The sequence below is a fragment of the Pagrus pagrus genome, assembly GCF_965226575.1.
Source record: "Pagrus pagrus genome assembly, chromosome: 18".
NCBI lineage: Eukaryota > Metazoa > Chordata > Actinopteri > Spariformes > Sparidae > Pagrus > Pagrus pagrus.
The window spans coordinates 11,807,883-11,870,239 of NC_140202.1; the positions used below are offsets into that span (position 1 = coordinate 11,807,883).

At 42.0% G+C, this 62,357-nt stretch overlaps 6 protein-coding genes and 1 long non-coding RNA gene across 8 annotated transcripts in view; 4 read left to right on the forward strand and 3 right to left on the reverse strand.

The window, feature by feature from the left end:
• plcb2 (phospholipase C, beta 2) overlaps positions 1-1,715 on the forward strand; it is a gene marked incomplete at its 5' end in the record, with an annotated part of 19,846 nt that extends 18,131 nt beyond the window's left edge. Inside the window, one exon of the mRNA XM_084380533.1 lies at positions 900-1,715. Within this exon, the coding sequence (XP_084236659.1) occupies positions 900-1,070 (171 nt within the window). The 3' untranslated portion in view covers positions 1,071-1,715. The remainder of the gene's footprint in view (positions 1-899) is intronic.
• Positions 1,716-13,598: 11,883 nt separating this feature from the next.
• On the forward strand, positions 13,599-16,267 carry LOC311274205. The gene is made up of 4 exons (XR_014624733.1): positions 13,599-13,668; positions 14,445-14,573; positions 15,940-16,025; positions 16,113-16,267. It is a non-coding gene; the product is annotated as an uncharacterized lncRNA (long non-coding RNA).
• Positions 16,268-17,507: 1,240 nt separating this feature from the next.
• On the forward strand, positions 17,508-19,682 carry ankrd63 (ankyrin repeat domain 63). The gene has a single exon (XM_084381119.1). The coding sequence runs from the start codon at positions 17,632-17,634 to the stop codon at positions 19,246-19,248; it is 1,617 nt and encodes a 538-aa protein (XP_084237245.1). The 5' UTR covers positions 17,508-17,631; the 3' UTR covers positions 19,249-19,682.
• Positions 19,683-19,730: 48 nt separating this feature from the next.
• pak6 (p21 (RAC1) activated kinase 6) lies at positions 19,731-39,073 on the reverse strand. The gene is made up of 9 exons (XM_084381118.1): positions 38,616-39,073; positions 29,402-29,649; positions 27,020-27,682; positions 25,958-26,491; positions 24,026-24,159; positions 22,845-22,971; positions 22,637-22,762; positions 22,364-22,498; positions 19,731-21,261 (listed from the first exon to the last, which is right to left on the reverse strand). The coding sequence occupies exons 2-9, from the start codon at positions 29,603-29,605 to the stop codon at positions 21,094-21,096; spliced, it is 2,091 nt and encodes a 696-aa protein (XP_084237244.1). The 5' UTR covers positions 29,606-29,649; positions 38,616-39,073; the 3' UTR covers positions 19,731-21,093.
• A 4,405-nt stretch (positions 39,074-43,478) lies between these two features.
• Positions 43,479-47,672, reverse strand: bub1bb (BUB1 mitotic checkpoint serine/threonine kinase Bb). Its single transcript, XM_084380613.1, has 9 exons — positions 47,575-47,672; positions 46,775-46,942; positions 46,583-46,642; positions 46,343-46,487; positions 46,057-46,253; positions 45,811-45,974; positions 45,509-45,699; positions 45,196-45,296; positions 43,479-44,395 (listed from the first exon to the last, which is right to left on the reverse strand). The coding sequence occupies exons 2-9, from the start codon at positions 46,915-46,917 to the stop codon at positions 44,107-44,109; spliced, it is 1,290 nt and encodes a 429-aa protein (XP_084236739.1). The 5' UTR covers positions 46,918-46,942; positions 47,575-47,672; the 3' UTR covers positions 43,479-44,106.
• A 98-nt stretch (positions 47,673-47,770) lies between these two features.
• Positions 47,771-52,174, forward strand: zfyve19 (zinc finger, FYVE domain containing 19). Of its 2 annotated transcripts, XM_084380498.1 has the most exons (12): positions 47,771-47,971; positions 48,068-48,189; positions 48,272-48,325; positions 48,410-48,576; positions 48,696-48,838; positions 48,951-49,059; positions 49,163-49,381; positions 49,523-49,599; positions 49,831-49,932; positions 50,026-50,189; positions 50,546-50,665; positions 51,208-52,174. In XM_084380498.1, exons 1-11 carry the CDS (start codon positions 47,918-47,920, stop codon positions 50,622-50,624), a joined length of 1,290 nt encoding a protein of 429 aa, XP_084236624.1. In that variant the 5' UTR covers positions 47,771-47,917; the 3' UTR covers positions 50,625-50,665; positions 51,208-52,174. The 2 variants fall into 2 exon arrangements, with proteins under 2 accessions (XP_084236624.1, XP_084236623.1); XM_084380497.1 differs by having other exon boundaries at positions 50,546-52,174.
• A 303-nt stretch (positions 52,175-52,477) lies between these two features.
• Positions 52,478-59,948, reverse strand: ppp1r14d (protein phosphatase 1 regulatory inhibitor subunit 14D). Its single transcript, XM_084381597.1, has 4 exons — positions 59,487-59,948; positions 53,429-53,509; positions 53,100-53,132; positions 52,478-52,960 (listed from the first exon to the last, which is right to left on the reverse strand). Exons 1-4 carry the CDS (start codon positions 59,664-59,666, stop codon positions 52,892-52,894), a joined length of 363 nt encoding a protein of 120 aa, XP_084237723.1. The 5' UTR covers positions 59,667-59,948; the 3' UTR covers positions 52,478-52,891.
• Positions 59,949-62,357: the final 2,409 nt, after the last annotated feature.

The window sequence follows — 62,357 nt, forward strand, 5'->3', positions numbered from 1 at the left end:
TTTCTACAATATGGGAACTTTAACCAAAAACAAGTCCTACAATATAATGGCTTACCTACTAGTGATAAGCATTTCGTCACAATCTATCCCAATTATATGGATTCACCTCCCAACTGGTAGGTGTGTCCCCATAATGTACTTTAAATTCAATTACAAACACACGTGCATATACACACTCACATCTACAGTCCAAACTAGGTCAACAACATCTCTGTTTTTGAAATACATTCTCAACTGTGGCCATCTGTCCATTCAGTGATTAGACGTAATGTTGACGGGTGACACATCCAGTTCGGGCGCTTGAGAAAGTACAGATCAAGCTCCCACCGCTGTAGATGATGTCACAGCACTTCTATGACAATGCTTTGCTTTGATTTGGCGAAATCTTGGCAGTTGACATTGAAAAAAGAGGTGTTAGGTAGTTCAGACATTGACGTTTGAACACCAGATGGATGATGTGTTTTTGTGTCTCACCAGTGGTATTTTACAAATACAGTTTTTCATCTCAAGCGAAACAGTGGGAGGAATTCAAGTGAGTGCTGAGGGACAAATGAGGATAACTTAACTTGCAAGCTTATCTTTGCTGCATGTATTTAACGTCATTGATTGAGTATTGAGCCGTTTTTGAGCCTTAATATGGGAACATTGCCACATTATTAAACATCCTTAAAATAGCTCATCATCACTCTTATTTAAAATCAATCTATGCCATCTGGGCTCCAGCCAATTCTCTGGCTTGGGCTTTGCAAAGATCTTTAGTTTTACTGGTGCCAATACACAAATCCATTCTCTAAAGATTATGATAAACACCTGGCAGAGAGAAGAAAGTGTAAAAATGTCAACGTGTCGTTTCGACAAGCCTATCACCTCTGACTGACCTTTAGCCTCTGTGTCTGCAGCTCAATCAGGAGGCCCTGAAGGAGCATGAGCAGAAACTGAGGTCCCTGCCAGCAGAGGTGAGGGAAGCAGTCAATGTCTGTGTGGGGGCCCACTTTCCCGAACTGGTCGATCAAGCTGGAGACAAGAAGGTGGAGGGAGTGGGCTTCTATGGAGATGTCTTCCTGGGATAGATGTGCCAACTCTTATATCTTATATCAGCCTGTTACATAACCTACAATCTGAGCACATCTATGAAATAGTGGAACATTATTCAGTTAGGGAAGCTTTGTGTGATATTTCAATTTAGAGGTACTATTCATAGAGGGTGCTTTTGAGAGTTTAAAGCCTTAATGATGTTTTCAAGGATGTCCTGTAGAGCAAACGTTAGACGATTTGGACATTTTCTGTTTAACTCTTTGTGTCTCTTCCTTTTGACCAATCAAAAAATAGACCTAATAGAGCGACAAGTATCTTCTACTTGAAAGCGCATCACTAAAAGCCTTAGTCTGATACTCGCAGTCCCCTTTCTGTCCTCTTGATGAGTTCCAAAATGGGAATAAGTGTAGCAAGAAAAATATAGCAGCAAAAATGGGTTAGCAGAGACTGCAGGCTGAATGGAGACAATGACTACATCTGTCACACGCGATGTGTGATGCTCAATGATGCCACAGAAAAACATTCACACCGAGATTTAGGGATGTTGTTGCAAGGAAAGAAATGCAGAAAAAAGGTTATATTTACTCTATAACTGGGACAAATGTAGTATAGATCCATGGTGAAATACACCACTATTCCTTTTGCAGTCTTGTGAAGAATAGTCCTTAATAAAATGTCTTTTGCACTGTACACTTTTGTGTTGTTTTTTCCCCCCATGGAAACTTTACTGAATATGTCTACATCCCAGTCTTTAATCTGAGTTTGATCACAGAGATATGAATAAATAGAGAAATGTGGTTATTTATTGCACAATTCTGTCAATCTGCAATATACGTATGCCATTTACTGTTTGCTGCTTGAATACATTTCAGAATACAGACCTTGTGGTTCATTATCACATCACATTATTTTTTGTTTTACTGGCTGTTATTGAGTAGCTCAGGTTGAAGATGGGTTAGGGTTACATGCGCCTCTTCTATCAGAGCCCTCCAGCTGGCATATCCAGGTGTCTGCAACCATGTATTAATATGTAAATGCGAAAAACATAACTGGAAAACACCTCAAAAAATGATCACAAACAGGATATAATCTGCATGTAATACTCACTGAGGGTAAATGCTGTCTTTTTTCATGAGTGGAAGTGAATTTCCTGCTGGTCTAGAAAACTAACATGCAACTTTCTCTTTACAGACATGCTGATCTAACCTGAGTTAGAAAAACTTAAGTGGAACAGTCAAAGTATGATAAAATAAGAGAAGCTTTTATGGTCGGCTAGGGTGAAATAGTTGGCATATTTAGGAAAGCAAAACTTGATGCAGCACTAGACTGGAGAGTTAGTGCCAGCCACTGTTTATCCTGATGCATCCAACTCCAAATATTCATGTAACAGTGGTGGATAGAAACACTCATCACCAGTCGATGTTGTCGTGGCTGGTAATCAGTGTTTCCATCCACTCATTACCAGCCTTTCACCTTGTGAGTCTGTGTGGGTACTACCATTAAAGCGGTTTTGAGTACTTTAGCAGTCTGTCTGTCTGTGGACAGATTTTGTCGACACATCAGAGTCAAAAATCCCTGCAACATATACTGTAGTCATTATGTACCAAAAGACTACAGGTGTGTAGTTGAGATCGGAGTGAAGTCTGAGTTTGAAGATGGGTATGTTCAGAGTGAGGGTGATGGAAGTGTGTGTGTGAATGTACCCAGTGAGCATTTTTCACACACTTTTTGAATACGTTAACTGGAAAACGTCTCAGTGATCATTACTCATGTGTTTAACACCTGTGTGTAGAATAATATCAGATTATTTTATTCACATTTAGCATTATTTTGGTTGCTATATCTGATCTTTCCAACAAACACATCCCAACAGGTCTCTATCCTGACTGGTCCGAATCAACTCCAAACTTAAAAATAAAAAAATGTTCTTGATATGATCAGCTGAGAGAATTGTAGGAAATATTTTCTTTTCACATCAGTGGACACAAAAAAAACATGTAATTTATAAGGATTGCACTGTGAAAGGCAAACATTTACCATATACTCACCAAGTTTATTATGTTAAAAAACCTGAGCACAGTGGGCAGAGTCACACTTTGTGCAAGACGTCAGCAATTAAGGAAACACCGGATCCTCGTACCATTTTGCATCTTAACAATACAATTCAACAACACAGTGTCCCCCTGTTGCTCACGCGACATTGTTGGTGTGTTTGACTTAGGTGACTTGCATTCTCACTGGGCGGTGCATTATGCTTTATTTTGTATTTATGCTTGGAGCTAAATGCTTCAGTCAGCATGCTAATGTTCAACAGTTATAATGTTGACCATCTTCACCATGTTTGCTTGATAGCATTTGCTAATAAGGACAAAACACAAGCTGAGGTTGGGAATGCCATGAGTTCAGCAGGTATTTAGTCATCAACCAAATGTTGGACATCCAATAGTTGTTGAGATATTTCAGCAAAGCCGTAGACCGACTGACAGACCAACATTACCATGTGTACAGTCAGGCTGTTACCATGGCTAATAGCCAGAGGAAATGCTTCAATTCTTCAGTTATTGTTGTAATTCTCCATGTATCTGTGAAGTAAACTCCATGTTCATGATTTGATTTTGCTTTAATTTGTTCATTTTGTGTTAAGTAGTGTGTAAGGGTAGGGTGGGGATTTGGGGTTTAGGGTGAGAGGGTTATGGGTGGAAGGTAGGGAAGGCGGGAGAGGGTGAGGCAGGTTTGGGTAGGAAGGAGAGAGACAGAGAACACCTTCCCTTGTTATCATTCATGAGCCCCTTTACATAAAAAAAGCTGAACTTGGTAGGTTTGGGTCATAACATTAAATCAGGCCTTACACATGCTGGGTTAAATGTTACAATGCAGATTTGACTTTTTCCATTTTAAACTGAGGATTACCGACACTGACAGCAGAGTGAATCTTCTTTGGCATGCAGCAAATTAAATTGCTATGGTTTTTTGAACCATTAGATATAATATGAAGAAATAACAACAAATATAAGGCTAGACTAGAAAGGCACGGTGCTTTCTAGTCTAGAAAATCTGTTCAGGTCAAATCTTACCCCGTTTCGTTGACTGGATCTTCCATCTGTGTTGGCACAGTCAAGATAACACAGCTTCAAACAGTACTGTAGTTTGTAGTAGAGTTGTAGTACTTTCTTACTAAAACAGGATGTGTAGAGGTATCTCTTCTCTAATTCCCCAATAATTAAGGGTGGTAAAATAATATATAATATTATAATATAATAATAACAATTCTGAGCACAAAAAGCCTAACCCTAACCACTGACAGTGTTTAGCCTTATTGTTACAGGGAGTCAACAGACTCTTCAAAGTAACAGAAGACAGTGGTGATGACAAAATGTGTTATGGTCTGAACACTCAACTCGTGTATTACAACGTATTTACCCAGAGCACACATTCTTAAACACAAAAAACAAGTCTGTGATGAAATATCTAAAGTGTTCATCAGTTTCTCAGAGAGTTGTTTGTATAAATCAGAGGTAGCTGTATATCAAACATCTGATTCTGTTTCTGTAGCTTCTTCTTGCTTTGTTTTAAGTTACTACAGACACCAAATATCACAAATGTTAACCCTTATGGTTGGAGATGAGGTTAGAGGATCAATACAGTTGTTAGGATTCATCCTCTGGAAACCATGATTGTCTGTACAATGTTTTTCAGAATCTATCTTCACTGAATAAGCGAAAAGTTTGACCTGTTGGTGGCTCTACAGAAACAGTCCATCGATTATTTGTTGAGATATCTCAGTGCGGACCAAACTGATGGAACAACCAGTTGGCAGACCAACATCGCCATCCCTAGAGCCACACTGCTGATCTATCTGAAAACATGTGGAGAGTCCCACACAGTGTATTTAATCACATCAGGATTTGTCAGTTTATTTTCACTGTCTGTCTGAATGAATGAATGCTTTCTTAATAGAGTGAACTTCATATCCTCCATGACATGCATACAAATATTAGCAATTATATCCATCCAAGGACTGGATTTAAGACTTCATTTACACTACAATACTCCAGTGATGTTATCATGTTATTGAAGAAATAATTGTTCTTCTGTTTTCCACAACAGGCATGACAATCAATGCTCATCAGTATCAACAAACACGATCTCTTTCTCCTTGTGGAGGAGGAGAGCTGAACAAGATAATAATGATTAATAAGGCTACTTATTTATACAGCAAATTATATTATTTACTCAAAAAAGCAGGATAATTTGATCATTGTTCTATTAATAAGTTAGTCATGGCACAGATGAGATAATCTAGGTGTGAGGATGGAGCTGAAGACTGGAGTTGTGAGGGAATTGTGTGAGGGGGTAAAGACTGAATTCAGTAACCTTTGTCAAACAACCATGACTAATTTTAAAATATATAAAAGACACACAACAATTTCCATCAAATGTTTTTTTAAACTATGAAAACAATGGTCTCAGGAGAGTTTTAACTCTCAAACATTGCGTCCTGTAGTCTGCTAATATGCCGGTCATGTTCATTAGAAATGTACTTTAATGAGTTGATTCAAGTCTGTACAGTGCGTTCATACAAATCATCATTTTAAGTCAAAAGACTTTAATTCAACGTTCACATTAAGACCATATTTCACTGGGATTTGCAATAGAGGCTTTTAACTGAGAAATTTGGGTGAGATTTATTCTAGTCAGACTCTGACATGATCTTATTTCCACATTATAGGTGATAAAAATTGTTTTTGAAGCAAAAAGAAATGGACAGGATTAATACGACCAATTTTCTGACTGAAAGACAACCACTCACGTTGCCTGGCCACCACCACCACCACTAGGACACCAGTGGGTGAAACCTTGTATTTATTACTTCACCATGTGGAGTTTGAGACACAAGTCGTGGTTTGGAGTAGTCAAAGCTCAAATGCTCTAAGTGTTTGCGCATGCGCTTTACAGCAATAAGCGCAATGTCCTATTTTACATTAATGTATAAATCTGTTCCCATCACAATGTCCTGGAAGCTTTTTATTGGCAGCTCATCGTCTATATAGTTCCATATTTATGACATTTTATATGAAAAATGAAATACGTTTAAATTAAGTCTTTGTGTCAACTACATTTCACCTGCTTGTGCAATATGAATGTGTCTTGTACGGTTTTTACGCTATCTCGTTGAAATAAGCTGTCCACAGACAGACAGATATATAAACATGAACTCCCCACAAAAAACTCAAAACTGCTTCTGTGTTTGTTTCCACTACGGGCATCTCCAGGACCACATTTGGGTTGGAACGTCAACATGTTGACGGGTGTTGCGGGTGGTGTGATCCCTTCACAAGATCGTCTCTAGTTAATTTGTTTTTCATTTGCCGATTTTCTGGAAATTCTGTCACAATTTGCACCATTTTTTGGATGAAGACTAGACTACTGCCTTCCAAACTTGTGTGTGTGTGTGGTTGTGAGCCCTCAATACCGACCAATATCTGCTTGCAACCGCATGTCAAGTTGAAGACTGATTTTCCTGTTTCATTTAAAACATTTCTGAAGAAGTAAATTTAATGCAGTATTTCACATGAAAAATGAGTTAAGTCTGTAAAAAGGGATGATATTGAGTAGCAAAATTTAAATGATAAGATTTAGTCTTACTTTCTACCCAATGCTCATGCTCTGCTCATCCAATGAGCCCGTAAATTATAGCAGGAAGACGTACATGTATATTTAAAAAGTACATATTAAAGCTAAAACTGAATACAAGAGAAGAGTCCAGGGGCTCAGACAGCAGTAGAAGAAGAGCGGTTGCATCGCTCTCTCTCTGGGCATTGCCTCAAACCTCTACATTTGCCAGTGCAATTTGGCAAATTATGATATGACTGATTCATAATGCCACATAATTGCAGTGTCTTTTCGCTCCATCTAATATAAGAACTGCAAGTGCTCTTTTCAAAACAGAGACATAATGAAGGCACGTGGACTGAAGAGAATGCAGGTAATTTGGATTTTAAAAAAAAGGTCTTTCAGCTCCATATATAGTACATCAAATGACCAAAATGAATGAGATGCACTTGTTTCTTCGAGTGTTTACACACACGTGCATGCATTCGTTAATGAACACAGCTTCTCTCTGACTCACCGTCAGAGCAATCTGTCTGTTTTTCTTGTTTCCTTTTCGGTTTGACACCCTGATTCTCAATCAAGCCACATGACTGACATTTAAAATTGGAGGATCTGGACGAGCCACGTCTGGGAGACACAGCTTGTGCCTGAGAGTCCTGCCACCTCATGCACGGCACAGATGAACTGTGAGCTCTAAAGTGTGAAATCAGTCAGCCCTGAATCACAGGGGCTGGTAATCTTACATAAGACGGAGAAAATTCAACAGCTCCATCTCATACCAGCTGGAGAGGGATGGCCTGAGTGGGATCTTTAACCACCGGGCAAGATAGAGGCGATTGAAAGCAGGACGGAAGTGTTTCCGCTCACACACACACCCATGCACACAAAATTACATAGCAGATTCTGGAGCAGATGTTCTGCAGAATTCCCAGAGCGTTCGTGTTCAGAAACATAAAATGAGATGAAATTTAAAGCTAAGAGAAGGTGAAAGTGGGGATACAAAAGGTAATAAAGCTAAACCTTTATATACAAGTATTTCAATAGCAGTAAAGATGCAATATGGAATAAAAAATATGGAATAAAGTGAAGAATATGGTGCATGTTTTGAGTATTCGTAAAGCTCAAACAGGTGCTGTATATACATTTGTTTCAAAGGGGTTTAAATCTATATCCTCTCAATGTGAAAACCTTTATTTACAGAAAAGATTGTTTATGAAAGACATTTACCTATCCCAGTCTAGCCCAAAGTAAATTCAAAGCTCTTGTTGATTGAACAGGAGTAGAGGCATGGTTTGGGGCTCTTTCAAAAGATTTTTTAATTTAAATTTTAATGAGCCTGCAGATGAACTGTGACTGTCCCTAGTAGCTGGAAAACACAATGGTCAAAATAGATAACAATATCACTAAAAATGAACACCTAACACTTGTTTTTCCTGAGGAAGTATTCAGGCACCTGGCAAAAAAATCTTTTATGAACTCAAAATACCACTGCTTGAGAGTAACAGGGGCAGAAACTCATTATAGCTCTTTATCTAGTTATTTACAATACTTACTTTACTTGTCTACAAGATCACTCTTAAGCTGTTGTAGGCCCATGGGGTGGGCATAAAAGCTTGTGTATGCTCAAATGAGCATCAGTCATCACAATTTTTCTTTGCCATTTTGTCATGTTATACTGTGTTTTGGACAACAAATGTCACTGAAATGGATCCAGCTGACATTTGAGAATAAATGAAAACAGTTTTATTGGAGTTTGATGCAATACTGAAACATGACACTTCATACATGCAAGTTTTTTAGCTTGTTTGTTTGTTTGTTGATTGTACCTTGCTGATGTAGTTTTATCTTGAAATGGTTCACGTGAATAGAATCACAAGAAGCTAAGCTTTCGAACAATGTATGGTATGACTATACACCTACGAAAACAAGCCGGACAGGCCGCTTCGTTCTCACTTCAACTGTTAACACCAGCCATCAATGCAGAGCATTGGCAGTGGCTGAATAGTAACTTGTTAGTTTTTCTCTTTTGTTGTCTGTGTTCAATCAGTCTATTTCTATCCTAAAAAATACTACAGAGAAATGAAGCCCTGCAATTTAAAGAAGCATTTCCGAACAACGTTGTAGCGTAACATTCAAAAATGCACGATTAAAACAACATTAGCAGAGAATAGACATGTTGTAGTGCAGAATGAGGTCAGTGTGAAATTCATGTGAGGAGCGAGCTACTTTTCTTTTGCACTAGTTGTTTCCTGTGCGAGGAAGCGAGCCTGACCTACAGGAGGTGGGGAGTCGTGATCTATAGTCCATCTTGGCTTGAAGTGGATGCCATCCTGGATGAATATTAAGCACCCACACCACCCACATACACACCACCTGCTGCTCTGTCACAGGCTGCATGTGTGTTTGTTGGATCGTTCTGTGGGCTGCATACTGCACTTAGACTGCTTTTCAAGCATTGCCAGGATAAGAATTTGCAAGAAAATACTGATATATTATGCGTACTTCACCAAGCTGCAGGACTTTTTTTTTTGTTCAAGGATACATTACACAATCCCATCAAAGTCATGATTATGGTATGGGATTAGCATCCCAATGAGTGTACTAGGAGGCTCATATCCCTGCACTCAGTCATCCACTCCTGTGTGTCACATGAATGAGCTCTGAGGACCTGTGAGAGGCGCCTCCACCTTCTCACTGATGCAAATTTTAACTTCCTGCGTGTGTTGAGGATATAGTGCTTACATTCAGAAAAACACACAGACCCACAAAATTACACACAGACACCTACAAACTGTGAGCCAGCACCAGACGGCACTCGCATGGCTACTTGAATTCTGATATCTCATGTCCCTCCGGCAGTTTTGGAGCTCAAATTCATTCCATCAGGCCAAGTTTAGGATTTATTCTGGCTCTTTTCACCATTTGGATACATTTCTGCCTGGTGATATCTCCATTACAGCCCTAAACTCTCTGGGGGGAGAGCATCTGCCTCACTGTGAATAGGAGGACTGAGACACAACACTCATTTGACAGCTGACTGCACTGTTATGTAATTGTAAGGATGCCTGATTTGAGCTAAAATTGGGAGAACATAATGGTCTACAGAGTGCACGTGTTCCCGCAGTTCAAGGCACGAGGTGACATAAAACACTGTTGAATAAATAAATCAATTTAATAGGTTGAAGTGAAAGCAACTAGTTTTGCTATTTAGCCTACAAAGATAACATATTCCTTCTGCCTGCACCTCTAAGCTCGCTAATTGAAATGTCTCATTTGTTCAGTGCTTGCAAAAACCAAAAGTGTTAAAGTGTAGGGGGTTAGCCCATGTGCTAGGCAAACGGTTTCCCCTCGTTTCTAGTGTTCTTACTAAGATAAGAACGCCTAGCTCTTACTAGTATTGTACACACATAAAAATGGAAGAAAGTAAAGTCTATCTTTCAAAATATACTTAAATATTTGAACCAAAGGCAAACCTTTATTCTATTTGGCAGTGCAAATAACTTTGGATCTAATGTGAGATAGAAGAGAAGAAAACAAACCTCCAAGCACTCAAATGACATTGAAAATATATTCCTCAGAAAAGAGCCAAGCCACAAAAATCTATCAATCTTTCTATATACATATATCCAGAGTCTCAAAATTCAGTCTCTCTGTATATTTAAAAATATACTTGTATTAAGTATGTCGATTGTAGATATTCTTTAATTTTCTTGACATTTATTGCATATCTGTCATATCTGAGAAAACTTCTCCTTTCTCCACAGGCTTCTTGCGTCAAACTGTCTTATATGTTTTATACAGTCAAACATCGAAATGAATTAACAAAACACATTTTTGAGGGACTTAAATTAAAATACTGTCAAAGCTTAAATAAGTTCTGGTGGTATTAAACAATATTTCCATTCTTGAGTCCATGTACCCTTTTTCAACCTGTTTGAAGATGTCCTCGAATCTGCACTGAACACACTTGCTTTGTTACAGGTAGAGCAGCAGTGTCCTTTCAAGCATACCAGGGGGGAAAAAAGCTGATTTCCCCACATCTTAATTTTTTTTAAAACCCTGCGTCATGGGGCACAACTGACAGGAATAGCTGGGGAGGAAAGGTCACGAGCCGCAGTAACACCCTCTATGTCATGACAACATGCATTTTATGCTATGCACTTAAGGCAGGTGAGTCACAAAGTGCCTCTTTTCAAAGTAATAACAGCCTTACCGGGGACTAATCTGATTGAAAGCTTGCTTTTACTCAAAGCAACATTATAGTATATTGCGTATAGCTAAAAAACAAAAAAAGCAACAGCAATGAAGGTGAACGCTGAACAACGTGAGTGGCAGAGCACGTGGGGGAGAGAATGGATAACTGTGGGCTTCAGGGCCATTAGTTCATTTTTAAAAGAAGTAAAGTTCCTTCAGAGAACATAGAGGGCTGCCAATTACCGACCTACTGTGCCTTGAGATTAAGTGTGACTGATATGGTCTGCTACAGATTCAATGTAGATATGTTAAGTATTAAATATTTCAATAAAAAGTTTATTAAAAAAAAACCCAAAAAGGATAGGTTTCCTTTTTAACTCTCCTTTTTAACTCTCGACACATCTTGTGAAATGAATCCTGGCATCTGTTATTGTCTTAAACCCCCCGGGCACTTTTTCCTGATCTCTCCTCTGACCCAGCCACACCTGCCGTTTGCTGCCGCTCCCTTTGCAGATGTGACCGTGTGGCAGACGTTTACTCCAGGTGCGGCTTAGTGTTACCCATCTCCGCACAATGTGGCCATCAAACAAATACATTTGTTATCCATTTGTACAATTTATTGAGCTGTCAGAGGTGAGCGGGCCTGCAAGGCCACAAATAGGGCCTGTCAGGTGGGAGATGGAGAGGGAGCTCTCTGGCCCTCCATCTCTTCCGCATCATCGCAGAAAAAGGAATTTCCATCAGACCTGATAGATTAAGGAGGTGGTACAGGTGGCTCATGGGAAACAGCACCGAGGCTCAGCCTGGCGAAAGGTTTTGTTGACAAGGAATCAAGTCCTCTTGTTCAACAGGAAACCAGTATTAAGTTTGATTATCCTGGAACATCTGTGTTGTTTTTAGAGATAACCATCAAGAAATGAGGCTTTGCTAACAAACCCACTTTCCTGGATATTTTTTTTTTCTGCAACGACACTTATTAAATCTGACTTTTAAGTTAAAATGAGGGAAGTGTTGATTGTGAAGGAAGATGCAAATACAGCTTGTCATTTAACTCTGCAAGAAAGTGTATATCCCAAGCTTTCAAACCACCCCTACATGTTGATGTTTCACAGGTATGTTAGCAATGGTCACCATCTTCTATCTTAGTTTGTTGTGTTAGCTTGCTAATATTTAGCACTAAATGCAAAGTTATCAGAATGTATCCTTGAGGAAACGTGAATGTCTGTGTATTTAATGACAGTCCATCCAATAGAGATATTTCCATCAAGACTAAAGTGGTGGGCCGACCTAAAAGCACGCCACTAGTGCGGCTAAAACGGGGCCTTTAAGCTGAATAAAGCGGTGAAATATCTTATGCAGTGTACAGATACTTGGGATGAGTGAAGTACACCATGATCTGTATCTGTACCTGTTCAAACAACTCAATTATCTGTATCAGTATCTAAACCGACAAGTGTTTGTGACTAACGAGAAGTTGTTGATTTAAGCCTGAAATCATATATTCATCAATAAAGATCTTGACAAATTTTACTCAGCTGATATGTAATGATTCATACAAAGTACATTATTTGTACTTGCTACTTGTTTCAGCTACTAGATACCCTTTGCATTTCTTTCATTGATCCATCTGTGCAAAAGCCACTTAAAAATTCTGTCACTATTTGCACAGAGCACTTCCCCTCTGCAGAGCTGCTTTCTCTCTTGAACTATTATCATCCCCTGATTGGTCATGGTGCAAGAACACATGCAGGCCAGGCACGCTGTGGCTGCTAATTCTCTGTTGTCAAAAGTGTCTTAGTCTGAGAACTGATATTAACCCCCCCCCTAAATCCTATTTACCATCTGGTTGTGGCAGCCTGAGTCAGGGCGATAATTGATGAGAGCAGAGAGAGCATAGGCGCTGAAGGGCCCGCCTCATGGCCAATAACATATCAGTGGCCCCAGTGAGTGGCAGCTCCTGGTGGTGTGCTGTCAGGGTCTTCAGCAGCAACCCTGTAACTCTATGTAATTGTCCTCTCCCCAGCTCTGCCTTGCTATCTGTACTCGGTCTTGTGACTGAAATGAAAAATATAACAATGTCTGTCTTTTGGTGAGTTTTTGTCCTCTTTGGAATTAACACTGTAAACAACAGCAAAGTGACTTTCATTAGGGTTAGGAGTTGATTAGATTTAAATATATTCTGCTGTTTAACGCGACATTTCCTTTCTGCAGTGGGACAACCACAGTGACCTCACATCAACCTGAGCGATGATACAAACACAACTCGGGTACACAGTGACAGCAGGCCAGCTGCTGCTTCTTTCCTGGAACGGAAGGCATGTGAAATCTGAATTCAACCTCCGACTGCGGCGTCCTTGTATCAAATCAAAGGGCATTACAGGAACTGAATGGATGCGCAGACACATGATTGTTGTCGGCGAATACGAATGCATCAATTAGTGCTTTTGTCCCTGCAGGAGTTGTTATCCCCCACTGCTCAAATGACAGAACTACCTGCGTTAAGACGTTACATAACTGTGAGGAAACAAAGTCAGAGTGTGTGATTTGATATTTGGACAAAAGACGGGAACAAGAAAAAGACGTCTGTAATAATAGTGACATGTTCTTGGAATCTCATCAGGATAGAGATTAAAACTTGATTAGGTTAATTGTGGCTTATATTGTTCTGTGTGCAGGGAATGGAAAAATAAAGGTCACCGCAAGCTGCATCCTGTTTTTCACAGTGCAAGGCAGGTGATAGCCTAAACCTCGTCATCCTCAGGTGTGCTCAATTAGCAAGCAGAAGATGAAGTAGTCCATGGAGGATGGGGGCATGTTGAGTCACTGGTAAGAAAACATTTTTAGTTACAAGGAGTGAGCCTAGTTGAATCTGGTCTCCATTTTCCTGCAGTCTCTTCATACTCTAATTCAGCCCCAGGTGTTAGCGCCTAAGTGGAGTTACCAAGGGGGTTTAGCTCGGTGCTTTGTTTCCATTTGCAAGTTTTTCTCCAAGAACCTTTGTTGATTTTGCGGCAATGAAAGTGCATTCTCCCCGGTGACTAATTAAGACATTTAGGGCTGCGGATAACACCTTAACTTGACACGAGCTTTAATTTCTAATCAGGCATTCAAAGTGGCTCCTGCCTTGGCCAGGCCTGCAATGAATGGGAGATCACGCATTTACCATGACATGTCTGCTTTATTGCATACATCTGACCAATTAGCAAGTCTCATGGCACCGACTCATTCACATTTCATTCATTTCTGCTTAGTCCATTTTTAACATTCAGTGAATGGATTGTAGAGGGGTTTTATGTCATGCATAAAGGCATACCCGATTGCCGGTTTATGGAGGGGGGGTGCCTGACTCAGGCCGTCAGCCTAACACCGCAGGCATTTGCATTTCCATTAAGACAGGGCTAGCCATGTAACCTGTATTCAGCTGATGATACGCTTGTCTTGAGTCGATGACGTTAAAAAGCAGCACCTCTCTGCACTCAGCGATGCTTGTTGGTAGCAAGCTACTTATCATCATGCATTTTTTAGGCTTTTGTTACCATTTTGCTTGGCATCTACACTTATTGCTTGAAAAACAGAGACGGGATGACAAAATGCATCTACAGGAAGAAGAGGGCGCTGCCATTCATCTGTAAACGATAATGAAGTCTATCTGACATCACCTCAACCCGCTCGAAGGTGGTTCGGTGTGCTTTGACCCAACTTGACATGTAATGGAAACACAAGTCAGTGCGGTAAGTATACAAATCAGCTTGAAGTAGGAAGTTATATCAATTATAAAAATGTAATTACTCTGATGAAAATATAAAAAGGTACGTAGAGTAAAGAGATAGCCACACTCTGGGAACTATTTGAGGAAAGGACAGCCTATTAATCCTGAACTCTTTCTTCTAAAAACTAAGAGCCCTAGCAGAAAACGTCACCCCGCATAAAGAAAATCAGCAGTTGGGGCCAACACAATAACTCAAGCACAGCTCCTGGCCTGCCTGCGGGGATGCATTCAGTCCACGCAGCTCAAATCTATTTCTGGATGAACTGCCCTCTGAAAAGGCAGCCAAAGTCTCAAAGCGTTCAAACTGGAGCACCTGATAAGAAGCCTCAAAGTGTTATCAAGCTCTGTGCAACACTCAGCGTCTGTTTTATCAGTTTTAATCCTAGAGGTGTCCTGTTTGTTAAATATTTACCCTCCAAGTGATTGGACAGTACTGAGCTGATGCTTGAGTCTGTGGTATGTAGGTGGGCTCAAATTTAGCCTCTCCTGAAGAAGACCAACGAACAGTTAGGACATGAGCATGGCCTCATTGTTTGGAAATAGTCCTTTACATAAATTTTATTGAAGTTTCCACCGTCACTATCAAAAACTTGTGAGGAGGCACTTTATTGACATGCATGTTTTATGTAAAGGACCCTCTAGGCTTGAGGCTAAAGCAGAGGTGTTCAAAGATGGTGGTGGGCCTTTCAGGGTGGGCTCCAAACAGTTTCACAGGAGGCTCAGGAACTTGAAGTAAAAAAAAAACATCACATTAGTTTTTCCCACTTTCCCTGAGTTAGAAACTAAAAAATTCCTTAGGACAGGCCCTTTTTATGTGTTTGGTCCAAGCTGAAGTTATGTCAAACAGGATCATCATCCAGTAACATAATGATTATTCCATAGGCAGCCAGGAATTGAGCAAAACTAAGCAAGTAAACTCCACTTTTGGTCTGAGGGGAGGCCGACAGTCTTAAATGGGCATTCCTTGTATCGGCTGAGGGATGCAGCTTTGTATACATAGCATACAAATCAGATTATGGGATTCAAATATTAGCCTACAAAAATACATCATCCCAAATACATCATCCCCTATACTTTGATTTACGACATACTCTAAATGGAGATGTTAAACATAAGCTAGTGTAACGTCGGCATATTTGTCTGAGGTTAGCATTTTTCCTAAGACCATTTGCTAGCATGGTTGTCGACTCTCGGTCCCTTTATAATACTATACAGATCTTTATGTTCCATTCATCTCACCGTCCGCTTCTTCAGCAATTCAATTTTACCATTTTATCATTAGGATTGCATTTAGTCTCCTTTCTATTGATATTATATATGCTTTGAAGGCAGACCATCACTCCTGAGGACATGCCACCTGTGGATCTGGGCATTGTGAAGCTAAATCTAGAGAGTTACATCTCTGGCATTAAAGGTACTTATATTGCCATGATATAACCTTGTTATAAAAAGATGTAGCAATGATATGTCTTTATGATGAGAAAGATGTCTGTATTTACAGAACGTGCTCCATCCTCTGAAAGACACCCAGGAGGAAGTGCAGGTCTGTTGGTGAATTTCAGCCATGTTTTGATGAGTGGATGGCTCTCAGCGCTCTATAAAGGACCCGCTGAGGGTTTGATGAAGCCGGATGGTAAACAGTAAGGAAGGCAGAACCCCGGCAATGTTTCTCTCACCTCCACTGTTTGGCACAGTTTTGGTCCTGCTGAGATTTATATTAGCAATTGAAATTAAAGTCTGGCCGTGTGGAGGAGAAACAGCTGCACAGAGGGTCTTTTTTCCCATTTATACACAAGAGACAAGATACAAAAAATGCTGAAATTTGGTGCTTTTGACAAAATTAGTGGTGAATTAAGTGAGTATCCAAAAAATGTTTGAAGATAGATGAATTGGTGAAATACAACAGTAGAGCAGGAGGACCTGTGTCCTTAACATGGCACATGATATGCATACGCTAATACTACAACACTGACATTGTCCACACTACTGTAGTTTAGTATACAGTGATATTTAAAGGAGCAGTCCATAATCATAAGGACATCTGGCATTTTTCAGTGTTGATCTAGAAAGCAACAGATAATCATGCTGATATCCCCATACACAGAGTGATCTTGTTACTAAATCTTACCGACTAAAAGGATTCAAGTCAGTAAGAGGACTGGATTGTATAACAGAGAGCTGTCTTATCACATCATTTGGGCACTGACTTTTTTTTTCAGTCCAATAAAGCAATAAAACAAGGTTTTTAGTGCCTTTTTCTCGTGGAGGTCATCGGCGTTGGCACTTTCCATGACAAAAACCAGGCCTTGAGGAAAAGTCAATATTATGAAGATTCGAGTTGAAGTTGCTGTGCTGTATTAAGATTTCTGAAGGAAGCAAACTACAAGCAGAACCACAGTGTGGATGGATGCAGCATTTAAAAGGCACATTGGTAAAAAAAACAAAAACTAAAAAAAGCTATTCATAATTGTTGATTTGCCCTCTATCAAAGCCTGATTTCGATCTTACCACAAACCTTTGGTAAGATGCCAGCAAAGTCTAAACTCTAAATGATACTCAACATAATGCACTATTCATAGATTCATAGACACAAAAAGCTGCCTTTTATATATTTGACTATTCTATCAGCAGCAGGAATTTGTTAATTAAATTAATTTGCATCAAGGAAAAGTAAAAACCTCACACACCTCACATGAAAAACACTTGACGTGTTTTTCTCCTTGAGTAATTATTCTGTTCAAATAGCATATATTTCTCTCCAGGCAGAGTGCTTGGGCTGAATGGATGCAGCCACTGCATAATGGTCCTCAGACGTTTGTTTCCTAGGCAACGTGGGGAGGGCATTTGGAGAGGGAGGTATAAAAACACTGGCAGCTCCTCTCTGAGTCTTACTCTGAGGTAAATGCACTTGCTGTCAACACGGAGAGCCTCTGGGAACTTGCTGCACACTTTCTCTCCCTATTTGTCACATTCTCTCTCGGCTCACTTGAAGGCTCGGCTCAACAAGTAGTAGTTCAAGAATGATGCGACCCAAAGATTTACGCCAAGGCTCCGGCACCAAGACCTTCCTAGATGCCATGCATGGTGGTAAAGTTCACCTGGCGCGCTTCATCCTGGACGCCTTGGACGGACGCATTATCAACTCCAAGACAGAAAACAGCCGCACCCCGCTCATGTACGCCGTCTGCCTACAAGACTCCGGGACCAGGGCCAAGTTCACCCGTCTGCTGCTGGAGAAAGGGGCTGATGTCAACTGCCAGGATGAGGACGGTCGCACGGCTCTGAGCAATGCCTGCGAGATGGGTCACCTGGACGTGGTTAAGCTGCTAGTGCAGTTCAATGCTGACCCGGACGTCTCTGACGCCTGGGGTAACAGCGCTCTGATGTACGCTGCCTTTTCTGGGCACAGCCAGGTTCTTGAGTTCCTGGTCCGGGCTTTCAAAAGAATGGGACTGAGGCTGGACAGAACCAACCATGCTGGTCACTCAGCCATCGAAGTGGCTAATTTCTTTGGACACAAGCAGTGTGTGCAGATTCTGAACTTTCCTTGCAGGAGGGGTGTTAGCACAGATGATCCTCTTGCTGACTCGGGTACCATCAGCGAAGGCGATTCCCGGCTGCCCAACAGGCTCCCCAGGCATGTTCTGGAGAGGTTCTCCAAGCAGGTGAAAAACAACGAAGACCAATTGCCTGGGGTGTTTCAGAGACAGCCGAAGATCGGAGACAGCAGCGGGATATGGAACCGCTTCAGATGTCCCAGGAGCCAGTCTCAAGAGGACAGCCATCGCCACAGCTGGGCTCTGCCTCCTCAGATAGAGAAAAGTCAGATCAAGGGGGATCACAGCGTTCTTTTCACCGCCAAACAACTGCAAAACTGCCAGCTTAGAGAGCTAAGAGGGGCTAAAACACTGAACTCTCTGCCCGAGCCAAGCCAGAAAGATGTCAGCCGAGACACTGGACTCCAAGAGGAAACACCAGTAAGTTTTCCTCCCTGGGGGAAAGCGAAGTCGTTTAACCTGGACCTCCTGAGCAGCAGAAAGCAGTCCTATCAGGGTGATGTGTGTGACATGAGCCTGTCAGCCAGCAAATTAAAGAGAGCCTCGCTACAGGATGAGAGATGTCTGATAGACAAGATGGAATGTCAAGGGAACACCCGGGGCCTGACAAACGATGCTGACAAAACTGTCTCGGTGCCAAAACCGCTTTTAAACGGCAAGAGTCAGCCCGTGAGAGCACTCGAGGAGAATGTCAAATCACAGAAAGAAGAGGCAAATGACATAGCCCCATCAGGCAGAAGAGAGCAGCAGAAGAGGGGGAGCCTCGGCCCGGTTGGCAGACACAACAAACTGCTGTTTGCCAGAGGGGAGCTGGAGTCAGGGAAGACCCCGAGCCATACGCCGGGGCTCATGGGTCTGGGGACCAGACTGCTGCGTCGATTCACCGCGCCAGAGTTCATGAGAATGGTTATAGACTGTTCGGCGGGCTCGGCAAACGGCAGAGGGAGAATGTCCCGCTCCGAAACCTTCCCTCTCTCTCACACACACCAGCAGGTCAACAGCCAGCCGAGCGTCGACAGCATCAGTGGAGTGAAGTGTGAGTTTGAAAGCTGCTCGTCTCAGTCCGCCCTCGAAGAATAAGGACAATGTCCAGTGACAGAAATGGCTGGTGGGCAAATTTTTACAGCACTTAAAATTCTGACAATGCAGCTTGACTGCTTGACGATATATTCAATTTATTGGGAGAAATAATAATCTTCTGCTTATGTTGCACTTTATTAGTTTTTTCAATGTTTATCAATAAATAAAACAAGAGTTTTAAAGCTAATTGTTCAGTTGCATACAATTTTGCTATTCTATATTTGAGATAATTTATAAATTAACATGATATCCATCTGTGAGCTACTGGAAATAATTATTTTTGTTTCACATATATAAGATTTATATTGTATGTATTTGATATTGCTTCTGTGTTTATAAGAAATATTGTATGTATTTTGCTTAAAGATATTCAGTAAGTGTGCACTGTATGTTTCAGGCTAAACACCTAATAAAAGCCAGCTCTTCAACCTGGACTCATGCATGCGTGTGTGTAAATGAGGACAATGGCGGATCAAGAGAACTCTGATTCAATACGCATCGTTTATTGATTTATACAAAATTAAAATGTGTAATCCTCTTTTTCATGAATGATCCACACAGAGATAGAAATACATGAAACATGTCAACACGTGTCAGCCCGTGTCCGAATACAAAGACTATGTGCAAAGTGTTTCTCAGCAGGTGGACGTCCTGCAGCATCACATGCCAGGCCTGTGTGCTTTATCTAGGCAAACAAATGCAAATACAGTCATACACATCTTTATGAGGAGCAACACACGCTTCTTGTGGTTCTTAAAAAGTCTGTCACAATACAAAGAGGGCTGAGATGTCACCTCACACACATCCATGTGCCCATGTGCTCGCACACACACACATGCACACATACATACAACTATACACTCACATTTTCCGTAAAGAAAAGTAAAATTTTTAATTCATCTCATATAATTTACTGCAGTTAATCAGCAGGAATAAGGACCTAATATTCAGTATTTTTATTTACATTATTAATTTATCTTCTTATGCTTCAAGTCCGTACTTAATAATAAAACCTTATTTGCAACTTCACATCATACAAACGACCCACAACACCTTTTGGAAAGAAAGAATAAATATGAAAAAGAGGAACATGGTACTGGTGATTTTCCAATAGCCCAATTGTAGCAGCTGGGCTTTCATCTACCCATTTATTATGCTAATAAAGGAGAATTGTCTCTCACATCCCAGTTTGGTACATATTCAAGCATTCACATCAGGCCAGGTGTGCCTCCATTTGGCCATGCAAAGAGTCTACTGTCAGTGTTTGTGGAGTGTACTGACCGGGTTGTTGTCCAGTGTCCACAACAGGGAGTGTGAGTGTGCAGAGGTACCTTCTTTAATAATGTCACAATGAGCTACTGTAGTCTGAGCCTAACACCAGCTCTATAAGCTTTACACGGCTGGTAATAATGCCCACTATGAACACTATAAAGAATCTTTAGAGTAGCATGTGTTCATTACATATAGTTACATGGAATATTGATTTTTGCTATCAGCTGATATGCACCATGTTGTGTTGTGTTGAGTCCCACTGAATGTTACAGGAAGCCAATCAGTATTCGGACTGAGCCGAGTTGAGAGGTGAAGAACTGCATGCTGCCTTTAACTCACTCCTAAAGTGCTTCTCTCATGCCCGAGACCATGCGGTGTCCGTCAAGCCAAACTTGCCGTCCTGCCACCATCACTTCGGCAGCAACACGCTGTCTGTCTGGGTCTGCTTCTCTGCAGCTGATCGCCCATAGGCTTGGGTGCTACTAGAGGAGTCGGACCCCGGTGCTGGTCCTCGTCCGAGGCCTGGACAGGTCAGACTGAAGGTGGGTGTTGGGGAGCGGGAGCCCCCCGTGGTCAGCAACGGGACATGCGCTTGCGGTACTGCTCCACCAGTGGGACCAGGCACTGAGGTGAACCGCTCTGCAGCAGGAAGGGGTGCTCCAGCAGGTCGGTGGCGCTGGCCCGCTCAAGGGGGTCCCGAGTCAGCATACGGTCCAGGAAGTCTTTTAGAACTGGGGAGACCTGGACCAGAGAGCATTGGGTGCACATTAATTACATTTTTATGAAAGTATAGTAACAAGTTGCACCAAAAAGCAGTGGAATTTAGAAGAAACATCGTCTTATTTATTTTTTAGAAACCTGAAGTCACAACATCTCTTTCAAGATAGCATCTGTTTTACAGCCATGCTAGCAACACTGTGAAACTGTGCTTGTGAACGGTGTTGTGTTGAGCTAAACGCAAACATCAATATGCTAACAGGCACATGATTAAAATGTGAGGGTTGTTTCAGATATTGTTGTAAAAGATGTTGTATTAAGGTTGTCAAAAGTATCAATACTTCTATATGTTTTCAATAACAAGTGTTTAGATGATACAATATTGACAGCCCTGAAAGTAAAAAAAGTTTTTAAAAAACTGATCTACAATAAGATTTTAACACTGCACAGATAGTAACATTATTACTAATGTGTTGGTATGTGTTCAGAGACTTGTGCTGTATCAGCACTGTGTGCAGGTTGTTAATTTTAAGATTTTTAAAAGATTTTGTGAGTTGTTGTTGAACAGCGTTAGACGGGAGCTAATTCGAAAGAATTGTATCAAGTTAAGTCATTATTTTGTGTTATTTGATTATCATTCAAGTAGCTTGGTGTTTACTTCATCTTCATTTAAGTCCAAAGGGAGCCTACTCTGATTTTGCTTCACATTTAGATAATGGTAGCGGTTGAAACAGTCTTCTAATGGAAAAAATGTCCAACATATTTCATGCTATTAATAATTAACCCATAATCAGTTGTTAGGGCAGCCGATCATCAACTAAAGAAATTGCTTCAAGTTTGCATCCAAGTATGTGGCAAGTATTTAGACATAAACCAAAGTATTGAACAAAGCAAAACATTGACCTGATGATGGCGCTAGAGGAAAACAGTTCATCCATAGGGTGGCATGAATGTCTGTTACAAATTTTATAGCAATCCAGCCAGTATCAGATATTTCAGTCTGGATCAAACTGGTGAACGAACACACCTACACTGCCATCTCTAGAGCCACGTTGCTAACAAGGATAAAAATGCTACACATATCACCTTTCAAGTCAAAACTATGTGAGTCTGTCTGTTCTCGTACCTGGCTGACATTTCGTACAGTAGGTGCCAGCTCATCCCTCAGTCTCTTCATCGCTGCTACAGGGGTTTCACTGAAGTATGGGGGCTCTCCGTCCACCATCTCCACCACCATGATTCCCATCGACCAGACATCCACCTGGAACACCATCAAACAGTCAAATTACAGCATGTAACAGATCCTAAGGCACAGATTGCCACTGTTGGCATTTACGCAACGTGAGAGTGATCACCACTGTTACTCAGCGTGCGTGCATGTGAATATGCGCCCCCTCACCTCAGTGCCATATGGTGATTTGGAGATAACCTCAGGAGCCATCCAATAGGGTGTCCCCACGAGAGACTTCCTCTTAGGGATGTCTTTGCTGATCTGAGCACAGAAGCCAAAGTCTGAAAGCTTGACCTGTAGGGAAAGAGAGAAAGATTGTACTATTGAGAAAGAAACGAAGAAGTAAAGAGAGAAACAAAGAAAGAAAATATCATACCCTTCCGTCTAAAGTGAGTAGTATAGAGTCACTCTTGATGTCTCTGTGGATGACTCCCTGTGAATGAAGATAGGCCAGGGCTTGCAGAACAGCTTCACACACTGTGGCAATCTGCTCCTCACTCAGCCTGCAGGATAACACACAAGTACACAAACAGATTTTTACATTAACATTTCACACTTTTCCATTACTAGTTGCAACAAATCAACAGCTGAGAAAGCTGAAATTCAGTGATTCACTGCACATTAAAGGCAACGATAGGGAGTGCAAGGTTCAAAAAAACAACTCCCACACAGCAGAATGACCCACAAAATATGTTCAGTCCTCTGCGATGTTTATATTACTATGATATTTTACAAATGCAACATAAAGCAACAGCAAGCAAGGTCAGTGGCCCACTATAAACAAAGGTAACAGAAGGTAACTATTACCTAACAGTTGGCTGTATTATCCCACACATGATTCTCATCGCATCGAAAAACTATATTAGGAAACAAAAAAAACTTCCTGCGTTAAATAAGGTTGTTTGTCTGCTTCTTAATTCAGAGAGACTTCAAAGTGGCTAAAAAAAGGAACAAGGGTAAAAACAGAAGAAGCAAAGGACTCTTATTCTTGATTGTTCTGTCAATACACTGATTATCTCAGTTTTTGACAAACAGTGGCTGTGACAGCTGGCTCATTCTATATGTCATCTGGCTTGACAGAAATTGTTTCATCCCTTCGAGTCAAGAGATCTAACCTTGAGGTCGAGGCGATCGAGCCAGCCACCTGTTAATAATATAAAATACACTGACAGCTAAAAGCAAACACACCCTGACAAAATTCATCTCCTTCCTGCCGGTCGATATGTTTCCCTTATATTTGATGTTTGGCTACTGGACAACGTGACAACATCAGTAAATCAAATTTTCAACCAAAATTGACTTTCCACATGGTATCCAAACATGCACATATTCGATTATGTGATTAAATTATGACTTTTCCCCAGAGAAGAGCAGTTGAATGACAGTCTTTGTGAGTCTTTTCGAGCTGTCGGTATCAACACTGATCACTCAGCTGTCGATACCACACTACCCCCTTGTGGTTGATTTCGTTATTAAAGATGATATCATAACTAAACAGAATGCACCAATGCAGCTTTCACAAGAGGGAACAAGATGATCTCATTGACGTGCTCGTACCTGGTTTCAGACACGATGTTGGTCAGCGCTCCACCCTGCAGGTACTCCATGATAACCCACAGCTCCTCCTCCACCAGGGCTGACTTGAACATCTCCACCACATTCCTGTGCTGATAGTCCCTCATGATGACCACCTGCAGCACAAAACATTCACAGCATAACAACGTATTTGTTAAGAGATGTTACCAGTAACACCACCACATTTGGTTTCTACAACATTAAAAGAGTTCTCAAGCAGTTCAGTGGTGCACTAAATCTAGGGAGGGACAGTTTCAAAGAAGAATCGATGCTGCACAGGCCAAGACATCCTGACTTCTACTTCTTTAAATGGATCAGGCTCCATCTACGCAACTCAATAGTGCCTTTGATTAGAGATCCTGCTTGGTAAACACCCACCTCTTTCAGTGTCTCCAAGCCAAATCCAAGATAACCCTCCGGAGCCACAGAAGATGTTATACAACTGTTTTTACAGGCTGAGCAGCACTCCCAATGATGAGCAAAATTAATTTTCCTGTGCAAAATCAAAACAGTGCCCCCTTAGAAAATTATCAGTTGACCCTGGTGTATTTCCCGTATATGTGGCTAATATGACTCACTTTTATAGGTCATGCTAACTTTGCACAGTCTGTTGTAAAGATTCTGGAAAACAAGGACTCCAGCTACTACTACAGTTTTATATTAATCATATCAAATTCTTGTCTCCAAGTCTCACCCAGACTTTTGGTCATAATTTTGGACATAGGTGCATCCATTTAATAACTGCAGAGGGATCTACTGTATATCCAGGGCAACTTTCTGGCTCAACCAAACCACCCTGGATATTACATGCCAGTTTGTTTACATGTGTGAAATGATGTCCTCTAAGGAAACTCAAATGTTTTGTGTTTGCTTTCAGCTGGACTCAAAGACAAGTATTTTAAATTGATTCATATAGAAATCTTGTTTATTTGGAAAGCTGTAGGATGCTCGTGTAGCTTGCCCAGATATATGTTGTTTAGTGTGAGACCTCGTTTCCCAACAGTCACACTTTTGTAAAAGTAAAGACATCGTGCTCAAATATAAATAATATATCAGTAAAAGTGAAAGTCATTAGACACAGTTAATAGTCAAGTCTTACAGTATTTAATATTAAGTGTGCTTGAATGTCAAAAGTAATTTTCGGACAATAAACATACTTCAAGTAAAAGAAAAGTATATATATACTGTCATGGTTTGAGTTTTTGGCTTAGTTATTTCCTGTTTTATTTTGTAGTTTCTGTGTCATATTTTGCTTTTCAATTTCTTCCTTTTCTCCTCTTCACCTGTGTTTCATTTGTTTATTAGTCCCTGTCTATTTAAGCCTGTCCTGTTTCCCCATGTCAGTCATATGTCTCCTGTGTTCTTTGTCTTCCTGCCTGTGTTCCCGGTGCTTCTTTGGTTTGTACCTTTTTAGCTTTTGTATTTTTGTATACTTAATTCTCAGCTTTGCCCCTGCCTGCTCCTTATGATTCTGTTGCCTTTTGTATTTGCATTTTGGAGTTTGGACTCCGGCCGATAATTGTTTGTATATGTTTTTATGATTGCCAATACAATAAATGAATTTAGTGCAACATGCAATATGCAAAGCAACTTGAAACTAAAGTTATCACATAAATGTAGTGAGGTAAAAAGTACAATGTTTGCCATAAAGTAGCAGAAAATTACCTCAAAATAGTTCTTAAGTACAGTACTTGAGTAAATGTACTAACGTCACATTCCATCACTGACAATATCCAAATTTATGGGAAATATGCCAGGTTGAAATAAACCAAATTATACTTTAAATGTCAGAACCTAAAGAACGACAAGTCTTAATCTTTAGAAGTGTTGCTGTAAACTTGAATGCATTACTTGTTGGGGATTTGTGTTGCATTTGTTTGTGGAAATCACTTTGTACCAAGCCGGATACTCTACCTCGTTAAAGAGCAATTCTCTCCTCTGCTGCCGCCGCAGGTCCATCATCTTCACCGCCACCTGCCTGCCACTGTGCTTCTCCGTAGCGATACACACCACCCCCGTCGAGCCCTCCCCAATCTTTACAAAGTTCTCCAGGTAAGACCGCGGATCGCCTTTGTCTACTACCATCTGCAGTGCCGCCTTGAACTGTTCATGGGTGACTTTGGGTGGGTCTGGTGGTGGTCTGGGCGAAGGATGCTGTGGGGGTCTGAAGGCAGGGGAGCAGGTGCCTGGAGGACTGGTGGCGAGTGAGCCTGTAGGGGAGGGTCGAGGTTGGGAAGGGCTGTCCTGCCGGGGGTAGGGAGGATTCGGGCATCCAGAGTGTCTGAGGAAGGGGTCAGGCCCGTTCGGCCTCAGTCCCATGTTGGGAGACAGGCCCAGCGTGTAGCTAGCTGAGGAGCGAACAGTCCGCTGGGGCCTGATGCCGCCCACAAGAGGACTGCTGTTGCCAGTGGGCAGGAAGCCGGAGTGGTACCTCACTGCCGACTCTGCCTGCAAGATAAGAGAAAAAGGGTGAGGAACATTAAGGGAGGGAGCTGAAAGAGAGTTGGCCGCTTGCCTGGGGTTCGAGACCTGCGTTAAAAGCGAATGTAAATCAACCCACTCTGCATCCACTTCACCTGATGTGACCCATGTAAAGATGTTGCTATATGGACCCAAGTGTCTCGCTAAGATCTTGCCAAACACACAATTTCTCAACTTTAACAACCCCACTGGCACTTTAAACACACATTTCATATTTAATGCTAGAGTTAAATAAAATACCCAACCCCAACTTTAATCACCTTTAGTGTAAAAGTCAGTTGATATGCAGCCTCGCTGAAGTTTCCACTACCTCAGCATGAATATGATCCCCTATCAATTCCTGACAAAAAACTTGTATTTAATGGATTCAGAGCTCATGCAAAAACCTGCAGTGCACTAATAATATGATGTACATAATGTTAGCAGAAGTACGCATATATTGTGTATTCTGCGAATGATGCATAATGAAACTGCACACTGTAGTGCCAGGCTTACTTTCAGGTCGTAGGAGGAGAACGGCCGCCCGGGGCTATTCTGTGGGTGCATGTACATCGGTGGGTTGGGTCGGAGCTCCGTGGTGACCGTCGTTTGATCTCCATGAGGCTGCTGTATAGTCATTGCTGGGCTGTAAAAGCAAGCTATAGGTCTCTGACTTGGAGGCATTCCCCTGGGCAGCTGGAAATCTCTCTTCCATATCACTCTCTCCTGAGGGCTGCCCAGCTCACCACTCATATAAGCCCCGTGACTTAGCATCGGGATGTTCTGGGACTGAGGCGGTTGCGATGGTCCCTCCTGGGAGCTGATGCTGACTTCATAGGTAGACTTGGCTTTTGGCAGGATCCCATTGGGCTGCAGAGTGATGCTCTTCTTCATGCCCAAGTAGGGCGTGTTGGTCTCGCTGTGGATGTTCCTGGCCCTGTCCCTCCAGTCGTCTTGACCCGCATCGTCGTCGTCTTCGTCATCCTGCGTCAGGCCTTCGTACTGGTAAGGGTCTCCCTCGTTCACTTCCCCCAGCCTTCCCAAAGACTGAGCCCTCTTCCTGGCTGAGGGGCTGCTCTTCCTCAAAGAGTTGGAGCTGGTCACAGACAGGCGGCTCATGTCATTGATCATGGCTGTGATGTAGTCTCCGTGACCAATCATGCTCCCACGCACAATAGTCTGAAAAAGGAGGAAGCGTTCATCTTTACCACTGTGTGCATGCCACGATCACATTATAGAAAGATTTCAAAGTGAAAGGAATAATGAGGGTGACATAACCATTGCTCAGAGGCGAGTTAAATTTAGACTTGAGAATCTGTAAAGGACATCTCTGTCATTCTTCAAAGACACCGACTTAAATCATTTCCCTAGTGGCTCCTTTTGACAATACACTGACAAATATACCAAATGTTTCAAGAGGCACGCTACAAATATAGAGCCTCTGCAACTATTAATATGTTACAATGATCAGATACTAAAGTTAACTGCTCCTATGACCTTTCAGATGCTATGCATAGAGGCATTCAAAAGCAAAGGCCGAAACTGGCCCTGACAGAAAATCATCAAACTTAAGATCTTTTTTAGCCAGAATATTGTTACTGTAGTAACAGACTGCATGGTGGCTCATTAGTCCCTCTCAGGGTAGAGTCATGTTCAGTTCACAGCCAGTCAACAGCCTCTCCTGTTTCCCTGGGTCGGTGCCATTACATCTGCACAGGGGGTAGAGGTCAGATGACACTCCATCTACTGTAGCACCTCTCAGAGAGGACACATTGGCAGGCGATAATGGCCTCGGTGAGACATCCCATTTTAGAAGATGCTTTAATAACAGTTTTAAATAGACTCCCCCCCCCCCAGATATCAATTCACAATTTCCTCTTTTTGTGTTCAAATCAGAGCAGTAATCTGAAATGAACAGCCATTTGCATTTGGAAGTTGACAGTCATCTTGATGACACTATTGAAACCATAAACCTCGAATAGCATCTGCACCATTTCTCACTCTGGTACGGGAGGAAAGAAATGCTCAGGCTTGTTTTTATTTCTTTAAACCAATCACAAATGTTTCTGGTAGCGCTAAGCCCAGGATGTAGCGAAATAATTACTTATTTATATTAATATTTCAGGGCAAAACAGCACTTTGATAACTCATTAGCTAAGGTTAGCATTTAACCACTTCCTAGCCAACATAATCACTTGATTCCATCCAGTATGTTTCACCTCCAGGCTTCAAAAATTGCGTCCAAGATGTGTTGGACTTTAGCTAACACAATGCTGACATGATGGTTCTCATACTGATCAGCACAAATCACATCAGCACATTAATGAAAATGTTGTTGTTTTCTCAATTTCTCTTCTGTACGGTCACAAACAGCATCGACAGTGCACTCGGTGAAGCGTAGATATCCTTAGATTTGCAGCCTTTATCACTCACTGGCATTTCCTTTGCTGTACCTGCACTTTTTATCCCTTCTGCTTGACATCTGTGGGAAGGCACCATGGACTGTTATTAATTGCCTGTGTGGAGTAATAAATCTTGTGGCCCCTCTGAGCATTCAACATTGTACAGTCAGTGTACACAGCAGGGTCATTAGCCAAGCCCCGTGATAGATAAGAAAGCAAAAAGACGGGGAGGGGAGCAGGCCTTCCTTTCACCACGTCATCAGAGGATTATGGCATTTTCTGAGACAGCAGAATCCCTCTGCAGCACTGAAGGACTCTTCTGCATCAATAAAACTAGCAGCATATGTCTATGCATCAGTCTCTGAGATTAAAAAGCTAAACATCGAGAAGGACAACTCATCATGAAAGCTTAATGAGGATCTGGTTGAACGGTGATAGTGATCAGTTAAAAGTAAGGTCAGTGGATCAATAGAGTTCAAGGGAAGGTGGGGTGTACCTTCTTTGGCCTCAGCTCCACCTCCGTGATCCTGGAAGGGTCCACCATGGGTTTGGGCCTGCGCAGGTTCTCTATCAGGCTTTGCCATTGTGTCGGCAGGCCCACGAAGCAGCCGTGCTTGGCGTCGAAGGAGGTGTGGACACGATGTTCAAAGTTCTTTGGCGCTGATATCTCAGGCCTCTTCTTTTTCTTCTTGCGAAACATCCTCAGGTCCACGAGGGCGACAGCTTGGCCTCTTCAAAATGTCCCTGTAGAGAAAAGTATTGAGACTTCAATAAACTGCACTCCATATTACACACAGCACGTTCAAGGAACTGTAATCTAGCCATTTGAATATAAGCAAATCTCTTCTGCTGCGGTGATCAAAAAGATGTTCTCTGACCAGGTGTATTCAAATAAAATGTGACAACAGATGATCCTTCCACGTGGGAGAAAATATTCAAACGGCTCATCTAAAAAGCTGTTCCATGTCTGGGATGTGTGTGTGTCCCACGCTGCCTTGCTGGCTGTCACGAGCTTGTGCCTGTGAGAATGGCTCCAAGGAGAGTGGATGGATTTGTAAGCACATGTGTAATGAAGGATATCTGGTCAATTAAGGCTTATTCATTCTCTGTGCCATTTTACTGATGAGCACGCGGCCGTGCTGGCCAGCGCCCACAGGCTTTCAGTGCATTAGCAGGACAAGGAGTACAACACACAGACACACACTCATGCGCACACACATCTACACAAACACAAATATACTGTGGCAGGATATCCTTCATGAACCCTTCATAACCCGTCCTAATTAGTAGCTTGTGTGCCCTTGATTGCAGGGAGGGCTAACCACTTAATCCTTGGATGGATGGTCCTGAATTGGAGCCACTAACTCGGGTCAACCGTATGTTAAGCTTTATTTTTTTTATTCAAGTGTAGGGACATAATTAAATACATTTTATACATCTCATTTCCTCATCTGCACAGCTGTACTGGGAGATAATCACTCAAATTTAAGTCCCATGATTAGTATTAATACTGTTTCGTGTAGCTCGCAGTATGGAGGACGTTTCAGCTAGCCACGCTAGCAGCCAGGCTCAAGGGATTGCAGTGCTGGTCTGTTGGTTGTTCCATGACAGGACATGAGAGGAGACGACAAGTGATGTAATAAGCTGCACTCAATGACATGGAATAAACACGCTGCCGCCATGCATATTTCATGCCAGTGGTCTGGTAAATCATGCACAACCAAGTGCTGAGAGAATACAAGGGATGTTGGAGAACGGCACACATCTACTGCCTCTGTAAAGTCATCCGTTGTGGAAGTGTGACTACAGCTTTGAGCAGAAGTTTTGCTGTTTTTGCTCGGTATGGCGATGTCAGGCATTTGGTTCACCTCTTAAGTCCAGATTGAAAAATCTTGACGACCAACGTCCTTTGAGGGGCAGTAGCCGTAACTGCATAGCAGAAGTTAGCATTTACTCTAGTGGTATGCTGCTCCCTGTTTGTTCTAGGGGAGCTGGCCAATTCTTACATATTGTTACATCATAGTTAAGTACCTTTAACTTATACCAACAAGTACTGTACATCAAATGGCTGCCTTTAGTTGGAGGAGCCCTGCCTGCTAATTATCAATTGACAGCATACTAACACTTAAGTTCGTACAGCCCCAGATAGCCACTAGCCTGATGTATGTGACCAGTGCAGAGGCCTACAAGATGCCCCTAGAATATCAGATACAATCTCCCATCATGCACTGTGAAATGGTGGGAGTTGAGTAAATGAGTTTTGCAGTCGCCCGCAGCACAGCAGGCGATCACGCTAGCAGCCTCTCCTCTCTCCACCTCCGTCCTCAGACCAGCATGGCTCTAATCGGCATCAGCGACACCTGTTACGAGGAGCTGTATCAGTGACTACCCCACGCCACTCCCCCCGCCGAATCACCAGAAGGTAGAAGGAGGTCAGGCCCCCTGGTCACATCAGCTAAAACCCGCCTCATTACAGGAAGGCGGGTTAAGGACGACAGAGAGAGAGGGGGGGGGGTGTCGCCCTCCAAGGATAATTCAATCACAAGGCTAATATGCTAAGTGTTGCATAAGCGCATCACTCTGTGCTCTCCCTATGTACATAATGTGGTGCTGGGAAGGACTTTAATTCTATCTGACAGGGACATTATGGTGTGAGGGCTCTCAGGAGGTGGGGAGAGAGGAGTTGGGGCCAAGATTACAGTCAGACCCGGATGCGTTGGAGAGACAGGGACCCAGTTTCCTTCCCTAAGACACAAAAAGGCTTTTAAGCACCAAATGTGGCTGCTTTTTGGATAACCAACGCCTGAGAAAACAAAGCTGCAAAACACAAGATTGCTATCTTTGTTTTTTTCTTTTTTTCTGCTTCCTTAGAGACTATCTGCTTATATAGCTGTTCGACGTGCAGATGTTGGCATCGCCTAAACAAATATTTACACATAGCGCTCATGTATCCTTTTACAAGCAGATCAATCAATATTTACTCATGAGTCAAATGCAAACTGCTACAGTCCTCTGCTGCCAGCAATAATAGGGTGATACAGGCACAAATAGGATGGCTTTGTGTGGGACTTTATCAAAATTCCTCAGAGAGCAGAACATATCACAGTATTCATTATTCATTCACTGTTCCCCCTTTGAAGACTCAAACTAACCAGTGTTACATTAAAGGCATGTAGAAACACACACACAGGCACTTGGTTGATTCACGCTGGGGCTAAATGAAATATACAGTTGATGCAATTATTGAGTTACAAGCTTTGATCACATGCAACTGGCCTTATATTGACCTCTCTGGCTCCGCCAAGCTTATGACTGTCTTGATAACAATATGCTATTGATTTCCAAGACCCCTCGCATAATACGTATGCACGGAGCTGAACTTGCACAGCGCATAATCACGCTTTCTGGTCACATCCCCCCTAAACTGCAGGGACTTGACCCTATGCCTCAGTGGCTTGTCTTGAATCTATCAAAGTGCTGAGGCAAAACTAAGCCAGCCGCTGTCAGGGAATATGAAGAGCCAAAGAGGATGAGGTCACTTCGAAATTGTGCTACATTAGGTGTTATTTCTACAACCGTGAGCAGCAGCAAAAAATAATTAAATAGATCCAAATGCATGACCTGCAAATCCACAAATCACGTCACCGGGAAATAAAATCTCACTCACCGAAAATCACATGAGCATGAAGCTGTTTGTGGCAAGTCGGCTTGTGAAGTCTGACTCAACACAAACCTTTTAAAAAAAGGATGATGGAGCGTGCAAATGGTGTAAAACATGCATCCCATTTTCACTGCAGAATCAACACTTAATCACAGCGATACTCCAGCCTTACCCCCCGCACAACTGAACAGAGAGTCTTCACCTGGGTCTCTCGTGCCACGCAGAAATGCAACCAGGCAATCCATATGTTTTCCACCGACAACATGACAGAAGAGGAGAGGGCATGCTCGAATTCCTCTCATGTTCAAATCACCCCGAGCAGGAGTTGTGGATGTGTGGGAGGGGATCGGGAGATAAGAGAGATATTGGATTTGCTCGATGTTAGTGCTCCGAGCTCTGTTGAATGATTTTTTTTTTTCTATTTGCCCTGATTTCTGCTTCTATCTTTTTGTGTTGGCATGCATGCAGAAATGTAGTTAGAGCGCAGGTGACTGTGCTCGCAGGATTAGTATGGTGTTCAGTCCTTCACTGATCTAATTTTAGGACACATCATGCCCCCCCCCCCCTCTGCCTCCTCCCTTCCTCTCTAGCACCAGACGCGTGTTTATTTTGTACAGGATTCATGTCAAATAGTGAGGTGAGGGTGGGAGACGATGGAGATGAGGTAATCCTCTTTCTGTGTTTGTCAATGCACGTAGAGTCATAATCCAGCTATACTGAATTACAGGAGCTACATCCATTTCATAGTGGCATAGATAGCATCAAGGTCTTAACTGCTGTTTTTGGACTCTGCAGTGCAGTGTGGGGGGCTTAGAGATTGCTCTTCTATCAGCTTCATTATGATGACCGTTCTGCCCTTTGAGTGTAATGAGACTGCCTCACTGGGGAGGTGGTGGTGGTGGTGGGGTGGCGTCTTGGTTGGTCATCTCTTCCTTGTGCTGTGTGTGTAAAACACACACGCAAGCACACGCGCGCGCCATCTGAGGACATGAAAAAGGTACACGAGCGCCCGACGTGACCGGACAGTACAATAGCAGTGTTTATGATTTAAGTTGATGTCTGCTTTCTCTTTGGAGTCACCTCTGCAGACACAGAAGGACTGTCAATAGGAGACGACAAGTGATGTCATAAAATGTGTTCAATGACATGGAATAACACATAGCCATCATGCATATTTCATGGTAGTGGTCTGATATATCATTGTGCACGACAAAGTGCTCAGAATATAAGGAGGGTTGGAGAACGGCGACATCTGCTGTGTCTGTGAAGACACCCATCGTGCAAATGTGGCGACAGCTATGTCAGTAGCCTTTGGTAGGTAGGTTGGTGGGTCAGTTAGTTGGTTCACCACTTTGGCCCTGACTGAAATACCTCAAAATCTGTGGGATGGACTTCCATGAAACTTTTTACAACATTCATGGTCCCCAGAAGATGAAGCTAGGGCCCTTCTTAGGCCACATACAATATTGACATTTCTACAATACGTGTCATATCACGTTGATATTACATATGTAGGCATGACTTTTGTAGCAGGAGGTGGAGGGTATGGTGGTGGAATGAGAAGGCTGCCTAGACAGTGATCGCTGTCCAAGACTGTTTTTCAACATTGATTAGTCATTTTTGTGTCAAACCACTGGATATTTTTCAGGAGACCTTGGGACAATTTCCAGATGTGTTTTTGGTGACAAAAAACAGATATTTTTGGCAGGAAGTCAGGACGTTTCCAGCTGTGTTTGTGGCGACCAAAGCAGGTATTTGAAGTTAAAACATGATGTTTTCCTAACCCTAACTAAGTGTTTTTTGTGCCCAAACCTAACCGGAGTATGAGCACAGAGTTGTCTCGACATAAAATTGAAAACTAAAGAAATGTAAACTTGCAACATAAAGATATGTAAAGTTTCAACATATCTGTGGTTTGTAGAAATGTACATTGTAATCATTTATTCTGGTGATCACTAGCATGTATACCTTTAATGAAATGTCTCACTCTTGAATGGATCGCCTTGGAATTTGGCACACGCATTTCATGTGTCTCTGAGGGTGAAATATATTGATTTTGGTGATACCCTGACTTTTCATCTATCGCTACCATCAGGTCCAAATTTCAATTTGTCTTTATGACCACTGCACAACCAATGACAGCACCATCAGCCTCGGCTGCACCTTGTGTTTTCCGCTATTTAGCATTCTAACACGCTAAAGTAAGATGGTGATCAGAACAAACATTATAACTGCTTAGCATCAGCAAGTTATTGTGCACTGTTATTGTGTGCATGTTAGCATGCTGATGTTAGCATTTAGCACAAAGCACCACTGTCCCTTACAGGGCCAGTGTGTAGGATTTAGAGGCATCTAACGTTGAGGTTCAACCTACTGAACTCCTCTCCCCTTACAAGCCCTACGGTGGCTGCTGAAAACACAAAAAACATAGAGCCGGGTTTTGGTTTGTCCATTCAGGGCTACTGTAGAAGCATGGACTCTGTGGGAGAGGACCTGCTCCCTCTGCCTCTAAGTCTCCCTCAATCCTACACACTGGATGTTTAAGTAAAGCCTCACTGAGCTGTTAGCATAGCTGTTGGTTCTTATTCTTGTTAACTGATTTATAGGTTAAATTATAATTAAAATTGATTCTCAAAATAATGAAATTGAACTATTCCCCTTCACCCGACATTGCCCTGATAATAAGTGATGACAGCCTCACAGAGCTGTAAGCATGGCTTGTTTAAAAATGTATCATGTAAAACTGAATAAATCAAAACTAGAGGATGGGCATGAAATCGAAGGAAGGCTCGGGAGCAGCGAGAAAAGTACAGGGTGAAGATGTGTGCCATTTTTTTCCAAAGTGGTCAAACAACTTTCTCAGTCCTCGATGTGTTTGTATCGCTAATAAAAGCTCCACTCACGGGTAAGGACACAATGTGGAGCACATGCAAGGGCAAGTGAGGTGAATGCTATGGACTAGTTTCAGGATAAGAAGTGAAGTATCAGACAACGTGAAGGTGCAGAGAGCGTGCAAATTATGCTAAAAAAGACGAGGCAAATCATATTCAGTGAAACAGCCAATTACATCCATATTCTGCGTTTAAACTGAGTTAGTAAAATAGGACATTAAGCATGGATGACCCACATTTTAACAGAAGACTTCATTGATGTTGACATATCTTGGGGTATTTAAAATGTCACATAACTCGCAGCGATGCGTCATGTGTAAAATTCCCCTCAAACCTTTTTATTAAGCAGTGCATGTCAGATGTCACAGAGCACTGCGATTCTGAGAAAGTGGGAAATGAGAGAGCTTGTCTGTCACTTTCTCATGTGCTGAATGAGTAAGAAAAGGCCCCGGGATCTGAAGCAAATATGGTGAAACACGATGTCCGTGCCCAACAACGTGGGCTGTCAGTTCTTCAAGGGCAAACATCTGCGCAGGAGTGCACATCAGTCCTGTGTTAATATTGACAGGAGGAAACAAGAAATGAGAGGTCGAGACGGCGGGAGGAGAAAAAGAGCGGGGGAGGAGAGGAGAGTCTGGACACTCAGATGTAGTGACAGAAAAAGAGATGGAGAAGATGAAAGGGAAGAAAGCGAGAGCACAAAGACAAAGAATAAGGACGGGCACAAATCTCAAGTGTCAGCGCCCCAAAAATTAGTGTTCACATGTTTTTCTGTCTGAAGATGTACTGTTGTAAAGATATAACCTCTTTTCCCCATCATCTTGAGCAGCTTTGTTTGCAGTAAACAAGCCTCGGCAAAGGGGATTTGAGGACATCAACGCAGCGCATACATCATTCCTTCACCTGACATATTGGCGCCGATTCTCCCGGATGAGAAAATGGACAAGAAGAGCAGTTTGTTCTCACCCTGAAGTGACGACTGTGGACATAAATGCACAGTAAAAGCTATAGTTTCTATCTACTCCTAACGCCTTCACATAATGACACTGTAAAAGCAACACTTCTAGCATCCTGGGGCTTTTATGGGATGTTCTACTGATGCTGACACATCACTAGGAAAACACACTCTTAACTCAGGAAGTATGCAGTGTAACAATATGTATACTAAGGGCTGGAGTCAGGAGAGTAGGGAAATGCAGCACTGACCAACACTCTGTTTAATTAAAGATCCTCTTGGCTCTCGCAAGTGCTTTGAACAATTTGACGCTGTGCTGATAGAGACATATGATCAGCCTGGACCAATGGTACGAGCCCAACTCTTCTCTCTTGGGTCTAATTTATTGATGCGCCGGGCCTCGGTGCAAGCTTTACTGTACGCTCATGTGCTTATGAAAGCTTTGATTTATATTTTTTTAGCCCAGGCCTCAGCGTGTCTCTCCCAGGGACAAAGCGCTAACCATTTTTAACCTCAGCTTCCTTCACAGTATCAATCTGCACCGACTCTGCTGCCCTCCTCTGTCACCCAGCATGGGTGCTGTTCCAGCCCAGAGAGGGGAATCATGGCACGCTGTCCCAATTTGGACTCAGAGCCTGTTTTAATCCTTAGTGCTTGACGTCTCGTGGCCGGTGGCAACGCTAAGCTGGTAATGCACGCTGTCCCTCCCTCCTTCGGCTGACATGAACATGACACGAGCATTCCTGAAAACAATCACAAAAACAGCGGGGGGCACATGAAAATGATGTGCCACCTACACTTGCGTGCTGTGTCTGAGGTCCCCTATCACTTCCTGTCCTGTCAGCGTCCCCAGTACATGTACAAGGGTCTGTGCTGCCAGTTTGTGTTGAGCGCGAGAGCAAGATGGGCGACACGAGACGGCCTAAAAAAGAAAAAGGACGACTTCAGAAGACGCGCACATCATCCTCAGTGGAGCAGATGTCCAGCTGTGTGTGTGTCTGTGTGTATTAGTGTGGGTGCATGCACCAAAGAGACCTTCTCTGTCACCTCCCCTACCCTTTACTCTGCTCCTCCTTGAATATCAATGAGTATCTTGAGACTCAAACACATGGTAGCTTAAGAATTGCCTCACTTACATCATCATCATCATACTCCCGATCATCATCACGCTTCGATCTGATCTTAAGTGTCGATCCCTTATGGCTTGATGACATCAGGTGCAGTCACAACTCTTAAGCAAGTGCATGAATGTTGTGATTGTGCCAATGAAAATGAGTGCGAGAACTAAAATCCATACACTTCTTTAAAACACCTCAGCTTGAATTGATTTGGGATTTAGCATCTAGCAGAGAGACTAATAGAGAGACAATACAGACCTGTTTTCAACAAATTAGAGCAAATCACTTGTGTCTTAATGTTTAAAATTCAGAGTCAAACAGAGCACAGTTCAAACATCGCCTCCCACGCGTTATGCAAGTGCTCGTACAACAGGTTCTCCAATGATTACATTTACCGAGTAAATGTTGTTACAAAAATATGTCACATGTCGGTCTCCTCTCCTGTGACTGTGCTTCCCACAGCATCCCTCAGCTGGAGTGTGTTGCAGCTCCAATCCTCACACACTGGTAGGACCAGAAAGATCACCTGAGAACTCAGCCTACACACATGCTAGTATACACAAATGGTACTGACGGGAAGCTTCTGTCCACAGTGCCCGTAGCAAGTGGCACAGTCTGTGTTTGTCAAGTGGGATCCGTCTGGGGAACGTTTTAAAGATTGTTGCATCCTTCTCCGTGAAATAGAGGTTGAGGACAGAAGCAGGGAGAGAGAAGGGGGGTTGTGGGGATTTTGAGAAGGAGGGGTGAGCAGAAGGTGAAGGCTCCATCACTGAATACATCCAGAAACCCTCTCTGTCTTCCCTTTTCTCTCGCGTTCACCCCCACATCAGCACCTGGCTGCGCTGCATTCTGCTCACAGCCTCTCCACCTCCTTCTTCTTCTCCATCCACCACGGCTGATGTCTACCGACGGCACACACTAGCCTGCTCTTTATCAATGACGTTAAGCCTCTTTTCCTGTTCTCCCCCCACCACCCCCTCCTCTTCACCCCAATCTCCTCGCTATGGAGCGAGGAAACGGGGCTCTGGAGGGATAAATCATTGTTAGAGGAGGGGAGAGAGAAAAAAATCAGTCATCCCCCTTACCTTGCTGTCCAGTGAAGAGGAGAGCCTCTCTCCTCCAGGAAGGATTGGAAGCCAGAGTGCGCACACACACACGCTCACATACACTATTATCCGCCGCTCACTCACATTCACACACACGCATGCACTCACACACGGACATACACGCTCCCCCTCTCGTACACACAACGACGAGGAGGGCTGGCTCTCAAGCAAGCGCACACTGCAGGCTGCCGCTTGCCTGGGAAAGCCTGATGCGTTCCTCCCTCCAGGCAGAAGCACACACTGCCATCTCAAAGGCTCTTTGTTGGGGCTGATTCACGGCCGGCTCCGTGGCAGAGTGCTGGTCCGCGTAACGGTGCCTGCTCCTGGGGACACAGGGTGACCGTACAAAGGAGGGACAAAGCCATGAAGAGGAAAGGCAGCATCCAGGAGGAGAGACTATCACGGCCCCATACAGCTCCTTCCATCCCCCCCTCTCCTTCTCCCTCTCCTGCTCTGGCTCACTGTCTCTCTCTCTCTCTCTCTCGCTCTCACACACACACTCTCCCTCCCACCTCCCTCTCCCTCTCTCTCTCTCTCTCCCTCTCTCTTTATCACTTCCCTCCTTCTCCTCCTCCCACTCCCTCATTGGGCTGCAAAATAATTGATAGCAGTGAGTGCACGTGTGTGTCTGCGTGTGTGTGTGTTTAAGCTGGTTTCCAGTGACTGTAAGAAGAGGAGAGGCTCCCATACACCTCATCACCTGGGATACCTTTCATCTACCCCGCCCTCTATCTCTCCCTCTGTCTCCTTTACACCTAATGTGGGTGACATAAGAACACGAGGGCGCTGCGTTCGCCCAGTGTGCTGCTGTTCAGTCAAATGCATTATCCATGGAGTGACAGGGTCAGGGATGGCAGATGGCGGGAGGGGTTGTTGTATTTGTATGTGTGTGCAAAGACAGGGTGCAATCCTCATCCTCACAATCTGTTTCTGAGTCCATTGTGACCCAAAAATGGTCACAAGAAACTGAAGTTGCAACACTGCCCCGGTCTAGCATCCTCATTATTTGACTGAAACGTTCCCCTCTCTTTTCACCACAATCATTTCCTGAATAATTCATACTGCAGCTAAGACCAGACACAAAGAAGGAAAATGTATTAGGGTCAAGTCGTGCGGAAATGGCTCGCAGAGTGAGTCAGATTTAGGGCATACATGTAGTGCATGGCGTTTTGATATGAGACACGCATTCAACGGCGCTATAACAGGCTTAAATAATGATATTCCTCCTTACACATCAAATAAACTCAAGTGTAAAAAGCTCCACTGAGTGCAATCTGCATAACAATGACAGATTTCCCTGTTGGGGGTATAGCACACTTGACCCCTCCCTCTCTACCACTCTTACTTGTCAGCATTAATGTCACAGATATTTATTGGCGTGGCTATATCTTACAGCCTCGCATGACTTAGTTTCTTGATTTCCTTTGAGCTGTGAACAGCAATAAACGGTCTTGTAATAGGTGTCTTTATGTGCAAAAAGTGGTAGTCATCACCAAAAGTATCCTGTTTTCTCAGGCAATCTGATGAGCCATTTATACTCACACTCAAATTGCTGCGTGGCCAGTATGAAGGGAAACTGGGAGGGTCAAGAGGTCGATTAATGTAATGTAATCTTTATGGCAGAGTTTACAGAACCTGAGTGTTTTTTTCAGCAAAAGAGCAAATGCATAACATTTTATACGGAGGGTAAACTTTGCCAAAAAGGAGAACATGTTTTTATTCCTTTTATCCTAATTACTATTTTATTATTTTTATTATATCGTATCATACATATATATGTTGCAATGATACTTTATTTTAAAATGAAATACATTTAATCAATAAGTAAGTTTTATATTTATACGTTTATGCGTTTTCAATTAATTTAACATCTAGTCCTCACCGTACTATTAATAAATTCAGTTCTGATTTGAAGACAAAATAAAAAGTAGATTTATGTGCTTGATTTTGGATCGTATAATAACAGTTTCATGCATAATAAATAAATGCAACAGTAGCCAAATAATTACAAGGGAGTCATTTACAAATTGTGTATTTAAGGACATCTAAGGAATTTTATTTTGTTAGTATTATAATTATATTTTCTAATTTTTTACTTTATTTGTTTTGTTTTTTGCATCATATTTGAATTGTATATTGTCTCTGTAATTAAAGTATTTTTTTAACATGTCACCATGGAAAGACTGAGTTACTGAGTAACTAATGTTAACTAATTCCTCTTAGATCACGAAGGACTAAAAGGGTTTATTCAAATGCATTTGTCAGCTTTACTGTCGGACTTAATGATCTTGCTTAAGCATCTCCTTAAAAACATTGACCCCCCATTTGGATAAATAGTGGGAAAATAGCCTGTAATGTAAAAGAGGGCTTACAGTGACAAGAGAAGTCTTAAACCACTGTGTCATTAAAATGAAAGCCCAGGGGCCACATAAGTGGTACTGCCTTAATTGTTTGCATTTCAATTCAGTCTATTGTTTCTGTCGAATCTGTGAGGATTACACCGGGGGTTACCAGGGGTCAGCCTATACAGCTAGAGCAAATGTAATTTCTTGTCAAAATCCATTGACATTTCCAGATGACCTATAAATCCATTTTAATTCTGTAGGAGTGAGGCAACTAGAAATGAAGCTTGTTTCATTCTCCTGCTTGCTCACCAATAAGTGTTATATGTATGTCCCCTGGTAATACTAGTCCCCTGCGAATAGGTCTACGCGTTGGTTTTATGTAGCGTGTGGTCCAGGAGTGTACTTGCCATCTACAGTCATAATGTTGACCTACTATATCAACATTTCTGACAAAAAAAATCAAAACTATATAAAAATATGACTTTGTAAATAGAGTTTAGAATTGATTTACCTACTTTCTGTCTGTGTTACAAGCATAAATACACATTTGCAGCTCATTTAGATCAAGTAAGAGATGTGGCTGCACTTGAAAATGACAACCTTTTGTCACTCCTAACCTTCTCTGTAGTCACTTTTAAACGTCATTATAGCCGATCACACAGTACAGCTGTTGACTGCTGTTAAATATATAATCAGTTGCGGTCAAAATGCGGTGGAATTTTGACTTGGACATGGCAGACTAGCATGGGATTAAGATCACAGACGACCTCCACAATTATTACAAATGAATAATAGATGTCTTCAGGTAACAGTGGTCCCATGGGAGTAGGGTTTAGGACTACACAAACCTAACAGGAGGATCCTTCTCTGCCAAGCAGACAGGACCGCCTCTTTACGGAGCTCTCTGTCCTGATTGGATGAAGTGGGCAGGGATACAAGAAAATCTATTTTCTCTTTTACTGCATGAGCGAGGGGAGGAGAGACTATGCTGACCACACAGCATGAGAGTGATTACTGTTGGAATATAGAGATATTCAACACTTATCTTAACAAAAACACACCGTTTACAGCAGCTTTAAGAACTGTTAAATAGTTGAAAACTGCATAGCTTTAAAATAAAAAGTGTAAGTCAATATTATGAAATAGTAGATCACATTGTTTTTTTTAAATAAACTTATTTTCATGCCAACAAATGTTGCATCTATTTTCCTTTTATTTGCACTAATGAGCTTCCATACTCTCCCCTCCTCATGCAGAAATTGGTCTCATGATGTGATGGTGCATTTTGGAAGTCCCCTCTCCTTCTCGCCTGGCCAGCCAAGTGCACTTCACCTCGATGTAAAATACTTCAAAGTGAGGTACTAGAGACTCGGGGAAGATGACTTTCTGTGAATTGGTGCATGCAAGTACAAACGGTAAAAATAGGTTAAGAGCTCTGGTCTGAAACATGGCCCATGCGGAGCCTGAGTGTTCTTGTCTATCAAAGTAACAGTGCTGGACAAAAGCTCTTCTCTGAGGGGCCTGTCCAAAGCGCATTAAGGAAAGGTAGCCTGCTTCTACCATCTGTCCACTGCAGTAAGAGAAAGCTATGGATTTTCTGTCTGAGGCGCTATCGGAGTCACTGGCTGCCTGCTTCCACGGGATGAGCTTTTAATAAGTCGTGCCAAATAGCGCGCCATAGAGGAGGCATTATGATGTGGTTATGCTGTGTTATTATGAAAGGGAGTGCATCATGTTGCCTATCATTTATCACTGAATTTCAGCTGCTCTCTCAGTGCTAAGCCAACGTTTAAAGCAGACAGTTTGGGAACTCACCAGTTGAGAGGATCTTGGCTGACAGTGTCATATTTCCAATATGAGATTAAAGTCTGCTCCTCCAGTGCTCCACGCGCAGTAACACTGTATCACAGCACATCGGAATAGTGACCTCTTGGGGATAACCGAGGTTTATGCTGCCCACCACTGCAAAGGTTGGATTTCACTTGCTAATGAGCCCACCACCTATCTTCCAGCCATTCATCAAAGTCTGCCCTGCGAGCTGCCTGTGTGTGAAGTACATCCCATCATCACAGTAGATTAGGTTCACTCCCACCACTTTAGTCAGCGGGCTTCTGGGTAACCTCTCCTGGACAATGATTAACATGTGGGCCATTTGAATGCATGATTTGCTGATGAAAGTGTTATGCCTGGTGGTTTAAGTGTTGGGATTCTTTAAAAAGCACAAGAATAACCTTCAGTGAGGGAGTTAAATTAAGTCACTTCATTAGAATAAGTATCATAATGATGGCATTTATGACTACTTAATGCAGATTGTTCCTGTTGTTTTTACTCATGCCCACTCTTAAAATTGCAGCAGCAGATTGCAGTCAACACTAAATTGTTCTAAGGCCCCATTAGTAATACAAATATCATTACCACACTTCGCCTTGCATGCCCCCTGCTGACAGTGCATTACTAGAATCTCCATCGGTCTAAAAAAAACCAGACAATTCCACTATTCATCCGCCAGACGGTTTAACAAGTTTATTGAACACCAGTGACACATGGCCTAGAAGGGACATTTCACTCCGACTGAGACATGAAACCCAGTTAAATCTCCTCACTGAGGCCGTCTTTCAACTGTGCTGGATTGTACTGAAACATCTGCCTAAGAAACACTGAATAAAAAAGCAGCACAAACATAAAAAACACTGTTCTTCAGAACGATACAGTTAAGAAAAATGGGGGAAAAAATAGTGAAATTAGACTTGTGCTGTAGTAGAAAAGCATGTTTAGTATTTACAAAAAGTGGACACATAACAGGTACAATCCAGTAGCGTTTTTAAATACAACTATGACACATGTTACTTAAATTGTTGGTTGAAATTGTGTAGATGTTATTCCACGCTAGGTCTAGTTTGTCAAATTCTGTACTGGAAAGAGTGTCTTCAGTTCAAAGGGTTTTTAAACCCTTTTGTCTTCTTTACCTTTCTGAGTAACTGAATCTCGATAAACAAAGATATTTACAGCAGGATAACACACAATACATAATAGTAATGACATGATACTTGCATATAAGGTTTTGTCTAAATAAAGGTAAAACTCCATTCAAAGACAATATCAAATTGTCAGTCTTCTTAGATGTATCAGTTTGAAGCACTGGCACTAGCTTCATCCTTTTGACCTCTGACTTCCTGTGATTCCTGTGCCATCTTTTTGAAGTAGCGCTCAGCACGCACTTCCTCAAAGCAGAACTCGGTGGCGCCGCTGAGCAGCAGCTCTTTACAGTACATGCTCTGCTCCTGTAGTTTTCCTGATTCGGCTTCCTTCTGTTGCTGATGGTGCTCCTGCAGTCTCTTCAGAGGGGTTTCCTCTCTGCAGGGCTTACGTGACGATAAAACTGTGTTCACCGCCGGGTTGATCTTACATGGAGTCCTGAGGGTGAGATATGGGAGATGCCATCAAATAAAAGGTTACTGACATAGCCTGCAAAGTATTAACTTAGATCACAGGGATAACTCAATAATTCATGAATATTGCTTCCACTTACATTTGTTTCTGTTATTCTTAACTGTAGCAAAAAGTAATAAACTAGCGATGACTGCCAAATGACCACAACCCACAATATGGTAGATTGTTTTGTCTGAACACCTTCCCATAAAAATTCTGTTTTTATTTTAACAGGCAACAAGGAATTTTTTAACTGGTTATCAAACACTCTCAATTTATTTCTGATGCCTTTATATGACCTACATAAGCAAACGAGACCATCAGCGAGATGATTGGCTTTTTCTCCGCAATTAAAATAGTTAATCTTAATGCCTGTTGGGTGTGATTCCAATTTATCTGGGTCAGGTAGGTCATAAAATTAAAATTAAACTATTTTTTTATAGCAGAGTATTCAAGGGCTTCACAGCTTGAGGAGAGAAGCTACTCTGTCATCTGATGGTACAGAACGGCATTCAAACAAAATTTACTCTGTTTCATCCTCGTCGTCTTTCGTCTCACAAAGACAGAATCAAAAAAACTTGTGATGAGAAAAAGGATCACAAATGACAGTTTGTAACAGAAACCTCTTTATTTAATTATTGAACTTGTAGATTCATTTATTTACGTGATATTCATAGATTTCAGAAATATGTTGCTTGAATGTTTGATGTGTAAAGTAAATATTCTGCGAATAAAAACAATTTATCAAAGCTGCAGGTAAAAGTTAGATTCTTGTAGTTACTCACATTGTTGGAGGCTGGTCTGTCTCCTCCACAAATGGTTGGAAGGTGGGTTTGGGAGGCGGTGGGGCCGTGACAGGACGCCCGTATTTAGACTTCTGGGGCATCTACGGTACAAACGCACACACAAAAGAAATTAATATCACTGGGTTACATTCCACACATTTAAAATCTAATAATACAGCACCTTATACGAGGGTCGAAGGACAGAGGGTGTCGTCTCTGTACAGATTGTAAAGCCCTCTGAGGCAAACTGTGATTTGTGAATTTGGGCTATACAAATAAAATTTGATTTGATTTGATTTGATTTGACTTATACCTTGACATCAGACCATTTTTCAGGCCTCTGCTCATTCTCCTTTGCCTTTGAGGTGGGAGGGGCCACCCACGACTCCAACTTCGGCTCTGAAGGGCCAGCACTTTGAGTCTTGTTCTCATCAAAGATCACTAACCGACTGTTTGCATTGCCAAGGACAGAAGCACCATGTGACGGCAAGCCTCTAGAAATACCTGTTCACAAAAGCCATTAAACACCAAAATTTAACACCTTTTTAAAAAAAATGATAATGCTACAATTCATTAGGAGCTGGAGCAATAATAATATCAGCCATATGTGCTTACTTCTGATTGCAGCCCCAGTTCTGTTGACGGGGGCAATAGCCTTTTTCTTCCCTCTATGTTTGAGGTCGGCAAGAGAAACTCTCTCAAGTTGTTTAGACTCATTGTCGCTATCATCCTCCTCCACATTCATCATCACCTGTCGGGACACTCGTGCCTGCAAAGCCCTACAAACAATGATACAGAAAGTTGTGACCATGCCAATATTTTGCATTTTCAAACTGTATCTGAAACTGACAGAATCCATACTTGTGAAACTGCAGGAGCTTATCATGCGGCTCGGCACACTTCTTGAACCCTTCTTGGTAGACCAGGTCTGCTTTGCGACAGTTGCCCTGATTCTCATATTCCTCAGACCAAGCGATGTAGAGGGATGCCTGTGTCACTCCGATTCCCTGCGCCTGCATGTACCTGTAAATGTCCAAGGGCTCCGTGCAGTTCTCTGCCTAATGACACATGTGTTATGCCAAAGTTATTAATGCTCAATCAGTTGTCAAAGTAGCGAAAACAGTCAGAGGTAAAATATTTAACGTACAAATTTGATCCAGAGGTCAACATAGCGAGGGTCGTTGTGATATTTCTTTTCGTCTGTGAATCTCGTCACAACTTGTTCCAACAGTGTGGCGAGGTTGCTCTCCTTTCCTCCCTGAGGGAAGGTTTGCTCTGTCCACTTAATATAACTGTAACAGACAGAATCAAGTGAGGACTAAAATTAAGCTTCTTCGATTGAACAACAGCACATGAATATATGTTACTGTTTACATATTTGACTTACCGATCCCAAACATCAAGTGGATCATCTCCTTCATACATTCTCACTTCAGATTCAAACGCCCTGAAGAAACGAAAAACAAAACAAAACACAAAACCTCCATCATTATGTGACAAATGCCGGTAAAAAGTGTTGAACAGAAACTGCCGTCACACAATCTGGTGGCAAGTGCAATGTTTAAAAGATCATCCATACTGTCTCTGCTGGTTGATGGCAGAGCTGAGTCCATCCTGTTGTTGACTGAGTGCCTGATGTAAGGCTGATATGGCTCTGCCACGCCGCAGTGGCTGGATGTTTTCTTTGCTTAGCTCCCATTCCACATCTCCTCCTTCTGCCATTGTGGAAATTTAAACAGCAAGATGCCTACAGACCAGAAGATGCACAGACACAAATGTATCAGTTATTTTTAGAAAAATTGAAGGTAATCCAAGTAATCTCCAACATCTTTTCTTGCACTTTCTTGCATTTAATTATAAATGCAAAACACAACGCAGCCAAATACACTTTCCAGTCTGAAACATCCCATATAAGTATATTTTTTTACACTCACTGTTGTAATAATTATAATCGTCATTTAGAAAGAAAATTTTTTAAATTGTTGCTTGAATATATAACAGAGAAAGAAACCAAGACATGGACATCAAGTCATACAAGGGCTAGTGACAAGTGAAGACCTTGAAGTAGATGTAGTTTTGTAACAATGTAATGGAAAGTGTATCAATTTCATTTTACATGTAATGAATAGCGAAATTCGTATTTATATCTAATCTGAAGGACAACTTACATGTTTCCAGTGTCTTTACTGTATGACAAAAGTCAGTGGGTTTTTTTCTTTCTAACGTTAACGAGTGCATGACGTGGGGAGCTAACACACTAGCTAGCTAACATTAGCTTTAGCTCGATAGTTTTTTGTCGTTGTTCGCAATATTAGCAGAATTTGCGAGTCACAGATGAAAACAAAACTGGCAATCTGCAAAACTGTGTTTTTTTCATACCGCTTCCGAGCCTCCTCTGTCTCTTTTCCTGATTATTACAGCTACAACGTTGCTACAAGGACGCTGCTCAGCAGTCGGTTTCTGTGTTTTGAACAAGGACCGCGAGAGACTTTGGAGAACGCTGATTGGACGAACGACAAACCGGAAAATGTAAATTGACGTCACGCCACTACTTCCGCTGTGGTTCCTGTTTTGATTAAAGCAACGTTGAAAGGTTGCAAAAGGTAGCTAGCTTCCAGAATAGTCTTCACAGAGTCGTTTTATATTTTATTTTATAATTATCCACTGCAGTAATATTAGCCGATTGGAATCGCCTGTCTCATGTCTTTCTACACGTGTCGACATGGACAACCGTTGTTATTCTTGTGCATCAAAGTTCAGTCTCTTCAAGAAGGAGGTAAGACCTTTCTGGCTTATAGCAGCCACATAGCTACACAAATTAAACGTTTTGAGGTAAATTAACGGCGTAATTTCTGTTGAAATGTGCCCACAGCTGGGCTGTAAGAGCTGCGGCCGCGCCTTCTGCTCCAGCTGCTTGACTTTCAGTGCAGTGGTGCCTCGCTGTGGCAACACCCAGCAGAAGGTCTGCAAACAGTGCCATGGTAATCTGACAAGGTAAAGGTCAAACCATGATAAAGAATATAAATCTGGTTATTAATAAGGATTCTTGCTAATCTTCATTTCTTTCTTTTTTTAGTGGGGGGTCTTCAAATGACTCTGGAAAATGGTCTCCTCCTGAAAATTACAAAAAGTCAGTATATGACAAATTCTGAAAACCTGACACTTTGACAGCACAGCAGTTTCATGACGTCTAAAGTTCATGTTTCTCCCATAGACGGGTTGCTGCATTTGAGGCCAAACAGCAGGGACAGTCGACACAGTCTCTAGCACATGGAAGCAATAGGAACAGCAAAGCAGGCAATGTACCAACCAGAGGCCTGAGTAAAGAAGATCAGGCTATTGCTGAAAGACTTCAAAAGCTGAAGGAGGACTCTGTGCCAAGTAAGTACATTTGCATTTTTTTGCAGCTACCATTTTGATTTAAGCTGAGGAATACAATTATAATATCTTTTCTCGGAACAAAAGCCATCGTAATATCTTGTTTTCCCCCTCTTCTTTAGAGTCTGTGCCCTCTGAGAAAGAGCTTGAGTCTCGCCTTGCTGCTCTGAAAGCTCCCAGCCAGCCAGTGCCTTCTGCAAGGGAGATGGAGGACCGTCTGGCAGTTCTTCGGGGTGTGCCTCCACCATCCCAAGCTCCTCCACCTGTGAGCTTAGCCTCTTCCTACTTGTTTGTAGCAACTTGCATTCAAAAGTAACTGTATGCTAAATACTTTGCAATAATTTCTTACCAGTGTACTTGTGTGCTCATCTGTGCAGGTGCATCGGCCTCCAGATAACAGGACTCAGACGGAACAAGCCAATGATCTGATTACTCAGATGACAGATGAAGTTGCCATAGATGACCAGCAATCAAATCCTGAATGCAGTAAGATGTTACTCATCATGTCGTAGTGTAATTCAATCATAACAATATGTCATGACTGCATTCTGACAATAAAAACTGCGCCAACCTATGTATCCCTCTGCAGGTGTAGACGGCCGTATGAATGATCTCAACAAGGGGGAGGGTGGCACATTGGATGAGAATTTGGAGGAGAACCAGGACGAGGTCAAGCAGCTGGAGGCTGAGAAGGCCCGTCTGCTGGAGGAAGCCATGGAGGAGCTGAGGAAGGAACACCATTCCCAGGATCAGGTCCTCGACATGGCCAAGAGGCTGGCGCAGCTGAAGGGGCAGGACCCAGACAAAGGTACGTCACACACAAAGATCTTGGTGTTCCACAACCTTAACTTTATCTTGTATCCTTACTTTCTCATCAGAATGTCAGAAAATATGATAAGACCTCCAACTGTGATAGAAGTCATTGTTGTTTTTGTTATGTCATTTGTAGTTACTATACAGGACTTCCAGCATCCTGACAGTGACGAGGAGACTGAGGAAGAAGCTGTGATGAGAGTATTAAAACAGGTCTGGGACTTAATGCAAAAAAGTTCATACTCTAGTTTTGATAATAATAAATCTTACTTGATAAACCCGTTACTACTGAGTGCATATTGCATTTTTAAAGATGATGGTGAACCAACCTGGACCAGTTCAGCAGGCCACAAGGGGCTGCTATTTTGCCATTTTAATAATTTGTAATGTGAATTGGAGGAGATGTTTTGAAATTCCTGCATTTCTGATTGTTTTTCTTTCCAGCTCTCTGAAGAGGCTGCACTGGATGAAGCCAGTGGCTACAACATACCGTTGGAACAGAGCGGACCAAAAAACACAGAAAAGAAAAAAACTTCCAAGAAACCGGTACTTAACATCATCCTAAATACAGAATCATACATCTTTAAAGCTATTAAAGAGAATAACATTTAACCTCTTTTTATCTGATGTGTTTTAAAGACCCAGGCTCAAGCACCCAAGAGTAGGATTTCACCGGCTGCTGTTGCACATCCGCCATCAGACAGTGATGAGGAAGAGCTTCCGTGGTGCTGCATCTGTAACGCAGACGCCAGTCTTCGCTGTCACACTTGTGATGGAGACCTTTACTGCAACCGCTGCTTCAGGTAGCATAACATGCAGACTCAAATTTTTTTTATTGTCATCAAATGATTCAGTGACCCCTTGTGTCCTGTATGAAAGTATCTGCATTGGTTATGATTCTCCACTCATTCATTAAGGCTTTCCACTGATTTGTCCCTTGCTGTATATTCATTTTATGAAGCACAACATTGATTCTGTTTTTTGTCTCATAGTGGAGCTTTCCATGGAAATCTTTGCTCTGATGCCCAAGAAAGATGATTTGGAATGTATACCATGACCCAGATAGATTGTAGGCAGGCTGCTGACATACTGTTAAGCAGCATGAATATAAAGTATTTAGTGTGATGAATTATCAATCTGATCTCCATTATCTCCCCAGGGAAGGCCATGATAAATACGACAGGATGGAGCATCGCACCAGTAACTACACGGCACCAAAGAGGAAGAGGAAGACATGATAGTGAGACTGTGCTGTAGCTGTTTGCCTCATCAGGCTCTGGTCAGTCATTACTGTTAGACTTGTGCTTTTGACTTAAGTGACCTATTATTGTAAAAGAAACAGTGTCTCAGAAGAAAACGCTACCTATTATCTAATGCAAGCCAGACTTTAACCCCATTTTATCTTATCTATCCAAACTAAAATGTAGACCACAGGAAGAGCAGCATCTGCTTTCTGTAATTACTAACAGATGAATTCAACAAATCAAAAACAATGGGTATGCAATTAATTTATGGCAATGCAAAGACTAGAAATAGACTAACGGTAAATAGAATATGTAAAATATGAAAAACGGAGCCTATTTTTTCTGTAATGTATAAAAATAGAGGCTGGTAGAAAGTGTTGGTATTGTAGCAAAACTGCACAGCTTCTGTACACAGAAAAGTTTTAAGCTGTCCAACTACATAAGACGCTTGAAGCCTTTTTCTTATGTCACTTGTCCTACTTCCCAGAGGCAACAAAGGCTCATCTTAGATGCACTTTGCTCTTGTCACCATTTGATTCTTTTTTTTTTTTCCTTCTAATTTTGACGACACATACAGAAAGCAGACGCATCACAAGCTCATCTGGGATGATGTACAATCCCAGACTGCCGTCAGCTCTGGACTGAAGAAGCACAGAGGACTCAGTATAAAAGGATTACTGAGGGCTTTGTTTTCTTTTGGCAGGCACTGCAGTCACTCTTGTAATCTATGTTTGGCTGCAAGTCTGACATGAGTATTGCCTTTCTTGTCCTTGGGTGTAATTTCATTATAACGGATGCAAAAGTGTGAGGCGCCGTGTCACATATTTAGGGAGCGTTGCATTCGTTTTTAGTTGTATTTTTATCACTGAAGCCTTTTTTTAATCACTTGACAAAAATGTCCCTGGCTGGCAGGCCTTGTCGGGATGGTATGGACAGTGACGTGTCAGAGATGTACTGTAAGAGTGGAAAGGGGGGGGCGAACCAAGCAAATTACTATAATGGAGCCCTTAGCCGAAAGACCCTCTGTGTATGACAGAGAGAAGGCCAGAGTGCAGTTTCATCAGTGTGCATTAATGTCAAGCTAACGGAGGAGAAACCATAATTACACTCTCCTCTGGGGGCTCGCTCCATTAAGGTTTGTATGGAGGCCGTTACTGTGTTTGCTGTTTCTGGCCATGTCAGACGTGAGCCACAGACAGGAAATGGATGGAGGATAATGGATGCATACTTAATGGACCTTCCTGCCACTGTGTTTACTCCTAGACCCGACATGTCATCGTCTCCTTTGTTTCCATCACTCTGTTGAAATATTTACGCCATAAAACAAAAGCTCGAATTCTGGGAAGGATGTGCAGACAGCCGAGCTACAGTAGAGTTTTGTATTTGTCTCTGGACAGTAGGACATAATCAGTCTGTAAAAGAAAATAAGTGTTTTAGCGCAGTAATAATGGACTGGTCATAGAAGGATGGTATTTTAAGTTGATGGGTGTAATGGACATGTCAATATTTATTTGTATGTGTGGAATAAATGATACCTGATGATACCTCGCTGTTTGTCAGTCCCATTGTCAAGAATGAGATTAGAGCTGCAACGGCAAATTTTTTGATAGACCATTAATCGGATTGAAAAAAATTTTAATCTCCTAAATGTGAATATTGTCTGTTTCTTTACTCCTCTGTAATCACAAACTGAATATCTTTAAGTTGACAAAACAAGACAAATGAAGATGTCAACTTGGGCTTTGGGAAAAACTTATCAACATTTTTCACAATTTTCTGCCATTTTATAGACCAAACAATCGATTAATCAAGAAAATGATGGACAGATTAGTCGACAATGAAAGTAATCGATGTTTGCAGGTTTTTATAATTCATCAACTGCCTTGTCTTGAAAATGTTCAATTTTATTTCGACATACAACACTGTTATCAGAACAAAAATATTTATGTACATAAATAGGCAACCGAAAATGTCTTGCACAAAAAAAAAAAAAAACAGTCCGTCTGAGTAATAGACAGTACAACTTTTACCACATGTGCATTATTATTGGTATGTTTATGGGAGACAAAATGTTACAGCAGTCCAAAAATTAAAGAAATAAATTCAGTTTAAAACCCGACTGCTCTGGTCTTAGACTGATGCTGACCCTGGAAGGGAAAGAGTCCCACAGACATGTGAACCGCACATAAAGGCATCCAAACAGTTAACGCATGGGAAGATAAGAGGCTCCATATTGTCTCAATTCTTTATTTGACCTAGAATTATTTCTTCAAGGGACCTGACATCTTGCGTAGACCCTTTATCCTGTAGAGCAGCCCATTGATAAAATCCTGTGGGGGAGAAGGAAAATTTATTTTATTTTTTTTTACAGACTAGACAAGACAACAGCAATGTGAAGAAGTGAAATTCATTTCTCTGTTAAATACTGCTTGTATATAGTTTCATCTGAGGATGTATTTTTTGTCTCACCTCTTTTGGCTTTCCGCATTCCTGCAACAACTCCTAACAGAGATCGCAAACACAGGAAGACTCATTACCGACATTGGACATTTCTTTTTCTCTGCAAACATTGCAACACTGGATTCCAGCGAGGGTCAAGGGCTTGTTAAGCTATTATTACAACACATTGCAAATAGTTAGGTATGCACCAAGGTGTCACTTAGGAGCAAAGTGTTAAAAGGTTAAAATGCTCAGGTTGACCTTTGTTTGAAGAACTGCAGTTTTGGGTGCCAAATAACTAGAAAGGCAAGGTGAATAATGGCTAAAAATGTAAGTGTTCTTGAGTTGCTCGATCTTACCTGCAGACGGGATCTCTGCCCCTCGTCTGTCAGCTCCAGGAGCTCATCTATGTCAATCTCTAACTCTGGAATCTCTTCTTCCTGTAAAAGCAGCAAGAAACAAAAGTTAGAGTCTAAGGTTGATATTCCTTTATTACTATATTGCCCACACTTTATTTTATTTCTGCGTGCTGCAGATGCACTTGTTTTATGTGGGCTTGTTGCCATTCTCTTACTAACAGTGGTAAGGCTGTCCACACCCCTGAGCCGAGTCATTCAGAGGGGAAAGCAGGAGCGTAAAGATGTGATCCAGGATGTGATGCAACATGGCAGGGGTTTCAGTAACGAAATCCTCGCACTATGGTGTATAAGCTGTCGGTTCTTCGAGTTTTAAAGAGTTGACACTGTACTTTTATTAGTAGTCAATCACCCGAGTTAATAGCGTTGGCTGTATTTGTTAAAATAAGAATCAACACAGTTTCTGTTCCTTAATAATTCCTCATAACAATGATGTGATTGATGATATGCTGAACACAAGAGCACTGAGGCGTGAAGGCAGAAAGGCTCCAGGAGGCCACACTTGCCACATGCCATCATCAGATTTCATGGATGGTTTACTCAGCTAGCATTTAGCTCAGCCATTACTGAGAGATTATTTCCAGTTGAAATGTTTTCTAAAGAATATACTTATCACAGCTATGTTGTCACACACTGTGTGTACCTGATACAAACTGGTGGTCCATACAAACCGCTTTTCAAAATGTTATCCTTAAAAAAACTATGTAAAGATTGTAAAAGTCTCCACTTATAAAAATCAAATATAGCAAAGTAATCAATTGATAACACAAGCTCCCATCAATCGTTTAGCTCCCTTTCCAGAGGGAATGAACAGTGCTGCTCACTGGATGAGTCCTGGACACGAAGATATCTGGAGTCAGCAGGTGTACACTCATATCTGACAAGTGGGGCCTCTTTTTAAGAGGAATATTTTCCGGTTGGGGAGTTTTCATGGCTGCTGAGGATGGGGCCTACACTGCTTTCTGGACGAGGAGAGAGCTAATCAATGTGGAAGTGCTGAGTGGCGGAATAGATGGGCCCTCCTCCAGAGTCCCCTGTGCCTGCTCTAATTGATACATGCTGCCAGTTCGGACCCCAGTGTGATTCTGCTGATGTCTGCAGGACACATGATGAACATTGCTCTGTGCTGTGTGGGCTTTACCAGCTCAGATGTGGTGTGATTGTGTGTGTTGTGTTTTTTGGTTTGTGTGCTGTGTGTCAAATGGTTGGGCCAGTGATTACCAACCAGGGGTATTTGTACCCCACAGGGTTCTTCTGTTGCCAGAGGGTATATGGAGACTGTAGAGTAGGTCAGCTAATATGAAAAAAATGATTTAATGATTAGATTTTAAAAATACATCCACATTTTCAATCTGCATTAAAGTCTAATTTAGGTGTTTTAGGGTGACTTAATAGACCATGATCTCATGGCGGCCATTTTCCTCTGACATCACACTCAGGGTGGGAAGCTTGAATGCTGTGCTGTGTTATGCGGCTGTGTTCCAGGTTTCATGTCCTTTAAAGGCAGCGAATCTGTCAAATTGTCATCAATTTACCACCTGCCACCAAAACAGCCTATGTTAGCATTCCACTGCTTCCCAGCTGACATTAAAGTTTGATTAACTAAAAATGTATTGTTACGTCTGCTGTCAAATTAGGTGTATTTTCCTCTCCCCCTTGCCACATACATTACGGAAATAACCAAATGTGCTGTTGTACACGGCTCTATTGATTAATGTTGTTAGAAGTACTTATTTGCGTTATTGGGATTAATAATACATTCATATTAATTGCACGGAACTTTAAATGGCTATCTAGAGTGGCATATTCAGTTAGTAAAGGACGAAAGTGAAAATGAAACCTACCTAAGTACTACATTAGTGATGAGTATGAGCAGGGATATACTTTATGAGCTTGAACACCCCTCTGCCTGTGACTGCAGGACCATGCAGAGCACCACTGAATGTCAATGAGTGGAATATGAGCAATTACCGTTAAGAAATGCGATGACCCTTCCCGAAACTTTTCAGTATTTCATATTGGACGCGGTCGCAATTTTCAGCTTGTTGAGAGTTACCTCATTGTCAGAGGAAAATTGCATTTTAATGAGGCCTCCGGGCAGAAATGTCTCAGCAGCACTTTTTGAAGTTAAAAGCAATAGACTGGAGCTAAAATGAATGTTGGCACTAACACTGGAATTCATGAATATCAAAGTGGCTCTCAGAGGATTGCACTTTTAGACAGGCGATACAGATGCAGTCTAAATAGCAGCTGGATTTTGTCAAGACATGATAACCTTGATTATAATTTATAATTCAGAAACAGGAGAGTTGCATCAGTATAATGAGGTGACCTGTTTTTCAGGGTTGGAACTCACATTTCAGAGCAGCAGCGTGATCTTTTAAACTTTTATTTTAACATCTCTTTGATATGTTTTATTTATGTTGATAGTTACAAGTTGTTGTAGTTCTCCGTCTTGTGGCGCTTCTTGAGTGGTTCAGTTTGATTTTATCATTTTTCCAAGAAACGCTTTAAATATGAATGAATTTTACTAAAATTGCCCTGAGGATGACAAATTGATTGGTCAGCCAAGTGCAACAGTTTCGACCAATGAGAGATTTCTGAACTACTAGCAAAACTGTCATGAAATGGAGTATTGATATTCATGGGCCCCAGTGAATAGCTCCTAATGATTTTGGTGACCCCCCTGACATGTCATCTAGGGCACCCCTCAGGTCCAAATGTGCCCTTGACCTTTGCAAGGTATATTGAAATAAATTATCTTTATGGGCAATGAGTTTGAAGTGCAAAGCCCAGCACAATATATACTGAGCAGGTTACCAAGAATTCAGTCATTTAAGCTCCACAGAAACACAACTGTAGTGATTGTGGTGAGCCATTGACCTTTATCACTTCCATCACGTCCTATATAATTTATAGTCTTTACATAACATATGATATTTTACATTGAAACTGACAGATTACCAGGAAGTTTACTCAACATGGTCATTCTCCCCATGAACGGATCTCAGTCCATTTGGTCGTTATGTAACTTTTCCTGTGGGCCTGCCTTGAGCTGAGTGTATCAGCTTTCGAAACAAGAAATTTGCTGTAGAAATTCATGACCCATAAAAGATGAATGCTTTTTAATTTGGTCTTTCAGTGACCTAAATTGCTGTGCCATGTTGGTTTCTTCATTAGGTTGGTTGCAGTGTGTAGCCTGTACGCTCATATCTGCACACTAAATACTGAGCTACACCCAGCAGCTTAGCTTGGCATAACAATTGCATAATAAATGACATATTACATGATAAATTGTAATTGTACCTGGCAGATTATTTTAAAACACTGTTCATTCAAACTAAAACATTAAGACAATCTGCTTTAGTTAGCTAAAGTCTGATGGTAGCAGGCAGATTTTGTAAACTTTATACAGAGCAAGGCTAGCAGTTTCCCTTTTTTCAGTCTTTATGCTAAGCTTAGTTAACCAGCAGCTGGGTGTAGCTTCATACTGAAAAGAAAGATATGAGAGTAGTCGATTTTCTCATCTGACTCTGGAACGGAGAGCTGGTCAGCATTCTTTCCTAAAATATGCTATTAACTATCTAAAAATTATTCTTTTAAGGGGTTTTGTTTACTCTTTACAATATATTTGACATATTCCTGACATGTACGTGTTAAATAATGATATTCACTGACCTATTAAGTTAGAAATTACTGCAACAAACATAGTTTGGTTCCATTGCACACACTATAGTGTTTGCTATTATAATGTAAAGGAAACCATGCCCAGGAAATCCAGCTGTTCCGAGAAGATGCCAGCATGTGTTTTATTTATCAGACTCTACCCTTTTCCTGTCAGAGTCACGAGCTTCTCATAAACATTACTGAGTGAGTCGTGACACAGGCAGAAAAGATAAGTGTAAAGATCCAAATCTTATTGTTCAACCGTATAACTCTTAAACAGGGAAAATTTATTTTTTGTCCTGCAGTCCATTCACTGAAAAGTCCTTATAGTCTTGTGACAGTTGGGAAAACACTTATCTGGCTTCTGGGTTACTACATAAGCCTAAACATTGCTCAAGAAGTCTATCTGAGAGCTGTTTTTCACAGCTCTTTTTTAGCTGATCATTTCTCAAAAGGTGTGAAGTTTGCAGTGGAGGTGGGCCACTCCGGACCGAGGCAGCAATTGTATGAATTAGAGATGCGGCTAAATAATTCAGGTGGTGACACAGGGGACTGATGGTAAATGCTTCCACGCGGAAGACTCGGAGAACCAACAGAGTAACCTTCCCCTGAGCCCATGCAAAATTCATTACACTGGCCAGTGCACATGGACAAGCCACGGCTAATTCTGCACAAGGGGCTAATGCAAATATCCTGTCCATCCCAACCCGGAGGTAAGCCTTCATTTCCATATGTCAAGGACGTAGACCATTCTCAGGAAAACTGTACAGAAGAGGAACTTCTGTTTACTTCAATTCTAGTAATCATCTCATCAATCATACCTAGATCCAATCATTCCGCTTGTATGGATCTGTGCTGTATATGTGCTGCACAATTATCCTCATGTTGGATTATGCTGGAGCCACAACACGAAAGTGCTGGAATAATTGTATGTTTCTGGGACAAGATCAAACGAGCACACAGAGAAAAGACTTCAGTTCTGTTTCTGTTATCCACATGTCCTGGTTTCCACTAATGTGATTTATTCCACCCTCGGCTCTTTACAAGCATATTATCATATATATCCACAGGGGAGAAGGCTTGGGATGTGAATGGAATAAAGCTCATAAAATAAGTATTGTGATGGGGAAAATAATAGCATAACCAACTGCAACTAAAGCATTTTAAATTTAAACCAACTAGGTTTAATCCCTCCTGTCTACCCGTTTACAAAAATGTTCACAGCTCACGTTCTGCAGCATTTGTACATATGCAAAGGGCTCCCTGCCAGCGTAAGGGGATGCCAGACAGAGAGGTGGCTACAGGCCGTCTGCAGCCAAGGGTCTCCGTGCAGTTGTTTCACATGAGAAACAGTTTGTCTCTGCGTTCTCGTTCGCCATGAAACGGAGGCGGTGTTGTCATCTGATCTGCATCGTCATTAGGAAGCTCATGCTCCCTAAACAGACACCTCTTATTCCACCGTGCCATGCTGCCTCATGTGGGCGAGGAGACATCTGTTGCCATGGTTTCCCCTCGGAGAATGCCAAGCAAATCAATATGGAGCCTCTGACATAATTGGATTGTATCCCACTGTAGAGGAGTGGAGTTATGAAGGGTGTGTGTGTGTGAGCGAGAGGGAGCTGACTGTTGTCTCATCATGATCCCCTGTACATACTGAACACGACCACCTAGGCAACAAGGCCTTGTTGTTACATAACATACACTGTGTTTATATAAACTCCATATCTTAGATGGAGGGTAATATTAGTAGTTATCATTTATCACTGGTAAGTAAGTGTGTCAACATAAATGTGTCTGCAAAGAGAGAGACAGGACACATACACAGGGGACATAAAGTCCTGGTGCCACCATTACAGCAAGACATGAACTCTGTTTTATTTTTTATTACTTTCTCTGACACTTTATGACTTTATCACAGACTTACAGGAATATTGTTTTGATCCTGTTCCTCCTCAATATTGTTAGCTTCTCATGCAGCTGCCTCTTCAACTGGATGCCTTAATGGTAAATGTAGCCACATGTTCAAAGTGATGTCGCAGGGTTGCGACATACTTCCTAATGACTTTAAAATCGGACATCAAATCTTCTTATCGCAGTGGTTGAACACCAGGTTGCACGTCGAACAGCTGATACTGCAGTCAGGCTGATGACACATCAGGGCTAGTGTGCAGCCTTCAAGCACATCCCTCCCACCCACTCCTCTTTAAGGTCTCTGTAATCTCTCACACATGATGGATAGCCCACCACAGACACTCCAGTGATCAGTGCAGCTCCTTCCCCTCTCCTCCTTCCTCAGTGTGTGTGTGTCTGTGTGTGTGAGCCAGCCCTACCCTACCTCACAGTCAAACAGCAGGTGCAGCTGCCCGTCGATCCACTCCTCAATATCCAGCCTCCTCTGCAGGTCCTTGCGGTTGTATTTGACCGTCAGCTTGCCCAGCTTGCGGTGTGCAGGCTCCTCTGTCTTGTCCGCCGCCTGGAACATCACCCTGGACTGGGTGCTTGGGTCTGACGCCATGGCTGCCACGGCCTCAGGAGAACCGTGGAAACACACCGAGCTCTCTCTCTCGCACACACACACACACACTCACAGACAGAAAGACCCACAGGCTGTGACGGCTCTGTCTCTATCTCTGCTCTTCCTGCGGGCTGCTGTTCCCACGCGTATCTCCTGTTATCTTGTTGAGTGTTCGTGCTCTCCCTCTCTGTAACGCCGGCTCTGGTTCTGTCCTCGTCCTCTCTCTCTCTCTCTCTGTGAAGCTCACTGTCTTGCTCTCCTTGCCTCCTCCTCTTGCAACACCCACTGGCTGCACTATCAGGAGGACGGTAATGAGATATGCCTCTGTGCGTGCGTGTGTGAGTCTGTGCATGCATTTGTGTGTGTGCACATGCACCGTACGGGGTGTGTGTTTGCTTTTTGCTCTCTTCCCTTTAGGTTATAGCAGGCGGGGGATCATAGGTCAATTACAGCGATAAAAACTGGAGAAAGGGTAAGAAGGCAACCACAGCAATCAAGTTTAGAGAGTTACTCTGGCTGAAAAATATGCAAGTGTGTCTTACTGACATTGAATAATATAGAATTAAGTGTTTGCTTGTATTCTTTGTTAGGCTGTGTCATCAGAAACATCTGCATTCCAACACATATATTACTAATATTCACTCAGGAAGAGTATCTAAAGTATTTATCTGCTGACAAAGTCAAAAGGGTTTGACATGCTAAGGGCTCTTGTGTTCCCAAACACGTCCAACAATAGCCGGGTCCCCCTGACAGGTGAGCCAGGGTTCCTCTAGTGTGATAGCTGCCTCGTCCTTTATAACAGGCATTATCAGGTGTACGTTTAATAAGCCTTGAAGTCAAATTGGCATCCTCAGTTACGCACCCATGAATAATGGATGAACTGGAGAGGAGTGTTTGTGGCTGTTTAGAAGTCAAATGTCAAATAAAAGTCTTGAAACTATCAATGTTTGCGGCCCCAAACATCAACATTGGCACGCAACCCAAGGTCAGAAATTCATAGTTGTAGCTCCCGGCGCCAAATTATTACAGTTGAGACAACAGAGACGACGGAGCTGCAGAGTTTCCACAGATCCTATTACGATATGAATAATGGGGTTCAGTTTTTTGTTTTGGCAGGGACTATCAATCAGCCATAGCTGCGCGTGTTCACCCACTGATGCACCGTCTGTTACAAACACTGAATTATTGAGTGCCTCCAGCAGCTCACCTTTCCAGGCAAACAAATTCATTCATCTCGTCTTATGCCGCTCGGTTCAGCACCACCAGCTCGGGATGTGGACTGGAGACCTGTGTGAGGGCTTCTCACGTCGGACCCAGCCAGCTGACACATTGGAAGGGAAAGCGGAGGCAGGAAATGAGCTTGACCTCTACTCTTTTAACTCCACTGTTGGATGAAGATGTAACATCTGATTGTCAGGACAGGAAACTGTCAAGTTTTTTTACCTTTTTGTTTTTCCCAAGTTCAATTATCCTCCGGCTGAATGTGGTCGGAAAAATGATTCACTTTAAATCACTTGACATAATCATCTAATTGCACAACTGAGCGACCACTTCCTGCTTCACCTAGTCTACGTTGTTGATAACATGAAAGGTGGCTGACTCACACATACTGAAATTGGATGACTCAGCGCATGATTCATCCTGGTATCACTACTGTTGCAAAGGGGATATTGGGGTTCCTGTGAATTTGAATGATAGGTCATGTTAATGAGCATACTATACGCGAGAGAAAATGAGTTAATACTTATGTTTTACAAAGCTTTGAGAAAAATAATGACACACCGCTCACCCTCAGCTGCTTCCCCTGCTGTAGATGGGATCATACTGCCACCTTCTGGATTGAAGCTTGTAAAGTGAAAGATGAAAACACTTTGGACTCACTTTCTTGGACATATTTAAAGAAGAAGACAAAGAATTAACATCAGATTTGATGGTTTTTTTGCCCATGTTTTGATTATGTGCCAGTTCTAATTCAACTTAGTGTTTTTTTCTCTTATTCGTCTTTTTATGCTGTCCTTTTTTATGTGTGGTTGTCTTTTATGTTGTCACGCTGCTCTCGCAAGCATTTAGTGCTCTTTGCTTGAAAAGTGCCATACAAATAAACTGATTTCTATCATTTTATTTTAACATGTTTATAACATAAAGACAACTTTATTCTACATCAGACATACCGAAGATAATATGTATTAACATAATTATATTTAGTAAGCTTTTTGTACGTTATGTTTTCAATCACCTGCCACCACAATTTGACTTGTATATAGACACTGTATGTTGCTGGTCGCTGTTGCTTTTATAAATATAGTTATATATATAAACACCTATTTTACAGGTAGTACAGTTATATTTCTTTAGCTGCATGTCTATTTCTTTAGCTGCATGCATATTTTTATCTCCCCGCATGGTGTTCTGTGTGTCACACTGAGAGCAACTTAAATACCAGAGTCACATTCCTGTATGTTTACACACACTTGGTCAATAAAGCTGATTCTCATTCTGACATGGGGTAAAACAAAATTTTCCATTGACCTCTTGTGTGAATTTTTGTCCTTTTAGGTTCCGAGGACTTGATTAAAGGATTACATTCATGGGGAAATCCATTGTGACTAAATAAACATTAGAAGAGCTCATTGCTCATTGTTGTTGGTAAATTAATCCCAGCATTGGCGTGACCCAATTAAAGGGATGTGA

What these genes read in the sequence shown, in the direction of transcription:
- ankrd63 (XM_084381119.1), top strand. Translation starts at nt 17,632, where the DNA reads ATGATGCGACCCAAAGATTTACGCCAAGGCTCCGGCACCAAGACCTTC.
- pak6 (XM_084381118.1), bottom strand. Translation starts at nt 29,605, where the DNA reads ATGTTTCGCAAGAAGAAAAAGAAGAGGCCTGAGATATCAGCGCCAAAG. An exon ending in GAGAATTGCTCTTTAACGAG is followed by an intron (nt 24,160 to 25,957) that starts GTAGAGTATCCG and finishes TTTGTGCTGCAG; the next exon opens with GTGGTCATCATGAGGGACTA. An exon ending in AACATCGTGTCTGAAACCAG is followed by an intron (nt 22,972 to 24,025) that starts GTACGAGCACGT and finishes GTTATCCTGCAG; the next exon opens with GCTGAGTGAGGAGCAGATTG.
- bub1bb (XM_084380613.1), bottom strand. Translation starts at nt 46,917, where the DNA reads ATGGCAGAAGGAGGAGATGTGGAATGGGAGCTAAGCAAAGAAAACATC. An exon ending in GCCATCAACCAGCAGAGACA is followed by an intron (nt 46,643 to 46,774) that starts GTATGGATGATC and finishes TCGTTTCTTCAG; the next exon opens with GGCGTTTGAATCTGAAGTGA. An exon ending in AAGCTCCTGCAGTTTCACAA is followed by an intron (nt 45,975 to 46,056) that starts GTATGGATTCTG and finishes CATTGTTTGTAG; the next exon opens with GGCTTTGCAGGCACGAGTGT.
- zfyve19 (XM_084380497.1), top strand. Translation starts at nt 47,918, where the DNA reads ATGGACAACCGTTGTTATTCTTGTGCATCAAAGTTCAGTCTCTTCAAG. An exon ending in GGGGCAGGACCCAGACAAAG is followed by an intron (nt 49,382 to 49,522) that starts GTACGTCACACA and finishes TGTCATTTGTAG; the next exon opens with TTACTATACAGGACTTCCAG. An exon ending in TGATGAGAGTATTAAAACAG is followed by an intron (nt 49,600 to 49,830) that starts GTCTGGGACTTA and finishes TTTTCTTTCCAG; the next exon opens with CTCTCTGAAGAGGCTGCACT.
- ppp1r14d (XM_084381597.1), bottom strand. Translation starts at nt 59,666, where the DNA reads ATGGCGTCAGACCCAAGCACCCAGTCCAGGGTGATGTTCCAGGCGGCG. An exon ending in GGCAGAGATCCCGTCTGCAG is followed by an intron (nt 53,133 to 53,428) that starts GTAAGATCGAGC and finishes GATCTCTGTTAG; the next exon opens with GAGTTGTTGCAGGAATGCGG. An exon ending in AATGCGGAAAGCCAAAAGAG is followed by an intron (nt 52,961 to 53,099) that starts GTGAGACAAAAA and finishes TCTCCCCCACAG; the next exon opens with GATTTTATCAATGGGCTGCT.